Source organism: Sparus aurata, chromosome 5 (genome assembly GCF_900880675.1).
Source record: "Sparus aurata chromosome 5, fSpaAur1.1, whole genome shotgun sequence".
Lineage (NCBI taxonomy): Eukaryota > Metazoa > Chordata > Actinopteri > Spariformes > Sparidae > Sparus > Sparus aurata.
In genome coordinates this window covers 34,426,915-34,496,468 of record NC_044191.1, presented here as the reverse complement: position 1 = coordinate 34,496,468, position 69,554 = coordinate 34,426,915, and the positions used below count along the sequence as shown (strand labels likewise).

At 42.3% G+C, this 69,554-nt stretch overlaps 8 protein-coding genes across 11 annotated transcripts in view; 2 read left to right on the top strand and 6 right to left on the bottom strand.

Annotated features, from left to right (window-relative positions):
• LOC115582394 (neuropeptide Y receptor type 1-like) overlaps positions 1–4,285 on the top strand; it is a 6,618-nt gene extending 2,333 nt beyond the window's left edge. For all 3 annotated transcript variants that reach the window (XM_030418358.1, XM_030418355.1, XM_030418356.1), the window contains exon 3: positions 1,993–4,285. In XM_030418358.1, the coding sequence (XP_030274218.1) occupies positions 2,139–3,236 (1,098 nt within the window). In that variant the 5' untranslated portion in view covers positions 1,993–2,138 and the 3' untranslated portion in view covers positions 3,237–4,285. The remainder of the gene's footprint in view (positions 1–1,992) is intronic.
• Positions 4,286–14,279: 9,994 nt separating this feature from the next.
• Positions 14,280–15,087, bottom strand: LOC115582402 (progonadoliberin-1). The gene is made up of 4 exons (XM_030418367.1): positions 14,966–15,087; positions 14,744–14,891; positions 14,472–14,570; positions 14,280–14,361 (listed from the first exon to the last, which is right to left on the bottom strand). The coding sequence occupies exons 2-4, from the start codon at positions 14,888–14,890 to the stop codon at positions 14,320–14,322; spliced, it is 288 nt and encodes a 95-aa protein (XP_030274227.1). The 5' UTR covers position 14,891; positions 14,966–15,087; the 3' UTR covers positions 14,280–14,319.
• A 2,505-nt stretch (positions 15,088–17,592) lies between these two features.
• On the bottom strand, positions 17,593–25,784 carry LOC115582393 (BTB/POZ domain-containing protein KCTD9). Its single transcript, XM_030418354.1, has 12 exons — positions 25,591–25,784; positions 25,165–25,286; positions 25,028–25,071; positions 23,199–23,295; positions 22,730–22,788; positions 22,481–22,609; positions 22,308–22,375; positions 21,716–21,811; positions 21,479–21,628; positions 20,970–21,075; positions 20,755–20,888; positions 17,593–20,122 (listed from the first exon to the last, which is right to left on the bottom strand). Exons 1-12 carry the CDS (start codon positions 25,636–25,638, stop codon positions 20,006–20,008), a joined length of 1,170 nt encoding a protein of 389 aa, XP_030274214.1. The 5' UTR covers positions 25,639–25,784; the 3' UTR covers positions 17,593–20,005.
• Positions 25,785–26,253: 469 nt separating this feature from the next.
• On the top strand, positions 26,254–29,614 carry LOC115582396 (ankyrin repeat domain-containing protein 39-like). Its single transcript, XM_030418360.1, has 4 exons — positions 26,254–26,662; positions 26,828–26,931; positions 27,642–27,845; positions 27,933–29,614. Exons 1-4 carry the CDS (start codon positions 26,569–26,571, stop codon positions 28,077–28,079), a joined length of 549 nt encoding a protein of 182 aa, XP_030274220.1. The 5' UTR covers positions 26,254–26,568; the 3' UTR covers positions 28,080–29,614.
• A 122-nt stretch (positions 29,615–29,736) lies between these two features.
• On the bottom strand, positions 29,737–35,162 carry LOC115582401 (vesicle-associated membrane protein 5-like). 2 transcript variants are annotated; one of them, XM_030418366.1, is made up of 3 exons: positions 34,779–35,162; positions 32,211–32,354; positions 29,737–30,506 (listed from the first exon to the last, which is right to left on the bottom strand). In XM_030418366.1, the coding sequence occupies exons 1-3, from the start codon at positions 34,779–34,781 to the stop codon at positions 30,360–30,362; spliced, it is 294 nt and encodes a 97-aa protein (XP_030274226.1). In that variant the 5' UTR covers positions 34,782–35,162; the 3' UTR covers positions 29,737–30,359. The 2 variants fall into 2 exon arrangements, with proteins under 2 accessions (XP_030274226.1, XP_030274225.1); XM_030418365.1 differs by having other exon boundaries at positions 32,211–32,363; positions 34,779–35,098.
• Positions 35,163–41,783: 6,621 nt separating this feature from the next.
• On the bottom strand, positions 41,784–43,992 carry LOC115582070 (vesicle-associated membrane protein 8-like). Its single transcript, XM_030417798.1, has 3 exons — positions 43,937–43,992; positions 43,200–43,367; positions 41,784–42,693 (listed from the first exon to the last, which is right to left on the bottom strand). Exons 1-3 carry the CDS (start codon positions 43,964–43,966, stop codon positions 42,511–42,513), a joined length of 381 nt encoding a protein of 126 aa, XP_030273658.1. The 5' UTR covers positions 43,967–43,992; the 3' UTR covers positions 41,784–42,510.
• A 480-nt stretch (positions 43,993–44,472) lies between these two features.
• Positions 44,473–52,170, bottom strand: LOC115582389 (vesicle-associated membrane protein 8-like). Its single transcript, XM_030418351.1, has 3 exons — positions 51,941–52,170; positions 48,652–48,816; positions 44,473–46,052 (listed from the first exon to the last, which is right to left on the bottom strand). The coding sequence occupies exons 1-3, from the start codon at positions 51,953–51,955 to the stop codon at positions 45,867–45,869; spliced, it is 366 nt and encodes a 121-aa protein (XP_030274211.1). The 5' UTR covers positions 51,956–52,170; the 3' UTR covers positions 44,473–45,866.
• A 2,574-nt stretch (positions 52,171–54,744) lies between these two features.
• Positions 54,745–64,591, bottom strand: LOC115581044 (condensin complex subunit 2-like). The gene is made up of 18 exons (XM_030415863.1): positions 64,475–64,591; positions 63,169–63,391; positions 62,883–62,973; positions 62,602–62,694; positions 62,344–62,461; positions 62,069–62,217; positions 61,168–61,357; positions 60,937–61,019; positions 60,383–60,576; positions 59,754–59,899; positions 59,314–59,420; positions 57,779–57,898; positions 57,223–57,330; positions 56,879–57,022; positions 56,680–56,790; positions 56,419–56,495; positions 56,024–56,099; positions 54,745–55,101 (listed from the first exon to the last, which is right to left on the bottom strand). Exons 2-18 carry the CDS (start codon positions 63,384–63,386, stop codon positions 55,042–55,044), a joined length of 2,085 nt encoding a protein of 694 aa, XP_030271723.1. The 5' UTR covers positions 63,387–63,391; positions 64,475–64,591; the 3' UTR covers positions 54,745–55,041.
• Between the last annotated feature and the right edge of the window lie 4,963 nt (positions 64,592–69,554).

Genomic DNA, 69,554 nt, shown 5'->3' with positions numbered 1-69,554 from the left:
CTTGTGTCGGACCGACGTATCCGGTCAGGATTGATTATCCCGCTCAGAGACGACTCTGTGCAGCAGAGGGGCTGAAGTGATGTTACTGTACTGCACTACGAGTGTTGACGTGTGTTATGAATACTCCGTCTTTGTTATTAATCACCACGGATGAGACAGCGCATCATAACAGGAATTTTCTGCTCATAATAAAGACAGCCTGAAGCAATTAACGTGTCGGCGTTTATCATCGTTAAGGAGTGCTCAATTAAAAAAGATGAGTCCTTTAAATCCCGTAGATTTCATTCTGTTCGCGGAGCCGAGTGTTGCAAAACTAATTCCCCTGGAATTGAGCCGCGGGCCGAAACATCTTGGTTAATCAGTGCTGCACACACATGTGCGTGCACCATTCATACGCTCGTAGTGGAACAAAATAGCGTTTCTGTTCCGTTTTCCAGATCATTAATTTGTTGGAATTTGTCCGGACCACACGCGCTTTTAGGTTTCCCAGGAGCTATTTGTGACTGCTTACTGACGACGAGAGGCATCTGCTCCTTTATGGACAGAAACAGAATCAATTCCAGCCGTCATGAAGGGGAGAAGAACGGTGCGAGGGGATGATTGTCTCTGAAGGAGCAGTCATTATCACTGTTATTGTGATGGAAATTTAAATCAGCATGCCATTACGGCGATGCCACGAAGAGTGGATCTGTGCTGCGCTCTTGATGATGTGCCATCAGCGTATCATTTATTCTTATAGCCGGTCCTCGAGGAGATAGAGGATCAGCCGGCAGCCTTGTGATCTCTGCACGCCGGCATTAATTATTCCCTTCATAAATCTCTGTTTCTCTAACAATGAAGCCTCCGTCAGGGTGGGCAAAGGTTAAGTGGACCACAAACCTTACCTGTGGAATTGCATCCAGGAGTGATGAGAATTCAGAAGAGAGTCGGTCTGCTTCTGTTTTACATCAAGTCGAGGGTCCATTTATTTTATGCTGCAGTGTTTCTACATTTCAATTTGAGCCATAAACCAACGAGGGCCAAAACACAACACTGCTTCAGCATCGATACGCAATCTGCTCGTGTGCAGCAGTCACATTCAAGATGTGTCGGAGGCAGATTGACTCAATCAGGTCACGCCACAACTTTCTTGACTTATCGACAAGAAAAGTCTGTCTGATGTTACATAGTTTAGTCTGATTTAAAGGTACGGTTCGCCTAAAAATGAGGCATTCAGTCGTCAGTCAGGTGAAGTGTCGTAGTCCACAGAACATTTCTGGAGCTTCGCAGTAAAACAGAGTCGCAGCGTTCTGCTAAACAACTGAAGCAGCTGCAGTTAGTTAAAAGTAAAAACAAAAAAAGCTCCACACGGCGTGATCGATGTCTCTGAAGCCCCAAGATCCAAAATGTATTTGAAAAGATGTTTTTTACACCCTTGACCACGCGAACTCTTTTAGTTTAGTAGCTACAGTGAAAAGATTTCGTCTTGGACGCTTGGATTCCGATGAACAAGCGGTATGAAGCGATTTTAGCAGTTTTTTCAGTTGTTTAGCAGAATGCTGCAACTCTGTTTTGTTGTGAAGCTCCAGAAATGTTTTGCAGACTACGACACTTCACCCAGTCTCGGCTCTGCATGCACAGCAAACTTGTTTCCGATCCAAATCCCCCGCATGACCACTTCGCCCTCACCCTCCCTGACTACTGATGATGTACGAGGGTTGTTAAGAGTCGTACAACTAACCCTTGTAATTTTGCTCTAAGGGGGAAAGAGGCGCTCGAAATCACACGCAGTTAGGCCTATTTTGGTTGTATGACGACGTGCACGCCCACAAAATCACCCCAATCATTCTAGAATAATTATTTCCAAACAGAGTTTTTAAGTTATCTGGTTAAAAATGCAAAATGCCGCCCTCAAACCAACCTCCTAATGTCTCCACGGTTCAAAACTTTAAAGCTCGTCAGAAGTGGGAGTTTGTCTCCGGTTACTAATTTCTCCTTTTTCTTGTTTTTCAGGCTGCAGATGAAGACGGCTGCGAGGAAGATTAAGGACGAGGGAAAACTGTAAATGCAAATATTATTCATGAAGTAATTACAGCAGGTGTGACCCAGCAAATTAGTTCATTTAGTCCCTTTGAAGTGAAAAAAAAGGAAAACCCATCATGGAGCTGCAGCTCAGCACCAACTACAACCTGGCCATGCGGAAGGAGATACAGTGGAACCTGACGGAGGACTGCTCGCTGTCGGTGAGCGGCCCCACCTTCCTCATCATCGCCTACAGCGCGGTGATGGCGGTCGGCCTCGTCGGGAACTCCTGCCTCGTGTTTGTCATCACGCGGCACAAGGAGATGCACAACGTCACCAACATCTTCATCGTCAACCTGTCCTGCTCCGACATCCTCCTGTGTATCGTGTGCATGCCGGTCACGATTATCTACACTCTGATGGACCGCTGGATCCTCGGAGACGCTCTCTGTAAGCTCTCGCCGTTCATCATGTGTATATCTGTCACCGTCTCCATCTTTTCCCTCGTCCTCATCGCCATGGAGCGCTACCAGCTCATTGTGCACCCGACCGGATGGAAGCCAGTGGTGGCTCAGTCCTACCTGGCCGTGGCTATCACCTGGATCGTGGCGTGCCTCATCTCGGTGCCTTACCTCTCCTACAGCGTTCTCACCATGCCTTTCCAGAACCTGAGCGTCCCCTTCAGAGACCATCTTGTTTGTATGGAGGAATGGCCGTCAAATGAAGAGCGGCGAGCGTACACCACCTCCCTGCTCGTCTTCCAGTACATCCTCCCTCTCGTCCTCATCATGGTGTGCTACCTGCACGTCTACCTGCGCCTCAGGAGGAGGAAGGACATGGTGGAGCGCGGCAGGAACGCCACGCAAAAGAAAACCAAGGGCTCCACGAGGATCAACGCCATGTTGATCGCCATAGTGGTGTTGTTCGCCATCTCCTGGCTCCCTCTCAACGTCTTCAACACGGTGTTCGACTGGAACCACGAGGCCATGCCGCACTGTAGCCACAACCTCATCTTCTCATTCTGCCACCTCACGGCGATGACGTCCTCCTGCGTCAACCCCATCATCTACGGCTTCCTCAACAGCAATTTCCAGAAACAGCTCAAGTCCACGCTGCTGCGCTGCCGCTGCTGGGGGGTGGCGGAGAGGTACGAGACCGTCCCGCTCTCCACCGTCAGCACCGAGGTCACCAAGGGGTCGATCCTCAGCAACGGGTCTATCAGCATCAATACTTAGATCCCAGGCTTTTCAGTCGGAGACAAAGAACCTACGGGGGCCTCTTCCGCCCTCATTGTGTCATCCTTTGGAGCTTTTCTTGCTTGGCTGCGCCCTAAAAGCAAGGTTGACGTTAACAATGTTATAAACCTCACAATAGCGGTCCGGAGGGAGTCGACCGAAGACACTTAACCAGCTCGGCACGGTGCCCTCGATTCAACATGTAAGAGGAAGTAGATAACACAATGATGGGACAAAGGTTGGACAGGTTTAACTGAAGGCACTTTACATGAGCACTTTTTTTTTTTTTGCATCTGTAGTTTGTACAGTCAGTGCACTCCTCGTGAATGAAGAGGCAGCATTTATCTGATATAACCTGTCGTGTTTTCTCTGAAGCAGCGGGATCGACTCGGAGCTGTTTAACATTTTCTTTCACTTTTAACCTTTGGAAGCAGCAGCAGCAGCAGCAGCAGCAGAGGAGCGATGAAGAACAGACGCTTTCTGGCTGCTGTTTTATTGTTTTCTTGAGATTTGATGGAAAAAAAACAACACATGAGCGGATTGTGAACTGTGACGTGTTAATGATTATAGGCAGAGCAGTTTAATACGTAACCGAAAGGAGAGGACATTAGTGCATCATCTGTGACTGCAGGCGTTCACTCAGAAGCATCATCTTAATGTGTTTCTTATTACCTAAATCCACCACAAACGACGTAATGATCCTTTACAGAAAACCTTGGCGAGAGGCTGTAACCATTTCACGCCGTCCGCCAAGGTCCGCGCTGCAGTACATAGTGCGTGTGGAGTGTTTCTTCTCTCGTTCAATGTGCCATACAATAACCATATATCAAGTGCCATAAAACAAAGTGGCAGTAAAGGTCTCACGGCTGCTGTATATAACATTACTTACTACATGTCTGGCCTGTGAAAGATGTGTCAGTTTATAGTTTATGAGCGTGTGTACAGGAACGACGAGCACCGTGTAGCGTAGCAGATATCTCCTGTTGTTGGTCACTTCTCTTTGTGCTATTTAACTGGATTAAAATATTTACTATTATCTTTAATGTTGAGATTCTCACTGTTGTTTTGTTTTATTGACCTCATGTAGAGAACATGTGTCTCGCTGTCATCTCGCAGGTCGTTTCATCCACATCGCTCTCAGCTTTCGACTGCGGCCGAACAGATTCACGAGAGCGACTCTAGCGCCGCTCCAGCAATCAAATCTATCTTCAGCTGTGTTTTCTGTGTGTTGTTTATGGAGTCTGTGAATGTAACTGTAAAGAAAGTGGACAAAAACTACAACAGCTACTCAATTATCAGTGAAAAACACAGGTGAACTCATAAAACAAAAGATGCAGAAGGCCAAACAGCTCTGCTGGATTAAAGGGATATTCCAGTGTAAGTTTAATCCATGGTCTAAATCACCGGGAAACTGTGTTAGACTCCCTCTGGAGAGATCAAGTTAGCAGACCGCTAATTTACGGAGTTTTATCAACCTCAGAAACGACCGCACGACAACAATACACTGCAGTAAATGGATCCAAATATAAACCGCCACCAAAAAGCCACAAATAATGCTCAGAACAGCACCAAACTTCAGCAACAGTACAAATAGGGTCTCAGCACATAGTCCGGGGCATCTAACCTCCGCTAGCTTAGCTGGATTTCTACTGAAAAGCTGACTAAATTTACCACTCTTCTGCAGCAGCTTCCTGTTGACGGGAAGTCCCGACGAGTCGATTACCGAGTGCAGTAGAGTTCCGCGGCTCATGGATGAAAATGTCTGATTATGACTCCATGGAAAAGCAATCAAAGTTCATATGTGTCTTACCTGCCAGTTTATAACAGTTATTATCGAGAGCGGACAGGGAAAAGAACGGAATTGAGCATTTCTAACCGCACTCGGTAATCGTCGCGTCGGGACTTCCCCGACCCGGAAGCTGATGGAGGAGAGTTGAAATCTGTTTTTAGCTTCACAATAGAAATCCAGCTAAGCTAGCGGAGGTTAGATGCCCCGGACTATGTGCTGAGACCCTATTTGTACTGTTGCTGAAGTTTGGTGCTGTTCTGAGCATTATTTGTGGCTTTTTGGTGGCAGTTTATATTTGGATCCATTTACTGCAGTGTGTTGTTGTCGTGCGGTCGTTTCTGAGGTTGATAAAACTCCGTAAATTAGCGGTCTGCTAACTTGATCTCTTGAGAGGGAGTCTAACACAGTTTCACGGTGATTTAGACCATGGATTAAATTTACACCGGAATATCCCTTTAATCAGACGATATTATCTATTGAAACTTGAAAAAAGAAATGCTAGCAATCAAATCTGTCTTTAATGTAAGAGTCTAACGAGAACAAATACCATCAACGTCTGAGCTCACAAACATCTCTGCTGGATTATTTGTGCGACATCATCGTGTGTGTGCGATAAACATGATATCGATATTTCGGTTTTTTGTATATCGTTATCGTGAATATCGCAACATGAAATCATTCCGAGTAGAAATACTCTGTTTCAAGTAAAAGTCATGTATCTTAAAAGTGCCAAAATGTTTTTTTATATTCATGTATATTGTGTCATTCTGGATTAGAGCTGATAAAGGAACAGTTCGCCCCCTCGTGCTCATGAAAGTCAGGCGAAGTGTCGTCGTCCACAAAACATTTCTGGAGCTTCAGTGAATCAGTGTTGCAGCATTCTGCGAAACTACTGAGGATGTTGAAGAGACGACAAAAACAATAATGAACATAATAATAATAATAATAATAATGATAATGAATAATGGCTCCATGCAGCTTGTTCTGAAGTCTCTGGATCCCAATTTGACCCATAAAGACGCTCCAGAAACTTATTGAAGCATCCGTTGCTTCAGCCGGGTCGATGTGCGATCAGTGAAGTGGATCAGCGGATAAACAATTACACACTTCTCACTCAGGAAGCCTGATTCGTTGATCCGTGATCATATGTTACCTTTCCAGATCAAATGAAAGAGAGAAACTGCAGCTTCTCCAAACCTTGTGGGATCCTGATTCCCCACAGATGAAGTGTCAACACATGAGTCAGTCGACACTCGTCTCTGTCGTTCTGCTACGTACAAAAAAAAAGAAAAGAAGAAGAAGCGTCTGCAGAACAGACGACGTTTAAAAAAATCTGTCTGAGGTCAAACTCGGTGCGCCGCCTCCGTGTGCATTATTCAGGGGGAACGTCTGAGATCACAACACATCTCAGATGCGCCTCGTAGCGTTTGAATAAATCAGCGTCGTGTTCGTCGGCGTAGATGTTAAACGGCGTCTGTCATCAGTGAAGAGGTTAAAGATGGTTTCTGTCAGGGGAGGATGATGTCAGGAGGTCAGGTGTCGGATGTTTTTACACCTCAAAGGGAAGTCGAATCTGTTTTTTTTCTGACTCTCACAGCGTCTCAAACTGTTCTCGAGCCCTTCAGACAGCTCTCGGAGGTCCTCGGCGACATAATTGACTGTGTGCTTCTGCTGCCTTTGTCCTGAGCTGACCTCCTCAGACTGTCTCCTCCTATTCTCCCGTCTCCAAACCTTTTGGAAACGCCACTGAATGAAGCTGCAGTGTTCATTTTGTTTTCGGGAGAGAAAATAAAGCACCCGAGATGCCGGAGGTGCTGACGTACTCCAGCGACTATTCTCCACAAAGAGAGGGGAACTTAAAATGATGCCGTGTTACATTGTTAGCCGAGTGGCTGTTCGGGGGGCTGCGGGCACATTACTGCGCCACGAAACGAAGCTCAGCCGGAGACAAACTTAATGAGCACACGGGGGCCAGACTCTCCTTTGTCAGTGGAGCAGTTCCAGAAAGATTAGCATCTTGGCTCTCTGCATTTTAATTTAGAGAGATTCACATATAACCACAGCAATCACAGGAACAACGTGAACTGCATAGTTGGCCGGGATGTTCCCCAAGCTGTCGTTCGGAGCGTTTGAAGCCTCAACAGTTGCATTTTTTTTTTCCTGCCGTGATACCGCCAGAAAAAAGGCATTCACATCCCATTAAAGACACGGAACAGCTCAACAGGTTCAAAGTCAAAACAAGTTTCAAGTTTGTAATAACACATTTGTTCCTGTTGGTTTCAGAACTCCCCTCATACAGGGTTTAGTTCAGTTCACACTGAAATGAAAGCTTAATCGGTGCTCCGTGCTGATGGAACGTTTCGTAGTCCACGACACATTTCTGGAGCTTCGCAGCAAAACAGCGCTGCAGAATCCTCCTGAACTACTGAAGTAGCTGGAGACTTGATTTAAAACGCAAAAGAAAAATTACCAAAAAAACATAAAACAGCTCGAAACAGCTCGTCTCTGGAAGATTAATTGATTTGAAAAGATGTCCTCACAGTCTGTCCTCCAGGAGAAGTTCTGATACGCGTGTACAAACAGACTCTGGTAAAAGTAGAAGTACTGATTCATCTTGTTCACTCCAGTAAAGTAATAGATTACAGGCTCTGACATGTACTCAGAGTATCAGAGTAAAAAGTCTCCCTCTGAAGGACATTTGTGGTCAAAGCTAACTGAAGCTCACGTCATATTAATAGAATTCAAAGACTATTAAAGTTAAAGGTAGAATCAGTAGGATTTGTCCCAGCTGTTCCTGAACGCACCACAAAGACAGTTGATTGTTGAGTCTCATTCCCAGGACGTCAAATAGACACATGTTGGGTTGGTAAAGCGTCCCGAGCAGCAACAAAGAGAGAAAATCAGAAACTCTCTGCAGATACGAGACACTAACACGCCTTTTCTCCACATTCCAGTCTCCCTCTCTGTCTGTTTACGCCTTCTTACGCCTTCTTACGTCTTTGTCTTGTCTCGCTGCGTCTGCCGTGCGTGATGTGCTCTGATTGGTCCACATCAGTCTGCTGATGGTGGGAAATAACAATAATCCAGAATTCACCTCAGATGCATCAAACTAAAGTAACAAGCGGTTTTTCAAAATGTGAGTTCAGATGTTTGTGTTTAGATGTAGAGAGGAGAAGTCAGAAGGTGTCAGAGAAATAAATACTCAAGTCGAGCTGTTTAAAGGGATATTCCGGTGTAAGTTTAATCCATGGTCTAAATCACCGTGAAACTGTGTTAGACTCCCTCTCGAGAGATCAAGTTAGCAGACCGCTTATTTACGGAGTTTTATCAACCTCAGAAACGACCGCACGACAACAATACACTGCAGTAAATGGATCCAAATATAAACCGCCACCAAAAAGCCACAAATAATGCTCAGAACAGCACCAAACTTCAGCAACAGTACAAATAGGGTCTCAGCACATAGTCCGGGGCATCTAACCTCCGCTAGCTTAGCTGGATTTCTATTGTGAAGCTAAAAACAGAGTTCAACTCTCCTCCATCAGCTTCCTGGTCGGGGAAGTCCCGACGCGACGATTACCGAGTGCGGTTAGAAATGCTCAATTCCGTTCTTTTCCCTGTCCGCTCTCGATAATAACTGTTATAAACTGGCAGGTAAGACACATATGAACTTTGATTGCTTTTCCATGGAGTCATAATCATACATTTTCATCCATGAGCCGCGGAACTCTACTGCACTCGGTAATCGACTCGTCGGGACTTCCCGTCAACAGGAAGCTGCTGCAGAAGAGTGGTAAATTTAGTCAGCTTTCCAGTAGAAATCCAGCTAAGCTAGCGGAGGTTAGATGCCCCGGACTATGTGCTGAGACCCTATTTGTACTGAGATGATCTGTAAGGAGACCTTGGGACAATTTTCAAGTTTGGTACTGATGTCATTCTTGGATGTAACCGCGGTTTGCAGAAACGTTGCTAACATCATACTGTGATGACTGGGCTGAACGTTTCAATGGTTTCTGGAGGCGAACATGACCAGCGTTTATTCTGGAGACTGGGTTTGAAATGTTCTGATCTGTGTCCAACCCATCCACCAGGAGTTACAAGAGTCGGCCTGTAATGTCCTCCATGTCTGAGGCAATCAGACGTGATGCAGCAAAACCTATTCAAGATCTGAGCTGCTGCTTTCTCTTGCTCCCTCGCGCTGCAGTTATATAAGGTGCTACCATAAAGACTCGCTCCACGATCATGTTTTAGTTGCAAATCTTGTACTCGGTGATGTCAGACAAAGGGCATCGTGCCCCCTTTGCTCCCTCGTGAGCAGGCACTAATCTGTGTTTTGGCAGATGAAAAGGTCAGAGGGAGTCGGCCCGCTGCCTCTGGAATCCCGATCACCGTGTTATCATACCTGCTAACATCTGCAGGACGCATCCAAACCGACAGGTAGCTCATGTCAGGGTCAAACACACGAGATCAGCTCCGTCAATAATTCCTCGTTTTCTTATCTTTCTATTGAATTGCCCTAATGGTTCCGCCTCGGATCGGCCGCTTCCTGAATCATCCGGTGCGCGAGGGAGGGTTTGTTTCAGGGAGCGTGTCACGGCTTTATCTGCAGAACAGCAAGAAAGAAACAAAAAAACAGAAACAGTCCTTCAGAGCGCTCTGATTTCTGAGACGAGAAACATCCATCGAATACAGGAAGACGTATCTGGGCCTAAATTTCCTCTGTGTCGCCTGTAAAATCCATAACACACACACACACACACACACACACATGCAGTTTTGTCTTGCATAACAGAAGTGGACTTGACAGGCGGGAATAGCAGCCGCCTGATTGGTGACAGCTTTTCCCTCGGGATTGGTTTTGTGTCGTGTGCATGTGCAGTCTTGACATGAGATCAGAAAATACGATTCAGACGGACAGACAGACGAATAGATAGGTAGAAAGATGGATGGATAAGATAGATAGAAACGCTTTCATGTCTTTAATCTCGCCCTGGCAATTTAGGAGCCGGCCTCAGCGTCTGACCTTCCATTTCCTTCGGTCAGAAGGAAAAAACAGAAGCAGACCTCGGCCGGCTTTAGTTGCCTGGTTACAGTTTCCTCGGGGGTTTCAGTGGGTTTCCTTCGAGCCGACATGCGGCACCGAGCTATTAGAGGCACTTTATTAAACGCTGACAGCGGAGATACGCCGGGGTTTGATGCAGTCAGATTGTTCACTCTGCATGAAAAAGAAAACACAACAAAGAAAGTGAGATGTGGTATTTATTGCAGGGGGACGCCTGGTGACACGTACGGGACTTTCCCTTCTGGTCTGTCTGCGTGGTTCCAAACAGTAAATGGGACTTTTAGGTGAAGCTAATTAACCAGCTCCATTTTACATGCACGCTGATTCACTACAAGGACAAAACATATACGAGCTTGTACGCTTTGGAGATTGGTATCACTCTGATGTCTGTACAGCAGACGTGTCTGTGTTTTTCGGTGCTTTATTTTACGAACCATTTCTTTCTTTCTTTATTTTTTGGCAGCTCCGGTGCTCGATAAGTAAAATGTTTGGCGTAAACACTCTAACAGCTTGAGACGGCTGTCTGAACGTTACAAAATCTAAAGCTCAGTCATTCGTTAGCTCTTTAAAGGGCTTTTTTCACACTGCATATATTCTGAGATATCCTTCGCCCGAGGCCGAGCGTTAACCCCGCGACGACCGGGATCAAACACGGGTTGTTGACCAGAGCCCGGGAATAAACGACCCACACTGTGTTTCTGCTAGCCCTGGGTAAAAAGCTAATGTTAACACACTCGACTGTTTTGTGATTACTCTGTCTGGTTCACACTGACACCTCTGAGACATGTTTGTTGTTGATTTTCATGGTTTATCCCACAAACTCATGACTGACCCGGTTCCAGAGAAGGGCCTGCAAGCCATAGGTTAAAGTTCGGGTCAGCCCGCTTTAGATGGTACCAGTGTGAATGCTGTCTTAGCTTCAGGGGGGCTGTTCGATGGGTTTCTGTTACTTTTGGACGAAGCCAGATAGCTTTTATTGTCTGTTTCCAGTCTGAATGCTAAGCTAATCAGCTAAGGAAGTGATGAGTAGATGAATACAGCTAACCCTAACCCCAACCCAGCTAATCCTGCAGGTGTTTAGCTTCACTTAATGTAAAGATGAGGGCAAACTGTTAGCTTAACCCTTTGGACAAAGCTAGGCTAACAGTTTGCCCATGTTTCCAGTCTTTATGCTAAGCTATGCTAACCACCTGCTTTATATCTAGGCCCCCATACAGTCGTACAGCCTCTATCTCGCTTACACAAAGACTCCTGGTCACCGTTGGACACAATGACGCTAACGAAGCTACACAATCAACTCATCCAACTGTCAACCAGCATGTAAAGTACCCCAGTGTCTTGTTATCAGAAGGTCGCTGGTTCAATTCCCCTGGTCTGCATGTCAAAGTGTCCTTGGGCAAGATACTGAACCTCAAACTGCTCCTGACGTGCTGGTCGGCACCTCGCATGGCAGCCGGCGAATGTATGAATTATTGTAGGTCGTTTTGGACCAAAGTGTCAGATAGAATGTAAATAAGTGACTTTCCCAACATGTGACCCTGCTCCTTCACCTGCTGTCCCTGATCTGACCAGTCAGAACTTCTGCTGGGGTTGGTCCATCGTCACCGGTTCAGGTCCCGGAGCCTCCGAACATCAAACCTGCAGCATCTACTTAGACTCCAGCGCCGGCCTCCATCAGACCCCCTGTTCACTTTTATTAGTTGAATCAGTTTCAGGCCGGTCTCAGAGAGACTAATTAGATGTAACCTGTGGACCTGCAGCTGTGGGGGGACCGGCTCAGCAGGGTCCATGTCGGGTCTGTTCTTGATGATGGTGGTGCTGCTCCGCTCTCCTCGTCTTTAAGTCGGAGCTGCTTTGAGATATGAAGTCTCTGGTTTAGACATGAAGGGTGGAAGAGCACGGGGCGTTATTGTTCACACGTTATCGACCTCGAGTAAATATTTTATTTCCTGCTGTGCTGGCTCCCTTTCGGTACATCCATCCCCTTATCAATCACTTCCAATAAAGGACAATACTTGACCCATATGGTGTCGGCTGGATGTTCAACAGAAGTCGCTGCAATCTCGTCAACGAGATGAAACCAGACGGAAGTGATTCTGTGACCCGTGTGTTTGCTGAGTGACAGCAAAAACACACTTTCCACTGGAGATAAGAGCCACACACACGCGCACACACACACACACACACACACACACATGCATACAGACACACACACACACATGCACACACGGCTGTCCGCAGGATATTACAGGCTGTCAGATCTCGGTGATGAATTAACTTCGATTTGTTATTCAGGTTGTTTAAATTCCATACGCTGTCGGCAAACACACACACACACACACACACACACACACACACGCACACACACGCACACACACACACACCTGGTCCAATAATGTTCATGTTGCTTATCCGCCCATGATTAAGACCTTTTATAATCCGGGGCAGATTGTGGAGGGCAGCAAGTCAAGCAAGCGGTGAGATATTAGAATACAATTGGCTTCAGACACGTGTTCTCCTGCTGGACAAACACAATAAAGAGCAATAAATTACACTCAATCATTTACGGGATCCGATCCGGGCTTTTTTTTACAGAAAATATTCTGTAAAAATCCGAGCAGCAGAGATTATCTAGAGTCTGAACATACAGATGTTCACGGCTGATTGTTTGAGGAGTCAGACAGGCAGCAGGTGGAGGAAAGAAGAAAGTTGGAGGAGGAAGTTTCATGTTATTTTCTGAGGCCACCTGGTGGAGAAACACTGAGCATCTCATCAGAACCGCTCGGTGAAAATAACCCAAATGATTTCAGATTCTGCTAAAAGAAAAACTCACAAAGAGTCACAAAGTCCTTCAACCTGTTTAAGATCTTAGAATAAGTCTGAATGCATATTTGAAGTCGACCTTTTCGACCTGTCATAGCAGGAAAAGCTACGACATGAAAATAACAGCTGAGCCGGTTCTGCTGCTTACTGACACACGAACAGAACCATCATTAACTGGATTTGTTTCAGCCGAGCATTTCCTGCTATGACAGGTCACAACGGGTCGTTCTGCTGCCAACAGCCGGCTGCTGGATTTCAACCTCTCATTATTGGGAATTTCCAGTAAATAGAACTTTAACTCAAAGGCACGTAAACACTCGATAATCAATAATGTCATCGATTAATCGTCATCGTCTGTGTTGTCATGTTGCATTCAAGACCATCATGCATCTGGTTTTTCTCAGCAGGTTTGAGCTGCAGACCTGAAAATGCAGCACAAATAATAATAATCTTACAAAATAAAAACTACGTGTTTAGGAAATTGTCAGGTTTAAATAAATGTGTTATTTCAGTTACAAACATGTTTATGTGACACAGATAATGTTACACACACAACTATATTCACCTGACTTCCTCCTTTAATCATAATTAGTAATAACGAGCCACGAGAGGTCGAGAAACATGAATTTCAGCTGTTAAGAATTTAACTGATTAAAAATGTGTTAATCGACAATCAGAGGCACAAATACAGTAAACATATATTTTATAGTAACAGATTACAGACGCTTGTTTTTGAAAATATATCCAAATAAAACACAAAAAGATGTTTTACATAAAGTGATATTGTGACATTTCAGCCGTTCAGTTGTTGAACAGCAACAGACTGAAGCTGCGTCATTAAAATCATCATTATTTTGTGTTACTTCATTTAAGATTTAATAACTTATTGTTGATTTTATGTTTTTTTTTTATCTCTTTTAGCTCCTCATGTGGCTGCAGATCAGCTCTAAAGGAAAAATGAATGATTAATGGATAACTGATTGTTAAAGCAGCCGACTATCAATTAAAGAACGTGTACAAGCTTCTCTCTGCTTGATATCAAACTGCAAAAAGGACTAAAATATGATTATTTTTGATTTTGTGTCTGTTAGCGATCATGTGTCAGCAACACAACAGTGGCAGAGGTCCATCAGCTCAGTGTTGAAACTTCAAACTAATCACGATCACGTTTTAGTCTCCAAATTATATAGATTATATAGATTATATGGAGGCGACACGTTTATTTTCCTGCTGTGTGGAAACATTTCTGCTGTATTTCTCTTCATCAGGGAGTTTAAAACATCATATTATAATCCCATTAAGAGTTCAAATCCTCCCAGATGTTAAACATTTAGTAAACAAGTCTCACACAATAAACCACAAAACATGGTTATGCTAATATAATCATTTATTGTAAATTCAGATAATCATCATTTCTTGTACATTCTGTGTCCGATGTCCCGCTCGCTGCCCTGAAAGAGAAGAAGAGATTAAATCTGAACCAGAACTTTGAGGTTAAAATAAAAACCCAGATGAACTTGACTGATGCATCAACAGAAACATAACAAGCAGAGAAACGTACAATAAATCCTTTCATCCTGTACATTCTGGGGACATGTGGCTCCTCGACACAGCCCAGAACACTGCAGGGAGAGTCGACGTGAGGAAAACGCTCGATAATCTGCGAAAGCAACAAAACATCTCAGTGAATCTCTGCAAAAAAAAACACTTTTTAAAGCTGAAATCTTCGTTGGAGCTGCTGAGCTAACAGCGTTAGCATGCTCGTGCACCCGCGTCTTTTTCAGATCCACTGATGAAATGTGATTTTGAGCTTTCAGAAATAAAAATGCTCACGTTGCCGAGCGTGTCCGAGAGGCTGTCCAGGTCCCGCTTCCCTCCTGGACTCAGTCCATACGACCAGTGCTGACAGCAGCCCTGTGACATCATCATCACCACCACCAGCAGCAGCAGCATCCAGAGGTTTGAGGTCTGTGGAGCCATTCTGAGGGAACGAGAGCTTCACGTTAGAACAATATTACCGAGCTCACAACACACACACTTAAAACATGTGCTTACCTTCTTGTTCAGGTGTTTTCTCGCCTGCGGTGCCTCTGTGAATCCTGCTGCTCGCTGGTTTCCAGGGTTTTTATAAGCCTGAGCCGGCCTGACTCTTCTTCACCACAGGGGGTCACAGAGTGGGATTAAAGAAACACTTACAGGCGACCTGCAGGGCCGAGTAGAGATCACACGTGGAGTTTCCACAAAAGAACAAGTTACAGTGGACGAGTTTTGTTTCCTTTAACGAAGCCGTCAGTCAGACAAAAGAGCTGACGGGACTCTGTGTCACTGTTCTCAACCCTTTCCCCCTTTTTATATCATATTCAAGGTCAAAATTCAACAAAAGCAGCACAGAACAGCTGATTAACAGGACAGTTAACCAAAGTAGAGAACGCAATAACTGCAGGATGTTTTTTGACACATTTTTAGCAGATTATTTCCTTATTTCCAGTTTTTCTGATGTTCTTTGGGACTTTTTTATACAATTCTGTCCGTGTTATATCATTTTATATAACCCTCAACCTAACCTTGTCTCTACTGTCATGTAGACACTCATCAAATAAGCTGAAAGTATGGTAAAAACATTGACGATTTTAGAAATAATGATTTTTACTTTAAATACTGGACAACAGTCTGCTGATCTCTGACAATATATCACCCCAAAATGAAAATCTAGTCCCCCTCTCTTCCTCCTGATGGTATAAAGTCAGGTGAAGTGTCGTCGTCCACAGAACAGTTCTGGAGCTTCACAGTAGAACACAGTTGCAGCATTCTGCTAAACAACTGAAGCAGCTGGAGACTTGATTTAAAATGGAAAAACAACCAAAAAAGCATCATAAAATTCTCTAAAACTACATTTAAACTTTGCTGAATTATCTGTCAGCACTTCCTGTTAGCAGTGAACCTGTGGATGTACAGACAACTACCACTGGATCACTGTGATACTGAAGAAAACTTAAAACATGATGTTTCTCAGGCAGGTTCTGCACATGTGAGGAGTGTCAGTTTAAAGGATTTCTACGCAGATTCAGTCCTCCTCTCCTCCCTCTCTCTCCATGTTGATGAAAGTCAGGTGAAGTGTCTCAGTCCACAGAACATTTCTGGAGCTTCACAGCATTCTGCTAAACAACTGAAGCAACTGGAGACTTGATTTAAAATGGAAAAACAACCAAAAAAGCATCATAAAATTCTCTAAAACTACATTTAAACTTTGCTGAATTATCTGTCAGCACTTCCTGTTAGCAGTGAACCTGTGGATGTACAGACAACTATCACTGGATCACTGTGATACTGAAGAAAACTTAAAAACATGATTATTCTAAGGCAGGTTCTGCACATGTGAGGAGTGTCAATTTAAAGGATTTCTACGCAGATTCAGTCCTCCTCTCCTCTCTCTCCATGTTGATGAAAGTCAGGTGAAGTGTCGTCGTCCACAGAACATTTCTGGAGCTTCACAGCATTCTGCTAAACAACTGAAGCAACTGGAGACTTGATTTAAAATGGAAAAACAACCAAAAAAGCATAATAAAATTCTCTAAAACTACATTTAAACTTTGCAGAATTATCTATTAGCACTTCCTGTTAGCAGTGAACCTGTGGATGTACAGACAACTATCACTGGATCACTGTGATACTGAAGAAAACTTAAAAACATGATGTTTCTCAGGCAGGTTCTGCACATGTGAGGAGTGTCAATTTAAAGGATTTCTACGCAGATTCAGTCCTCCTCTCCTCTCTCTCCATGTTGATGAAAGTCAGGTGAAGTGTCGTCGTCCACAGAACATTTCTGGAGTTTCACAGCATTCTGCTAAACAACTGAAGCAGCTGGAGACTTGATTTAAAACACAGAAACAACCAAAAAACAACATTAAATTCTCTTAAACCTTGCCGAATTATCTGTTGGCACTTCCTGTTAGCAGTGAACCTGTGGATGTACAGACAACTATCACTGGATCACTGTGATACTGAAGACAACTTAAAAACATGATGTTTCTCAGGCAGGTTCTGCACATGTGAGGAGTGTCAATTTAAAGGATTTCTTCGTAGATTCAGGACAGCGTTGTAGCATTCTGCTAAACAACTGAAGCAGCTCAGGACTTGTTTCAAAGTGTCCAGAAGCTCTGACATCCCACATGGATTTGGTATCCTTCCCTCACATTATGAAGGAGAGGAGACGCCTTCAATCTGCCAGGATTTCAGTTTTCTTGCTTTTGTTTTGGACCTCACTTGGTTTTGGTTACATAGGCTCTGTTTCCAATGGCTGCCAAACAGGCGGCCAGGTTTTAAGTCACACTTACAGATATTTTTAATTTGACTTTCTAGCGGTGTTTGTGCCATGAAGTCTTAGTCATCTTGATCCGTGATCGTGGCGACAGAAAAGGTATTTTAAGCTGATCCAAGATGTTCGGGCATGAGCACAGCGTTGTGACGAGAGAGAAACACAAAATTCAACCTCAACAAAAATAAACTTGCAACATAAAGAATCATCCAGTTCCAACTGTGACGTGTGGTTTTACAGAAATGTACTTATCTTACATTTATTCTGGTGATTGGTTCGTATATCTTCTTTTTCTTCTTTTTTATTTGTTACTTGCTTGTATTTGTGTGTATTGTGCAAAAGAAATAAAGACAACAACGACTTTCTCTTCTTCTTCTTCATAGCAGTTTATTTATAACAGTCATTTATGGAAATAAATTTCCACGGTCGAGTGCAATAATCACAGAGAGGGAGACCGACACGACTCCCCGTCTCAGACACAAACCAACGCTTGCGCCATATTGCATTCAGCGAGATGTATCAAAATAAATAACCGGAGCTCTTCCGTTGATTTTCACCCTCGAGGGGAGAAAAACACGCAACATGATTGCCTTCATCATTCATTCTCACAGGCTGGGTACCTACTATTGAATAGTATTGCATCAGAGCAGCTTTGAGCTACAGCTAGAGAAACTTCACCGTTCGAAGACGAGTAAACGCTCTTCACACATGCAAAAAAACGGACACGCGGTCCAGAAGAGGTGACGGAAACAGCTGACGACACCGGCCTACTCTAACAAGGAACTCTTTTGGTAGTTTTGGAAACAACCGGATTTGATTTACAGAAGATTACAAGCACCAAACAAGTTTTTTTGGTGAAAAGGTACAACATGTTTACAGGATTACATATAAATTGTGCATACAAGTTCAAAGCATGATTAAGTGATATACTTCGATACATGAGAGTTTTTTTCCAGGCAAACACACGTGAGCGACACGTGAAAATGGCTTCGAGTTAAAGGTGTAATCCGTAAAGACATGGCCAGAAGTCAAAGCTCCAGAGCTGTAGGGAGCAGCGTCACCGCTACCTGCTGCACACCTCGCTCTGTGTTGCTGCTGCTATCTTTGGCTGTAGCTCAGTTAGCCTCCCGAGACGAGACGACGACAGCAGTGAAACATTTTCACATCGTCGAACGGACTCTGTCGCTTTTTATTTCCCGACCACTACTGGACTTTCTGTGTCGATATGAGGGAGTAGAAATATTTTGATATCGATTCGTCCTCCGATATTCTTCTATACGCCAAATATAAATGTAAATACACTTTTTTTTTTCCAATCACTTGTAACAATGATACGATTTACGTACGTAACCGTGGCAGGAGATTTTAGAGAACTTTAACCTGAAGTTCTGACATCAGTGCACACAAACAGTGTAAAGTTTTATAATTACAAACAACCCCGGGCATCTTTTTCAGAAAAATAATGAAAAGAAAGAAAACGGACAACAAATACGCCACAATACGGATGTTTGAGTGACAGGCTGATGAATCTGTTGGGCTCTAATGTTGAGTTTAAATTAGCTTTGTTTTACGATGAGCTACGTTTGAGAGAAACTTGAATTCAGAAGGTGTTCGGTTGTATTCTTTAGTTTAGTAAGAAAAACAGGTGTACAATTATTTTCTTTCTGGACATTTTTGAAGTTATTTTGTTGACTTATTAGACTAAGAAGGAACTCGACACTTTTACGTCTCCCAGCTGAAACTACGGGGCCGTCACACTTCACCTGCTGAGCTACAAAGTGGCGTTAGGAGACGTGACGGGCCGCGGCTAGCTGGTTAGCATGCTAACTTCAGCAGCCAGACTGATGTTTCTTCACACGTTTGTTCTTTGAAACTGAAATCTGGCCATCTCTCACACGTTGCACCTTTAAAAAGCACATCGCCACCACATTGGATTCTTTTCTCACAATGGAAATCTGTAGAATAATAAATGACAACACATGAACATCACAATATGCAGTGCCACAGTCCAACGCATGCAATCGTGGATCACTCACACACCGGATTAAAAAAAGAGGTAGATTCACAGAGCGCAACACAAGGAAAACTTCTGACGTACACGACAATTCAAAAGTAGGAAAAGGAAACGTCACAGCTGTAAATCATGTATTGCATACCCAAGCTGTGTTTAAAACTAGCCTGTCGCATAGTTCTATTGGTGCACTAACAGCACTTTTAGCCTTTCAGGCTGTGCTATCGTTATGGCTTTGGCTTGCATTGCTTCTTTATAAACACGTTGAATCCAGCAAATTTAAGTTACATATTTAAAGAGGAATATAGAACAACACAGTTACTGTAAGTGACCTTCCTACTTCTGCTACAGCAGCATCCAGCGCAGCTCAGCCGCCTGAACTTCACTGCGCACAGATCATCTGATTATCTGACTCCCATTAACATGTCAAGTAATATAAAGTGAATATAAATTATGTCAAACATGAAATGGATTATAGTCGCACATGTACATAACACGAGGAACATTATTTTGTTTTGGTGGTATACGCAGCGGAACATTTAGGAACAATCCTACCGTACGAACACACAGAGAGACAAACCCTGAAGAGATTCTAGTGCAAGGTATTTAAAGCTAACATAATACAGGTGGAATGCCAGGGATGTGCATACGGCTACCTGCGCTGCAGACAGGTAAAGACAGATCGAAGGTAGGAGAGTATACGGAAGAAGAGGCTGGAGGATGGAGGAGCCAGCTGAGGTCCACACGGGACCGGCAGCTGTGCCGTCAGTTATCTGACGCTCTGCGACATGTGCAGCGGCGTCAGCATCTCCTCGAAGATGGCGCCTTTCACGTTGGAGCCTCTCAGGTTGGCTTCCTGGAGATCGCAGCCGGACAGGTCGCAGTTCTGCGGCAGAGACAAAACAGTCAGACGCAGGAGTTAAAGTGGTTCCTGGAGAACTGTTAACCTCTTTGTTCCACTCAAGCAGAAGTACCAAAACCTGCAGTTCCTTGAATGGCCACTCGAGGCGTCAAAAGGGAGTTAATCCCCACAAAACATAACCAGTTTGTGTCTCTGTATCTATATGTCTTTCTGTGCGGTCAACTAAAGACCACAGAGGAGGACAGACGTCGGTGTTTTGGATTAATGAGCGACTCTGTTAGCGTTAGCAGGAAGCTACTGGAGTCAGCGGGATCCGGAGGAGACAGCACAGAGTTAAAAACTGGATATATTTTCACTTTTGCCTGGCGTAACGAGCCACTGAGGTGCAAACAATCCACTGAAACATCCTGTAATTCTCTTATTTGACTGCTGAATGGAGGGAAATGTACAGAAAAGAGACGGGGGGAAAGAAAAGACCCTGCAGGATTACAAAGAGAAACAGTATCTGAGCTGATGTGATTTACGATCAGGGTGTTTTATTTTGATGCCCTTCCTGTGTCTGACTTCTCTGCTCTGTGCAGCTTGAAGGTGCTACAGTCAAAAATAGACTGTTGACTGTCTGGTGAAGATTATCCCCTCCGTCAGCCGTGACTCACCTCCAGATCCGTCCCTGCTAAAGTGGCTCCCCGCAGGTTACAATTCTTCAGCTTTGCATTTTTCAGAGTGGCCACACGCAGGTTGATGCCCGTCATCTGGCTTCCTTCCATGTCGACGCCTTTCAGATTAGCACCTGATTACAGAAACATTTAGTTACAACGCGGCCACAAAAAAGGTGAAGCTCCCTCTTCTTTGAGTGTGATGATGGATTTACCTTCCAGGTTGGCCTTCAGTCCAGACGGATCTTCAAAGTTGCATCCTTTGAGAGAAGCTCCCTCGGCGTTGGAGCAGAGCATCTTCACCCCTTGTAGGTTAGCACCCTTCAAGAGACAAAGATCACAAGTGACGATGATATCTGGCGACACTCTTTAAGAAAAGTATGCAGAGTTACTAATTGAGGAAAGAACAGACGGCTTGTTCATTTCTTTAACGAGTGAAAGTGGGAGTAGGTGTGTGTGATTGGCACACATGTTTAAGAACAGAAGGGTCCGTCCTCCACACAACTGAGGGGGCAGCCGGTGCGAAGTGACCAAAAAAACACTAAATCTAAAAGTCTTTTGTTCACCAGCAGGAAGGAAAATAACACAAAAACACCACAAACAATATAAACAGAAGAAGGAAATGTTCACTTCCCCACTGTGAGATGTGTGGAGTGCAGTCTGCTGACACTGTACGTGCACATGAATCACTCAGTGACGACCAGAAAACTGTTTTCAGACTCACGTCCAGGTTGGCTCCGGAGAGATCGGCCCGCTCCAGGTTAGAGCAGCACAGGTTGGCGTGCGTCAGGTTGCAGCGGCTCAGATTGGCCATCTTGAAATTGATGTAACGCAAATCCAGTCGGGACAGATCAGCGCCGCTGAAATTAAGACCCTGAAATCACAAAGAGTAAGAGAGATGAAGTTTAATTTAATGTGGTGGAGTGATGACGGTGACTGAAACACTGTGACTCAGCCGTACCTGACAGCGCAGCTCGGACTTCGTGGGTGTCGCCAGGAGAAAACGGACAAACTCTTTGCGGGAGATGGGAGAGTGGTCCTCCGGAGGCTGCGAGTTCTGTTCAGAGAGTAAGAACGTGGTCATGATGCTGTCAAGGGAGTGATCACATTTAATCCTGATCGGTTCAATTAAAACGGCTTGTAAGCAAACCCTGGTGTGGACCGAACAACCGGACTGAGACCGCTTCAAAAGGTCGCTCTTAGTCTGCAACCAGAGATTTGTGAGGCTCAGGAAATGATCTTACAATCGATCTGTCGCCTACAGGCTGTGAATTTATGTCAAATCCTGTAATGGGAACATGTTCGCACGTCAGACTGGGAGCTTTCCCAGATTAATAGGTCAGAAACTGTTCAAACTGCTGTGCTGTATCCCTCTCTGTTCACCCTGTAAATAAAAATGTGCCTCTTATTCTTTGTTATCGCCGCTGTATCTTTCCTCTTAAGTTTAAAATGCTGTTCAGGCCACAGTGTTGTTGTTTGTACGTCTTCCTGGGTGCTTTGTGCGACCAAAAATTATGAAAGTTAAACTGTTTTCCTTCCACAAATCATCTTACCTTGATTGCTACTTCCAGCTGTTCAGCGAGCTGCTCGATTCCAAAGAACCGAGCCTCCTCGAGGACGCCTGGAAGACAGTCAGGACAACGATATTAATCTGTGTTTTTTACATTTCATTTAGTGATCTTCTTCACAGTGATACGGGCAGACGTTCCTATTGTGGATTCCTCACCTCGTATGTTTATGCCTTCATTGATAATGAGCTGGCCGTGTCTCAGGTAGTTGAGGATTGGCTCAAAGTATTCGGGGCTGCGGTCGATCAGGTAAGCTCCGTGCTCGTCCCGCTTGTTCCCCCACACATCTGAAGCAAACGCAGAAGTTAGTAATGAGTTAATAACAAACCCCGTTCAGAGTGACAGCTCACGTGAAGGAATGAGGAACTGCGTCCCGACTGTCGGCCGTCTCTGCAGCCACGACTCACCTTTCTCTCTGAACATGTGAGCGAGCATACTCTCCGGCTCTTTGCTGACCAAAGTGCTCCTGAACACACAAACAGACACATTCAGCAAAGAAGACGATGAACTAAATGTAACTATAACGAAGACAAACTAACCTAAATCTTCAGTGCTATGCCTACTGTGTAAAAAACAGGATTAAAGGGATAATTCAGGCATTTTCAGTGGGGCTGTATGAAGCACAAAGCATTAATGAAGCAGTGATGTGCTGCTGAGGACGGGGAAATGTATTTTGGTTAAAGTCTGCTATATTTAGAATATTTCCACCACTTGCTGCTGCCTGACAGCCGTTATACCGCTCTCTTCTAATCCATCCAATCACAGAACATGGAGGTTGCTGGTCCACCGCAACACAGACCTGACTCTGGATAAGAACCTAACAGAACCCCACCTCACCTCAAAAACCCCTGAACTACTCATTCAGGACACAGATACCTGGTGGTGGTGAAGGGACGACCACCGATATTGAGGGTCAGCCAATCGGTGTGTGCGCCGTGCTGATCGGATGTGACCTTGGCTTCATTTTGAGGGTCTGTGATGTAAAAAAAAAAGAGATGATGATTCGTCGATTGACTGTTTAAGACATTTTATCAAACAAAAATGTCCAAAACTTGCTGGTTGGAGCCTCTTAAATATCAAGATTTCTTCATTTTCTTTGTATACATTTAACTATTAATCAATTAACCCTGGAAATAAATAGACCCTGACCGAAACTAACGATCGACAGATAGATACATATTATGTATGTTTACAGAAATAAAGTATTTTATTCAATACAGTTTGTATTTGATGTTGATTAGTTGTAGGAATACTAGAAATAAATAAAGGATGAAAGGCTGATTTCTTAACTTCTCCCTTTACAGAAACGCACACAACATTTTCAAATAACAAAAATAGTATCAAGTAAAAAACTTTTAAACGGAAACTTAAGTGAAAAGAATGAATTACAAACATCAATCAAAATTAAAAACTAAAATACAGCAGCGTGACAGAAATATCGCGATATTCGATAACGTCTAATATCGTCCCGAACGTAAGTTACATTCCTACTGGTTAATCTACATTTTGACACCAATATAATAAGTTTTACTGCAAATGTATATCAGTTATTGATCACCTTGATTGGTCGACAATGACAGAGGCTGAAACTCCTGCAGGAGTCAATGTCATAATTGATTTTAATTGTTGAGCACTTTGTGAGCTCGCTCTGTGAAAAGCATGATAATATTCGATAATATCTAATATCAGCCTGAACCTAAGTTACATTCCTACTGATTATTCCAAATGTGGACACTTTTACTGCAAATATATATCAGTTATTGATCTCCTTGATAACTTATGATCAGTTTTGCTATTAGTTCTGATAAAACCACAGCAGTCGACGATGACAGAGGCTGAGAATCCTGCAGGAGTCGATGTTATAATTGATTTTACTTGTTGAGCACTTTGTGACCTCACTCTGTGAAAAGTGCTGCACTAAATAAAACTTTTAAACTGAAACTTTAGTGCAAAGGATGAATTGCAAACATGACATGACATTCTACAATATCAGGTGCTGCATGTCCGTCTCTGCTCCTCAGCCAGGTGAGAAATAACAACGTAGTTAATTAAAATTAAAAACCGAAATACAGCAGCATGACAGAAAATATCACGATATTCAATAATATCTAATATCAGCTTCAACCTGAAGTTATAGGTTCCTACTGGTTATCTAAATTGTGACTTTTACTGCAAATATATATCAGTTATTGATCTCCTTGATAACTTATGATCAGTTTTACTATTAGTCCTGATAAAACCGCAGCGGTCGACGATGACAGAGGCTGAGAATCCTGCAGGAGTCGATGTTATCATTGATTTTACTTGTTGAGCACTTTGTGACCTCACTCTGTGAAAAGTGCTGCATTAAATGAAACTTTTAATCAGCCAGGTGAGAAATAACAACGTAGTTAATCAAAATAATGTTTTTTTTTAAAAAATACAGCAGCATGACAGAAAATATCGCGATATTCAATAATATCTAATATCAGCCTGAACCTAAGTTATAGGTTCCTACTGGTTATTCTAAATTGTGACACTTTTACTGCAAATATATCAGTTATTGATCTCCTTGATAACTCATGATCAGTTTTGCTGTTAGTCCTGATAAAACCACAGCGGTCGACGATGACAGAGGCTGAGAATCCTGCAGGAGTCGATGTTATCATTGATTTTATCTGCTGATCTGTAATAAATAAACATTTCCTTTACATAACATCACTCACCAATGAATGGATCTCCCTCTGACACATACAACACGTCATCATCTCTGCAGAAACAACACAGACAAACATGTCACAGGATGAGAGGACAGGCTCCATGACAGCAGCCAGCAACATCCATGACTGTGCTGTGAGCTCACCTTATAAGTGCAATGTCATCTATGAGGCCACCCTTCCCGTTGTACAAACAGGAGGCTTTGATTCCTAACTTATTGCTCGCTACAGATAGTAAATCTGACAAGGTCCCGTACACTGCTACAACCTGAGAGAGAGGGAAACACCACAAATCAGTGGATTCAGCCTGAAACATAAATAGGTCACTGCAGTCTGACACATACATGATTAATGAGCCCATTCAAGGCTGAGCTAACATGTATAAAACGCCACAAAGACTGACATTCACTCCACATCAGTATTATTAATAACATAATAAAGTTGTAATGTAACAGTTACAGTGGAGGATTAGTGTTAGCTTTAATCAAACACGAATGTTCAGTGGAAAAATCCAGTCATTCTGCGGCCCGAGCTCCCAAACTGAGCAGCTTTTCTTTCCTTTTTTTACCCACCTTGCCATTTTTAGACGTCCCGTTAATAAATAAGGTAACTCTTCTCATACTTTAGGCGCTTTGGTTGGAAGTATTTTGCTACAGTAACTATAATAAGTGACGCCTGCCAGCTAGCTAACACTCGCCTATCGATCAGAGCTGGCTACCGTTAGCTAGCTAGCTGCGTCAGACAACAACACGAGACGAGAAGATGCCTTCAGGAGCAACCGGAAAAAAACGATAATACTAAGTTGCACACCTATACGTATGCTGAAAGTTTAATATCTCAACCCTTTGGCCACATTCACAATTACAGTTATAATTATTTCTATCACCAGCGTATCCTCTACATAAAACGTACTATAAGTAATGTGGGAAAATAACGATTAGCCATAATATATGAAAAACAAAAGAGATTAGCACGTTTTTGATCATATATTTATAAAAAACGAAATCAATAGTTGCAGCGGAGGCTAATTTCTCTTTTTATAAATAATGATGCCATCAGAGCACAAAGTTATATGCTGTCGGTCTTTACCCCAAACAAATCTGGGACAGAAAGTTAAGGAATCTGACAGTCCCTGAAGGGTGCCTCCTGACAGCAGCTCTGCAATTGGTCGAAGCGTTTCAACGTAAGCACGTAAGGCCGCATACGTAATGAGGAGGTCTGGCGAAAACGGTTTAGTCATCCTGAAGTTTTGTCGTTTAGCTGAGAAGAAATGTTTGTTTAAGATATTTCAGCCTTTACATTAATTATTATTAAACATTCGGTTAAAGACTCATCAGCTTCCTAACTTTATTTATTAACTTGTGTGCTGAGTTAGTCCTGTTGGTGGTGGTACGTGAATGCACCACCGTGTTGTCGACTACTCTTTTTTGCCACAGAAGAAGAAGAAGAAACACGGAAGTGTCAGACAGCATGATGATTATTCATAACAACAAGTGTTCAGCTTGAGTTTTGAATCAAACTGGAACTATTTTATCCTTTTTTTAAACATAATGTCGTCTGACGGACACAGCTGTGCGTGCTGCTCCCTGCCTGCCGCCTCTCCCAGCGTTCACCAGACACTGACTGAAATGGATTTTGAACGAGGTTTGCATTCATGTGTCAGACATAAACCACGAGTCTTATAGTTCTGCTCCAAAATCTAAATAGTGCATGTTTTTTTTCTGTCATTAGCTGACTTGATCCTCCTGATCTGACTGATCTGTGTCAGTGCAGCTCAGTGATGATGCTGTGTGTCGTCCCTCTGTGCAGGTATCTGGTCTGCTGCAGTGGATGGAGACCTGCAGAGAGTCACATCTTTACTGCAGAAGGGCACAGACCCGAACCTGAGAGACTCGGCTGGATACACAGCTCTGGTGAGTTTACTGGGAACTGAATACATCACAAAGTATGTTGTCACAAAACACAAATATTTGCAAAAATAATACAGACATGAGAAAATAGTTTTAATTAAAGTACAAGTAACTTGAATATACACATTGCAATTCAGACTGATATTATCACATTTTAGACATTCAGAAGCCTCCAATCTTCGGTTTGACCTTAAAGGACAAGTTTAAAATCCACTCATCACACCACATCATCTCTTCCCTCGTGCTTCTCTTGTAGTCCACAGAACATTTCTGAAGCTTCACAGAAAAACAGAGTTGCAGCATTCTTCTAAACAACTGAAGTAGCTGGAAACGTGTCTAAAGAGGCCCTGAGATCCCAAATTGATGTGTAATTACCTTATTTACACTCTTTGTTAAGCTGAAGTCTTCACTGTAGTTGCTAAGTTAAAAGCGTCAGCGTGCACAACCTTTACTTTGTGTTTGCAGATGGAAATAATGCTTCAAATCAATTTAGTCAGTGGACATTTTATGGATTTTGCTCCAGAAATGTTCTGCAGACTATGAAACCTCCCCTGACTTTCCATCAGCGTGGAGGGAGGAGGTGATGACTAAATTTACATTTTGGGATGAACTGTTCCTTCAGGAGTGAACGTCACATCCATGTAATCTAAACACTGCCTGTCTCTTGTCTTTGCTGTCCACCGTCTGTGTCGTGTGTGTGTGTTTTGTGTCAGCACTATGCAAGTCGCGGTGGTCATCTGGCCGTGTGCACGTTTCTTCTTGAGAGTGGTGCTTGTGCGTCTCCCCAGACACCAGGCGGAGCCACACCGCTCCATCGCTCTGCTTACTGCGGTCATCTGGACGTGGTTCGCCTTCTGCTGCAGCACCGAGCAGACCCCAAGCTCTGTGACGATGACGGATCATCCCCTTTACATAAGGTACAGAGCTGCAATAAGATGATCAAACCCTCCACAGAGACTCTCTGCTAATCATTTACATGTGTGTTGCTGTGTTAAATCGAGCAGGCTGCAGAACGAGGCCATGAGGACGTGTGTCAGCTGCTCCTGGAGAAATGTCCAGCACTCTGCAGCCAGCCGAACAAGAGGCTGCAGCTGCCCCACCAGCTGGCAGCGCAGGCGCATCTGCAGGAGCTCCTAAAACCACCTCGGTGACCAGAGACACTCCGATGTGAAGTCATCCTGTCAGGGCTTTCTGATCCTGTGGCAGCAGGGGGAGCTGTTGTCTGAAGAGCTGGATGTGTTTTTGCCTGCTGACCATGTGAATCAGCTGGCAGCACACACACACACACACACACACACACACACACACACACACACACACACACACACACTGACCTCGTTCCTCTCAGCACACTGCTGGAAAACTAAACAGGCAAACAGTGAAGCTGTTACAGCCAGTAGTAAGACATCGTGGATGGACACCAAAGTCCTGTTTATGCTATTGTACGTGGTTACTTACGATGTATGAATGAAGTTATTAATCATTGCAACAGATTAAATGAGTTTAAAAGGTGTGTTTGTATCATTAGACATGTTTTAAACACTCTGCAGTGCAAACACCGCCTGACATTTTCATTTAGATGCACTGACACTTAATATAGATTCACCCAATAATACATTTTAACTTCTAAGGCCAACAGGAATGATCTTTTCTGTATCATAACTTTAATTTTGAAAAGAAATTACTATGAAAGTCACGAGGATGTGATTTGGGGAGACGATGGAAGCGTCACAGCCTCTGTTTTTACAGCTGAAACACACTTTGTCTTCTTCTGTGGTTACTACACCCTGCCTGAGACCATATACCTTGCTTCCATATGCATTTTCGAGAAATAAAAGTACTTGTCATAATTAACAAAAGCCTCTCGGGGGGTAATAATCAGATTGAAATCTGCTTCGACAAACTCTCAAGTCCACAATGAAATAAAAAAGGGGAAACTGAAGGTGTGTAGAGGAGCTCGGGCTTCAAGAGGTTCAGTTAAGATAAGGTGAAAAGAAAACCTGCAGGCGTCACACTGGTACATATAAGACCTGATGCAGGTGGACTAGATGAGGAGAGACTGTCGATGATCAGACCAACAACTTCCCTCAACTAGAAAGATCAGGAGCAGCAGAGAACTCTCAACAGAGCAGAGTCTCTGGCTGACAGTCTGTTGGGACGAGGTCTGCAGTGAGTCAGGGCAGAAGCAGAATCAGAGCCGGTCTGACCTCACCTCTCTTAAGCCTTCACAAGAAGGACGTCGTCACACCCTGATTGGCTGAGAGGGGAACGCCCAAAGCTGCTTCCACTCATTAATTATGAGCTAGTCTGCAACAGCTGATCTGAATCCACAGTAATCAATACAGAGGAGGTTAAAACTCACTCTAAATTAAAAAAGATAGAAAGTCGTACACGATGAGACTGATTTCAAACTGTCATCAAGCATTTTAACAGACATTAAGAGTCCATGGTTGATTGAACTACGCTGTGATGTCTGCTTAAACTTTCTTTTCCTCTGAATATGTCAGGTGCAATAGTGGCCAGCAGGGGTCACTGTTCTTTATTATCTTCACTTTAACTGCAGATTAACTGTAAATATAATTATGTTCATCTACTGTCCACAGCTCCAGACTCAAACTGTCTCTGAAAGATCACTGGCAATATTCATGTAAAATAAATTAAAACGCTTTTGCGTGTGATTACATCATGTGGTGGTGTGTTCGATGTGATCTTCAGACTGGTCGTTTGAGAAAAACATCATCAAAATATGATCAGTTCAAAACACACGACTGTTTTTCTTTGCACAATTTACAGAACAACACAGACATGTTGGGATACAGAGGCCTTTTTAAGCACAAATATTTTAATTCAAACACAACTTTTGGGGCAGTTTCACTTTTGGCACATGACATTCTCATTTACATCAGTTCATTCTTTCCTATTTGAAGCAATATGCAGCTGCACAATCATCCAGTTTCTCTTCTGTTTCCTCCTCTGATTCTCACCCGATCATCCTGTGAACTGAAGTGACATTAATCCTATCGTAAGGTCAGTGATGGCGTTTATTCTCCGAGTGCTGCTCTTGAACGTGAACCACTGTGTATAAGCGAACAGTACAAAAGTAGCAGCACTAATGATGTTTTAGTTAAAATAATGAAGTCATAGTTTTTTTTATTTACATCTAATCATCATGGGTCATCGGAGACATGACCTTTGAGAAGAAAACAAAGAAACGCAGTGAAGCAGCTGAGTGATCAACGGTACCATATCAACTGAAGACTAATGAAGAGTGAGACCAGAAGGCTCATAAATATCCCTAAAACACAGAAAGACCACAGCCTGAGCAGGTCAGGAGAGACAGCAGAGTCCCACAGCTTCTTCTGGATCGTTCGTCCTCGTCCGCTTCGTGTCTCTCAGCTTTCTTAATTCTCCCTCCCATCTGGAAAAGGGAGCTACCCTCCGACGCTGGCAAAGATAATGAGTCCAATGATGATGACCGCGACCACCACGCCGATGCCGATGAACAACACCTTCATCTTCTTGTTCTCCCATCTTTTCTTTTGCTTCACCTGGTTGGCCGTCTTCTCAAATTTTTTACTCTGTAGGAGAAAACACACACAAAGAGAAGATGTTTCTTAAATAGGTGCGACACTGAACGACTCAAAATCTCGCAGTGAGCAGGACAGAAGTGTTGTGTTTAATATTAAACCAACTATTCGAATTCAAACATTTTTGTCAGACTTCAGCGATGAGGATGGAGACGCCGACGTCTAATGTTTGAACCCTTATTAGATAGACCGCCGTCTAATACTGTTGAAGGAGACCGGTTGTTGTGGGGGACGTTGGGAAGTTAAAGGGATATTCCGGTGTAAGTTTAATCCATGGTCTAAATCACCTGTGAAACTGTGTTAGACTCCCTCTCGAGAGATCAAGTTAGCAGACCGCTAATTTACGGAGTTTTATCAACCTCAGAAACGACCGCACGACAACAATACACTGCAGTAAATGGATCCAAATATAAACCGCCATCAAAAAGCCACAGATAATGCTCAGTACAGCACCAAACTTCAGCAACAGTACAAATAGGGTCTCAGCACATAGTCCGGGGCATCTAACCTCCGCTAGCTTAGCTGGATTTCTATTGTGGAGCTAAAAACAGATTTCAACTCTCCTCCATCAGCTTCCGGGTCGGGGAAGTCCCGACGCGACGATTACCGAGTGCGGTTAGAAATGCTCAATTCTGTTCTTTTACCTGTCCGCTCTCGATAATAACTGTTATAAACTGGCAGGTAAGACACATATGAACTTTGATTGCTTTTCCATGGAGTCATAATCAGACATTTTCATCCATGAGCCGCGGAACTCTGCTGCACTCGGTAATCGACTCGTCGGGACTTCCCGTCAACAGGAAGCTGCTGCAGAAGAGTGGTAAATTTAGTCAGCTTTTCAGTAGAAATCCAGCTAAGCTAGCGGAGGTTAGATCCCCCGGACTATGTGCTGAGACCCTATTTGTACTGTTGCTGAAGTTTGGTGCTGTTCTGAGCATTATTTGTGGCTTTTTGGTGGCGGTTTTATATTTGGATCCATTTACTGCAGTGTATTGTTGTCGTGCGGTCGTTTCTGAGGTTGATAAAACTCCGTAAATTAGCGGTCTGCTAACTTGATCTCTCGAGAGGGAGTCTAACACAGTTTCACGGTGATTTACACCATGGATTAAACTTACACCGGAATATCCCTTTAACGTTAGCTGGCCCAGACACACATGGTGACGTCTAACCTGGAAATGTGATTCTGCTTCTGAGAAGGATTCCGACTCACTGCAAAATCTAAACTCAACATCACCTCGCAGCTTCTTACGACACGACACTGTAAACACTTCACTATAAACACTTCCTCTTCTTGTCGTGTCGTCCGCCTGTTTTTGCTTCTTCGCCTCTCTGAGAACTGCGTGATGTAACACCAGGCAGACGGAGGGGGGGAAATGTGGGAAAGACGTGACCCACTTGTTGACCCCCGGATGGACATTTGCCTCGTGGCACGTCCTGGACTCACTCTGTCGTACCCAGGGAGACCAGCTCCTTTCATTCATCTTAGGAAAACAATAGGAAATACCTCTCTAAAAATAGCACCATAAAACACAATCAGGATGTAAATTGTACATTTGTTTTCCTCTCCAGCTCCACCTAAGGTGTATTTATAGACATCAATATGACATTTCCTCGCTTTAATCCCTAGACGCCTGTGGACAGAGAGTCCGTGTGCTCTTTCACCAGAAACTTCCACAGCGAGCGAGTGTTTGTTACCTTTTCCAGCAGGTCGTCGGCTCGGTTCTCCAGGTCGTCCAGTTTGCCGGATCTCTCTTCGGCCTTGTTCAGGTTGTCAACCATGATGATCGTCACCTCCTCCACGTCCTCCTGGGCCTGCTGCAGGCGGCTCTTCCCATTCTCCTGTCCAGTCAACACACATAACAATATAGTGAGACACGATGTTGGTAAATCCAGTCATTGGGGATTTTTTTATTCACAGGAATTGGTGTGTTCACATTGTTTGAACTTTCCTTTAGAGAGAGACAGACAACCTGGTGGTAAACTCCCAGTGCCAGCCGTTTGTTTCTCCAGACAGACAGGATGCGACGCATTTTTTTGTTTTGGGTGAGCACGGGTCGTTACCACGCTCATTTTTCAGGGCTGAACCCAGAATAGGACTTGTTGAATATCTGCACTGAGCATCATGTCAGGGCGGCACTTCAATGCACGTATTGTAAGTTGCTTTGTAAAAGATGTGACACAAGTTAAAGTAGCTGCAATATTTTAGTCTTCTTGAGCTTCAGAAGGTTTTTTTCTGCACATTTCCACCAATTTAATGCCATTAGTCCCTGCCAGTCGTAGTGAATCCTTCTGAGAGAGTGAACTCGTTGTTTATTCAAACACATCATGCAACATTGTGAAACTGGTACTCTGCATCTCGAGGGAGAAGTGGGCGGCGCGTTCGTGCCCGGAGACCAATTCCAGATTTTAGCCAGCGCCCTCGGTCAGGGGAGCTGACTCGAGGATCAACATATGTGCTAACTGCTACGCCACCGTGGAAGTCGCCTGAGGCTCTGGAGGGAGTTTCATCATGTCTGACAACAAAACAAATATCTCTGCTCAGGCCGGCCTTCAAAACTGTAGTCATGGAGTTTTTTACTGCAAATGAAAATCACTTCCATATATCGGTTTTCAGTCTCCCTGATTTCTAATTATTGGTACTGAAAGAGCCGTATCAGTCGACCCGTTGTCAGAATATCTCTAAAGATCTTGTTGCCTGGACAGAAAAGCTCAAACTATGTCTGTCTGATACGGATCGAGACTGTTTTATAAACACAACCGTCCTGCGAGCAGATTTCAGCAGAAAAAGTCGTCCTACTGTGACGTTTTCAAGTCGATTATAGCACTGAAACTTGACTCTGTTGTAGAAACAGAAACTATTTGGAAATCCTAAAAACAGGTTTTCCCACTTCACGCAGAAAGTTTTCCTGCAGCAGCTGTTTACACGATCGTCTCTGTGGGCTGGGACAGTAAATAAGAACCGCAGACGGTAAGAACCCTGCAGCAGGACGCTGAGAGCAGTTTGACCTCAGAGCGATCCGTCTCCTGACAGGTTCACATCTCCACCTTCACTCTCTGAACCGCGACAGGAAGCGCACCATCTCAGAAGTCGTCACGAACAGGAAACCGACAGACAGAACAAAACAAGGTCACGCTCGGTTTCTCCATCTTATAACTAAATGTCACTTCCTGTTTCTGCGTGTTTTCTGTACACATGTTCTCAGCCGGCTGAGGACAGCAGACTCATTGATGCCCTGTGAGTCCAGTTCTCTCACTTTGGACCAGCCAAATGTAGGTGAACAATAGTCTGTGTTTAAAATTCAGCCGACAGCGACATCTCAACACAGGAAGTGCTGCCCATTCCAGTTCCCCTCCTTGCTTCCTTCCTTCCCTCCCTCCCTCCCTCCCTCCTGCCTGCATTAATGTACCTGGCACATCCAGGGAAACCCCACCCACATGCAGCAGCGTGGTCCTCACAGCGTCGTGTGCTACTCACTGAAAACTGCTCTGCTGTTTCCTCATAATACTAAAAAGAAAATAAATACACCACACAGAGTTTATTCATATTCAAGAAGTGCATGAAGGGTTGCTGTCGAGCGCCAAGAACGAATTCTTGATTCATGACTTAATGGAATAAACTTGAGCGGAGAGCAGCCAGAAGAGATCATCCTTACATGTTTTTTTTTTTATTATAATATTACTTTATGTGCACTCATCTCTCACCTCTTACCTGCTGCTCTCACATTTAAACCTCAACTTGAGTCATTTTATCACAATATTACAATTAACTCACTTCATTCTAACACGTCTGTCAAGTTTATCAGTTTATTTTAGAGGGATTTATTCGATGATCACACGACTTATCCCCAAAATGCTGACACATCCCACAGTAATTACTGACTTATCCAATAATAATAACTCACTTATCTCAAAATAATTACCAGACTTATAACTAATGATCAGACTCATTCCACTCCAACACTTTTAATTGTGTTTGCTTCTATTTTAGAATATAAATACACACGTTTATATTCATGTATTTGAGAATCACCGGAGCAGCTCGTTGTAAACTAAATAAAAACAGGATAATAATATCTCAAACTTGGTGAACAGAAGTTTTAAATTGGTAGTTTTAAAGTTTAAAGCTCTTTGCCCCTCAGTCACCTCCGGGGACTTTACCCCCTCAGTGTGAAGCTCCTCATAGACTCTCTGTAACTCTTCTTATCGATCTGTTCACCTTTATAACAGATCAAATGGACCCGGAGGACTTTGTTGTTGACTCACCATGTCTGTGGCGTCTGGTGCTGTTCGTGTCGAGGCTGTCACCGGATCCAATGCATTTATAGAGCGACTCCAGTCAACTTTAGAAACAGGAAACACAGCAGAGCAGCTCTGCGGTGTTGCAGCTCCCTCGGTGCTCCACCTGCGACGAAACCACCGCAAACTTCTTCTGCAGATCTGTCGTGTGTGTGTGTGTGTGTGTGAGAGTGTGTGTGTGTGTGTGTGACAGAGTTCGGCTGTGAGCGGTCCTGTCACTTTCACTTCTCCGGAGCGGTTCTGCCCTCTCTGCTGGACTCGGAGCTCTCTGTGAGAGGCGTTCAAGGGATTCCCGGAAACCTCACAATTACAAGCAAGGTGAACACGTGACCGCAGCGCAGCTCGCAAAAATTTCCCTATGAACTCCTCTGACGTCACTGTGAACGCCTACAACGGCAATTTGCATAAGGACGTTATAACATAACATCACTATGAACTGCTATAAAGTCCCCGTGGACACCTTAAACATCCAAAATAACACCTATACCGTCCCAGAGGACACCTGTAATGTCCCTATGATAACCTGTAATGTCCCTATGGTAACCTGTAATGTCCCTATAAACACCTGTAATGTCCCTATGATAACCTGTAATGTCACTGTGAACACCTTTAACGTCATTAAATACCTAAACTGTCCCTGTGAACACCTATAATGTTCCCATAAACACCTATAACATCACCATGAACACCTGTTATGTCTCTATGAACACCTATAACGTCCCTATGACGCAACAGACTCATTCAACCTCGCTGCCTTAAAGAACGGTACAGGAAATCATTCCTACCTGGTGCCATCAGACTTTACGACGCTTCACAGCAACGCTCAGGCAATACACTCACATAATTTAAGTGACTTATTACTTAAATCTTACCACTGTAATTAAAAATGCACCTTTCTCTCTTTATCTTGCACCTTCAAATCCACTAAGTTCCATTTTGCTCAGTATTTAATATTTAATATTATTTAATATTTATCTGGAACTGCTAAGCATCTTATTGTATATTGTATATAGTGTTTTAAACTGCGATATTGTACTCTTATTGTATTTTGTATTTCTGATTTTATTGTACCACTGCTATGATGACCTAATTTCCCCTCTGGGATAAATAAAGTTATCTATCTATCTATCTGTCTATCTATGAACACCTGTAATGTCACCATGAACATGCCAAGGGACTACAGGCGAAAATTAGCTTTTTTGCTAACTCTGGCATATTTACATTTTAAGTGTAAACTGAAAATTGATGTGCATTGTCCCTTTTAAATAAACAAATACATAAATACTTATAACATCCCTGTGAACACCTACAGCGTCACTATGAACACCTAGAAACACATTTAAAGTCCCTAAAACACCTTTAATGTCACTATGAACTCCTTTAACTTCACTATAAACACCCATAACGTCCCTGTGAACACCTTTAACGTCCATATGAACTCCTATAACATCCATATGAACTGTTATAATGTCCATATGAACTCCTATAACATCCATATGAACTGTTATAATGGCCATATGAACTCCTATAACATCCATATGAACTGTTATAATGTCCATATGAACACCTCTAACTTCCCCTTAAACTTCCATGACGTCCATATGAACACCTATCCTAATGTTTGTAATGACTGAGATAATAACGTACGTCAAAGTAATGACTTATTTCCAAAAAATGTCTTACTGACCTCAAAATAATATTCATAGATTAGCTTCTAAGTGTCATATTTGTATCATAAAAATGTGTGTTAAATTACCAGGGGCCCCTGAACGCAGCAGCACTCAGACCCTACTGTGACATTTCCTTATCTCCTTCATCCAGCAGGGAAAGTAGAAGGAGCTGCCCAACAGACACATCACAAACATCCTGATGTCTTTATGCTGCTGCTGACAGTCTGAAAGCTTCTCCGGGCTCATCCTCTCTGTATGTCCCTGACCCAAGCACTCAACCGGTCCATTTCTAGTCAGAACATTGTGTGCTGTTGGGTCACTGATGGGTGTTCCCTGCTTGAGATTATAAGAAGGTGGCTGCTGGTCCACCCTTGTGAGAAACATGTGGAATAGTCACATAATATCCTCACAGGGACTGACAGCGAGTCTGTGGCACTAAAAAGTGAAATGATCTTATTGTACTGAATGTCATTTATGTCCTGCAACAGCATTCTGTCATATAATCTTTATTCTTTACTTCTGTATAGTAGGCCTATCCTGTAACTGTGGTTTACTTTAATTGAAAACAGAACAATGGCGTCCTTGTCTTGCTTCAGACTCCTTCTTGATACAGTTCTACATAATGAGGTCCGCTGGGTCATACGGAGACCACTGGGTTTCTTTTTGAAGGACAGCTACAGAACAGCAGGCCGTCAGTCACTTAGACTGAATCATGAGTGCTGCGTTATGATAAGACAGGCAGACAACATAACTCCATTGTGGCTTCAACTACGTCACTCGCAGGGGCAATTAAAATTCTTTCCGACAGTGTTTCGATTCATTCGGTGGCACTTTCGTGCCAAACACAACACCATCAGACAGAACCCATTAACCCCCTCTGATTAGGAAAAGATCTGAACATAACCGAGACATCACGATTATTAGATAGTAGCTGCATGATTGATTCAGAACATCAGTTCCCTTGAATCTGTATCCAAACATGCACACATGAAAAGAGGATGTGGGAAAATCGGGGATCCAGAGCTGAAAAGATTGAAGGTGAAAAAAAACTGGAAACAGGAAGTAATTCATAAATTACTTCCTTAAATCTCACACGGTTATTTTATTGACTCATAATGTGAATTCTCCCTTGTAAAATCGAAATCCCAGAAGTATGAATAAGTGGATATGATACTATCAACCTCTAAACTTAATCAGTTCCCACGCGTCCTTGGGAGATTTTGAATCATATTCTTTGTCCCCACTCACTTTTTATCAGATTATTTTTGCCACATATGTTGTTTTAAGGTTAAACTTTGCCCCACTGGGAGCACTGGGATGCTGGGCAGCGAATGGGGCGAGCCCAGCGGGGAAATGAAACCAAAACTAGATTATATAACATGTCAGTGCTGTATGTGCAGCATGTGATTGGATGTATAAAATGGATTTTCCCCCAGACTGTTTTTATTTAAATTGCGATATATGTCTTAGAAAAGACCTGTATTATTAAAAGTCAATATTGTTTTCCAGCCACATTCCTCGCTGAAGAGTTAAGACTCACTAATTGTGTGAAGTTTGGTGATATCGCTCTTTCATGGTAAAGGCTGGAGAGCTGGGTGGTGCTCCACTCTGTCAACACAGGCCGAATGAACCTTGAATAAACACAACTTATCTAAAAAAAACTGCATTTAATACTCCTGATGATGTGCTGTTATCGAAGGGAAGCAGGAAGGAGCCCGGTCCTTTAACTGCTTCTGTTTCCTGCAACATGTGTTTCTGTCTGAGCCAAAGCTTAGAATACAGACGCCTTATCAAAATCAGTGAGTTTGGAGTGATGACACTGTTTTTCACTGAAGTCAGAAAAAGACACATCATCATTTATCACAAACACACATTATAGTTACAACACTTTTACTACTTCTACAACCATTATCACTAAAACTACTGATACTGCTGTAACATCAGGATGTTGTAGTGAATGAGCTAATATAGAATAGCATAGCATAGCATAGCAAAGTATAGTAAAGTATAGGAAAATTATAGTAAAGTATAGTGTTACTATAGTGTTAATTTAGGATACAAGCAGTAGTAGTAGTATTGTTAGTGTAATCAGTATAGCATAGCATAGCAAAGTATAGTATAGTGTTGGTTATGTATTGGATAGTATTAGTTTTAGTATAGTAGACTGGAGCATAGAAAGTACAGTGTATAGCATAGCATAGTATAGCATAGCATAGCATAGCATAGCATATCATAGTATAGTAAAGCATAGCATAGCATAGCAAAATATAGTATAGTGTTGGTTATGTATTGGATAGTATTAGTTTTAGTATAGAAAGTAGTATTTAAAGTACAGTGTATAGCATAGCATAGCACAGCATAGCATAGTATAGCAAACTTTAGGAAAATTATAGTATAGTGTTAGTATATTGTTAATTTAGGATACAATTAATACAGTATAGTGTTAGTGTAGTCAGTATAGCATAGCATAGTATAGCATAGCATAGCATAGCATAGCATATCATAGTATAGTAAAGCATAGCATAGCATAGTATAGCATAGCATAGCATAGCATAGCAAAGTATAGTATAGTATAGTATAGTATAGTATAGTATAGCATAGCAAAGTATAGTATAGTATAGTATAGTATAGCATAGCATAGTATAGCATAGCACAATTCAGGAAAATTATAGTAAAGTATAGTGTTAGTGTAATCAGTATAGCATAGCAAAGCAAAGTATAGTATAGTGTTGGTTATGTATTGGATAGTATAAGTTTTAGTATAGTAGACTACAGTATAGAAAGTACAGCATAGCTTAGCATAGCATAATAAAGCATAGCATAGCCTAGGATAGTATAGCATAGCATAGCATAGCATAGCATCGCATAGCATCGCAAAGTATAGTATAGCATAGCATAGCAAAGTTTAGGAAAATTATAGTAAAGTATGAGTTATGTATTGGATAGTATTAGTTTTAGTATAGTAGACTGGAGGAGAGAAAGTACAGTGTATAGCATAGCATAGCATAGCATAGCATAGCATAGCAAAGTTTAGGAAAATTATAGTAAAGTATAGTGTTACTATATTGTTAATTTAGGATACAATTAATAGTAGTAGTATTGTTAGTGTAATCAGTATAGCATAGCATAGCAAAGTATATCATAGTGGTGGTTATGTACTGGATAGTATTAGTTTTAGTATATGGAGTATAGAAAGTACAGTGTATAGCATAGCATAGCATAGCATAGCATAGCAAAGTATAGTATAGCATAGCATAGCAAAGTTTAGGAAAATTATAGTAAAGTATGAGTTATGTATTGGATAGTATTAGTTTTAGTATATTAGACTGGAGGAGAGAAAGTACAGTGTATAGCATAGCATAGCATAGCCTAGCATAGCAAAGTTTAGTATAGTGGTGGTTATGTATTGGATAGTATTAGTTTTAGTATAGTAGACTGGAGTATAGAAAGTGTAGCATAGCATAGCATAGCATAGCATAGCATAGCATAATAAAGCATAGTGTAGCCTAGGATAGCATAGCATTGCAAAGCATTGCAAAGTACAGTAAAGTATAGGATAAGATGGTAAAGTATTTTGTTAGTATAGTGTTGATGTAGGATACTATTAGTATAGTACAGTGTTGTACAGTATATAATTGGATATGAGGGTATAACATAGTATAGTGTAGTGTTAGTATAGAATAATATACTATAGTATAGTATAGGTTATGTATTAGATAGTATTAGTTTTAGTATAGTAGACTAGAGTATAGAAAGTGTAGCATAGCATAGCAAAGTACAGTAAAGTATAGGATAAGATAGTAAAGTATTTTGTTAGTATAGTGTTAATTAGGACACTATTAGTATAGTAGTATAAGATAACTGAGTGTTGACCTTCATCAGCTGTTACTTTCCATCACATTCATTTCACTGTTGCATCATCAAAGTTCTCATAACTCCCTGTAACACATCTGCATGTCATCATGGAGTATTTGTCATTTTGTGACAGAGGCAGCACATGAGAATTTGTCAGGTCAGAGCTCAACCAACAAAAGCCTTCTTCTGGGAAAAGCAGCATGGAAACAAAGAGCACATTGAGCATGCTGGACCAGCCTCCCTCCACTTCGTCGTCCAACAACTCGTCCATGGATGGCAGGCTCACATCCGCATGACTGCAGCCGTCTGAGTCCAGGCTCACTTCCCATCACTAACAAACGAGCTTTCACTGGATTCTTGTTTGTGTTTTTCTAAGAGTCTGTTGTTCCAAAAACCCACCAGGACTTTTGTCACGGGGATGTAAAACATTAATATTTTAGTCACCACTTGTTGACACAACAGCACATTGAATGTGTCGGGACAAAGAGAGGTTCACTGCTGTTGAGTCGACAGCGGAGGCGAGCCTGTTACGACCTGTTCAGCAGCCTGTTTTTCCCTCACCGCAGCTCTTCTACAGGTGACAGTTTGGTTTGAATGCAGTCTGGAATGTTTGATGTGTTTTGTCTCTGAAGTTACTGGAAATAAAAACACATTTAAAGGGATAGTTCACCGTGATGTCACACAGAAGGAGCTGCAGTTAGGATATGTCTTAGATAAAATAATGTGAAGAAATATTTGATAAAAACCCAACGACAGATAAATCAGTCAATAGATTTTAAACGTTTCAAGTATCCTAAACAGATGTTCGCACCAAGAAGGCATTCTGGCAGCTCGCCTCACCAGCTGGGCCTGATTTGTAATATACCCTCTTTTTTTTTACTGCATTCTTCACAGTACTCAAACTAACGTGACCCACTTTTGTTTTTAATGTCTCCCGAGGTTAAGTCCTTTTCCACGGGGTGAACACCTCCACAAAAATGTCGTTGTGGCATTTTGCAGTTGCTTAACCGTGCTGGTTTTGCTTTAACGCCTGTGACTGAACTAAAACAGAAACCAGGCACAAACAGAGGAGCTGCAGGGGAATCCCTGGAGAGCTGAGGAGGAGAGGCTGTGTCTCTGTCTCCATCTTGTGTCAGCTCAACCAACAGCAAAGAAGAATAAATAAACACTTTTATTATATGGAGCATTAAACTGTTAAAGTACATTGAATAACAGAAAATGTAACTTGTAAATTCTGCTAATCGAACAGAAACAAAACAAACCTTCCACACACAGAGACCTGCTGAAGCAGAACAGGAATATTGCATTGAATAAGTCTCTCAAGCACTGTGAAAAAGAGGCAGTGGTGTGTTCAAGGACTGTCTTTTATACTGACTCTTATAGAAAAAGGACAGCACACCAGAGGAACTTTGTGCACTCGTGTGGAGCAGGAACAAAAACACTTGAATCAGACTTTAAAGCGTTTTTATTCAAAACAAAAAAAAAAACCCAACCGATTTGAAGGTCTTCATCAGGACACAAAATGGAGGACAACGATCAAACAAGCATTTTATAAACCTGGCGACAGGTGTCATCCAGTCATGACTGAGTGAATGCAGGTGGTGACATTAATTAATCTGAATTTCTAGTAACTCTGAGGTCCGACAGCAGGAATCACGGCGGCTCTCTAAATGATCTCTCTCAGCTGATCCTCCAGAAGACTAGAAGTGTGGGAACAGACGTGGACCTGAGAGCTGACCTCGCCCAGCTGACCCGGGCCGTGTGTTTATTGATTATCAGAACCAGAGCCACATGTTAAAGTGTGAAGGTCTTGTGCCTCCCAGAGTCCTGCTTGTTTTCCGTCGCAGCAGCTTCACAGCAGCGGGAACGCCGTCTCCGAGCTGGAGTTAGAAAACTGGATCATCGTGATGTTTATTTAAAGAAACTGGACCCAGTGCTGTTCAGGAATCCTCCAGTGGGCTCTCAGAACAGAACCACAGTTAGAATCAATCAGGTTTTTTGTGGATAACTGACTTAACTAACTTTGTAGACGAAATTGTCGCGAATCAAACTGCGTTTTAATCGCTGAGGGGCACCACAAGGTTCTGTCCTCGCTCCCGTTTTATTTATAATCTACTTTAAACTAACATTTTGATATATAACATACATTAAGTGTATGTTTGTGTGTTTATGGTTTAATGGTGGTGGGAGGGGCTATAGAAGTCACGGGGGGCGCTGGTGGGAATGACTCCGGTGGCCAGCAGGACGATGATGACGACGACGATGAGGACGACCACCAGGAGGACCACGATCAGCTTGGCGTTCTTCCACCAGTAGGAGCGAGCCACTTTGTCCGACGTCTTCTTGAACTGATCTGCCTGAGAACGACGAGACAAACTGGTGAAGCAACAAATAGAAAACAGACCTCAAACTCCTCAACGTGTCCCTGCAGAGAACTACAAAAACTACACTGACATTAAAACCCTTGATTGTTTGGCTCACTTGCAAAGCTAAATGGAACACCACCATGAGTAATATCAGTGGCCTGTTTTCCTGCTACGATTAATCAGACTGTTGGCAGGAAGTTGTTCTGCAGGACGTACTTCCTGCGATGATAACATGCAATTACTGAAAGAGTCACGTTTACCGGAATGAATCAAACTTGAACAACAGGTTGGACAGAAAGCAGGAACTTCATCAGCTGTGCAGAAAGTTAATGAGCTTAATCACCCAGCGAGGTGCAGCTGGAACAATGCCTTCATAAAAACATGCTTTAAGTTTAAATCAGGTTCATTTCAGTTCTGAACGTCATGATGATCACAGAGGTTATTGATTAACATCCTCGTTATTTAACAGGTGAGTAAGAATCCACAGAGACACTGACCCCGTCTTTCATTTCCTCCGTCTTGTTGAGGAGGTCGGCCAGGTTTTCGTGTCGCTGTAAGAGTCGGTTTATGTTCCCCTTCAGTGTGTCCATGACTTCATTTATCTGACGGCTCAGGTTCTGTGTTCGGCTCTGTGGTGCCGGTTCTGAGTCCACTCCTCCTCGCTCCTGGGCCGGGGAAACAGAAAAAGTTAAAGTGATGAAAGAGTGACTGCCAGGTTGAGTCAGCAGCACTTCTATATTTCAGAATAACCTTTAATTTACAGACTGTCTCACTGTGACTGCAGAAAGTTCTGGATTATTGTGCTGGATAGTTCCTTCATACTTTTACTCTATTACATTACATTTATGCAGCTCTAGTTACTAGTTACTTTTACATTTGTATTTAATTTTACTTCTTCCTTTTAAAGTTTGGTGCATGATGTGGTTAGCCATAGATTAAACTTCCCAGCAGGATATAAAAACCAGAGCAGAGTTAAAATGTGCGGTGCTTCATCAGATCCATGTTTATTAAATTTAAATCTGAATCATTTTGTTGCTTCTGTTTCGAGTTATTACACATAATTTAATGCTTGTCTACAATAACAAATAAAGTGTCTTATGTCCTCTGAGGGGTTTTAACCTGAAAAATCATCCTATCAAAATAAAACAACAATCCTTTCCTCTCTATATGTCTGTCTCTAATCATAACAGTAAAGCAATAAAATCTTAGAAACACAAGACGACTGTTAACTCACCATGTCCGTCTCGTCTCCTGCTGCGCTCATGCCAAACCTGTCACAAATCTAACGCACCTGAAGCAGCCGCAGAATGGACACTTGAACTTCCTGAACATTCAGGACATTCCAGGACATTTTCCTGGAAGGTGTAACAAAACCCTGCCCATCTAAAGATCCCATCCACACATGTTTTAACACGTCGCACACATGATAATTCTCTATTATATTATTACAACATTAAACCCATTAAAATGACACCTGCTCCTTCTCCCTCATTATAAATACACTAGATGTCTCCTTCTTCACTGTCTGAGGTGTTCACAGCATTTAGTACTAACATAATAATAAAGCAGTTAATAGATGTTATCACACTCACAGTGTTTTAACTTCCTGCCATTGATTAGCAGCTCGTTAGGAAACTGTGAGTTAACTGATCAGAGTGGGAGAACTGAACTTTAAGACTGATCTGAGTAAAGCATCTCGTCTCAGACCAGCTGAGCTCTCTGCCGCCATCTTGTGGCACCTTAACAAAAGAAGCGCGATCACAACAGAGCTGAAGGTAAATACTATTTATTTCATATCAGACAGTTAAAACCGTTAAATACCACAAAGACAATCAGGAAAAAAGAGCTTCCAGAGTTCTGTTGATCAGAAATTAGCAGGAATTCAAGTTGAAGACGTCTCACGACGCTGCATTGATCCGGTCAGCGTGAGAGTGAGAACAGTTTTCTAAACGTCCTTCTAGAAAATGATTCACAGCAGAGTGATTGATCGGTACCATTTCTTAATAATAAATCAGTGTGGATGAGCGATTAGGAGAAAAAGAAAGAACTAGACTGACGTTAAGCGTTAAATAAATATCCTCTAAAAAGAACTTCAACACGCTGGTTGCTGCAAATATACATAAAGGTGAGGATGTATTTACATTTCATCATGGGAAAGATTTTGACCCCGGTTAAGCTGAACTGCTTAAGTAACAGCAGAGAAAAGGCGGACAGAGGAACATTTTTCTAGGAATAAGCCGTGAGGGTCGAGTGTGTGGAGCTGAACCCTGCAGGAGGAACCGGGGGGGCTGGAAATGATCCGGCTCTCAGCTGGTCGGCTGGAAGAGCCGGATCCTCCGACACCAGGCGACCTTTAACAGCTGAGCCCGGCGGTTTGTTTACTGGATCCAAAACACCAAAGTAACACATTTAAACTGCGGTAGAGTTCAACACAGTGAGGGACAAGTGAACGTGATCGGTTTTACTAAGCGATTCTGTTGTCGAGTAGAAAAACAGCGTAACTGCAAATGCTGAGTCGTTAACAGCAAGACCTCAACACCAACGACACGTTGAAACAAAAATTCCAACAAAATGATATTTTTTTTTCTAGATTGTCTTCTTTGAAGTAACTGCAGGCACTTTGAAAAGTGACACATGGTAACAAACGTTTCGTTAAATATCTCCTGACCTAAAAAATTGTTACAGATTCGTCCAATGTCAGCAACAAATTTCGTTTCTTTTTTTTAAACTACACAAACAATCCTTGGTTAAAAAAAAAAAAAAAAAAAAAAAGGTGCATATCTCATTCAAAGGCGAGGCGCTGGAGAAAACCCACATTCATCGTTTCCATCCACACACGCGCTGAAGTGACGATCTGAACCGCTGGTGGTGAAACACAGAGAGTGTTTTCATGCTGCTGTCAGGTGAACACTTCAGACTGTCTGCAGACCCGAATCATAAAACGGCTACACTGATTTGTGCTTTTAAAAATGATTTTCAAAATTGTCATTAAAGTTCCTTCAACCAAAGCATGAAGTCCTTGACCTCCGATAAACTAAGACAGAAGTGACGAAGGTTTCACCGGACAGCAGTGATACGCTCGAGTCTATATATTACTTTGTATTCTGTGCAAAAAGGAATGCGTTTGTTTCTGATTTAATTACGTCTATATGTACATCATGTGTTTATGGCTTTGGGGTGGGAGGGACTATAGGAGGCACGGGGGCGCTGGTGGGGATGACTCCGGTGGCCAGCAGGATGATGATGAGGACGATGATGAGGACGACCACCACGATGACCACGACCAGCTTGACGTTCTTCCACCAGAAGGAGCGAGCCACTTTCTGAGACGTCTGCTTGAAGTGCTGAGCCTGAGTGGAGAGAGACGAGAGGATCAGCTGATTTCTGATAAAGTGGTTCACAACAGCGGGGCGATTGATACCCGGACACAAGAATCTGACCTGATCAGGAGCGTCTGAGAGTCCAGACACTAAGTTCTGATAAACAAACAGGATCAGACCTGTTGTTTGGACGCTGCCTTGGTGTTTTAGGATTATTCACTCTCTTGTCCGTGCCGTAGATATACAGCTGGAGCTAGCAGTCTGTAGCTCCTCTCACACAGAGAAGCAGCATTGGTCCGCCATTGGTCGTTCACACAGAGCGAAGCAGCTCCGCCTGAAAGACGAACCGCTGTGTGATTCCTAAAGAGGCGTGACGGTACACGTCATGATGATGACGTCGGGGTGTTTTCAAGGTGTTTCCCCAGGTGTCCATCTGTCAATCTAAACCAGCGGACAGTTTATATAATCATATGGATGCTGTTATGATGTGTAGTGGTTGAGATACTGACCCACCAAACATCCTGGAAAGTTACGTTTTTCACTCTAAATTACATAATTACATAATCACCATCAGTAAACTGGAAGCTGTCTGACTCCCTCACTCGCAGGGACAGAGGCCATTTTCTGAGGGAAAGTTCAATGAAGTCTCGGTCCGGATGGCTGACTATCACCGTGATTTTTTTTTTTCAACACAAACACTTGGTGAGTTTAAGTTTTTTGCTGGTGACGGACGCTGTTTTTCGGGCAGAAATGTGATGAGTAGGGAGGACAGACAGGAGGACAGAGAGCAGGACAGACAGCGGGACAGACAGAAGGACGGACAGGAGGACGGACAGGAGGATAGACAGCGGGACAGACGGAAGGACAGACAGAAGGACGGACAGGAGGACGGACAGCGGGACGGACAGTGGGACAGACAGCGGGACAGACAGCAGGACGGACAGCAGGACGGACAGGAGGACGGACAGCGGGACGGACAGGAGGACAGACAGGGGGACAGACAGGAGGACAGAGAGCAGGACAGACAGCGGGACAGACAGGAGGACGGACAGGAGGACGGACAGCGGGACGGACAGCGGGACAGACAGCAGGACGGACAGGAGGACGGACAGCGGGACGGACAGGAGGACAGACAGGGGGACAGACAGGAGGACAGAGAGCAGGACAGACAGCGGGACAGACAGGAGGACGGACAGCGGGACGGACAGCGGGACAGACAGGAGGACGGACAGGAGGACGGACAGTGGGACGGACAGGAGGACAGACAGGGGGACAGACAGGGGGACAGACAGGAGGACAGACACTTATCCACGTATATCTGTGGTATTTTTTTTCCTCATATAAGTTACTACATTACCGTTGTTTGTTCCTGTAACGTTTCTTTATGGGACATTTCTCTTTATTTAGTTGAGTGAAGGACCTGATACACACAGCCGGCCTATTTGTTCACAGTGGTTCGGTTCGGATCGCCAATACTGCGCCTCTGATTCTACCTCCAGAGGCGGATCAGTGCCGGAGTGAGATTTCACCCCTTGTCGCCTTCGAGACACTCACACAGAGGAGGAGAACTGGCGCAGGATCCTCGCAACCAAACAGCAGTGTGAATGGGACTAGTAACTTAGCTTAGCATAAAGACAGGGAGTACAGGAAATGGTTAAACTGGTTCAGTCCAAGGTGACATATTCACAAAGCCCCCCAGGAAGAGCGCCAGGCTTTGAAACCAGTTTTCACTGAACCAGAATCTACAAACAAGATCAACTATAAGATGTACTATATCAAAAAACTAATTCATACATCATATCTCGACGGTACACTTTAACTTAGCGGAGGTAAGCTGATTTTGTTCTCTTTGCACGGAGCTACGTTAGCACTGTTAGCTTAATAATGGCTACCTTTTATGTGGCAGGTTGAGGTGAGTCTTTGCTACCAGCTCCAGACACCTGGAGGAGGTGGACTGATAATGACTCCTTTGTTCATGCCAGGTGTCGTGCTTGCTGGTTCACTGGCACAGCTAAATGGAACGGAGCCACTGTGAATGTCACTTGATACCGCAGGTGAGGAAGTCACGCTTCAGATAATGAATATAGACTAAGAGGGAAGGTTTGATCCACAGTATCACTGCAGATAAAGCACAGGTGTACTTAACAGAACCATCGTTAATGTCATCAGTTCCAGCCGTGTCTTTCCTGCTACGACTAAATCAAACTGTCTACCATGAAGAGGAACTATAAAGTCTGCACGGTGATTCATTTGAACCGGAGACAAAAGGTTGTTAGGTTAAAGATCTCAATCAGCCATCGAGGTGCAGCTGCCTGAACAGAGCTTAATTCAAGGTCGGGCAAGAAAAATGCAATTTGACGGAGAACAATTACTGTGACGGACCGTCTGGCAGTGTGGCAGGTGAAATTATGCTAATGTGTGTAATTTGCAGCCCAATATAAGTTGTATAAACTGAAGTATTGGAGCCCTGTGTCGCTGTGCATCTGCAGCACCCTCATCCTCCTCGCTCTGATGTCTCGATGTCAAACAAAAACAGATGTATAGTGAACCACAAAAGGATCTGTGTCATCACACAACCTCTCAACCCACTTTCACACCATTAGAAGGATTAACCTGTGGTAAGACTGACCCCTGCTTGCAGGTCCTCCGACTTGTCCATGAGGTCGTCCAGTCTCTCTCCTCGGGCCAGGATCCGGTCCACGTTCTCCGTCATGATGTTCTTCACTCCGTCTACCTGATCCTTCAAAGTCTGCACCTTGTCCTTCGGCACCGGCTCTGCAGCCTCTCCTCGCTCCTGAGACCGGACAGAAAAAAAATTCATTCAGGAGATTTATTTGAGGAACATGCAGAACACGCGTCAGCTGAAATACAACCCTTCTTATCCTTTAGTTGGAATAAAGTAAAAGTTTAAGCTGACAGATTGATGTTTGATTGTGATCGTGATTAGTGATTTTATTGAATGCTCATGTTGCACAGTTCTTAATCCAGCCGATGACTCCGTGTGCAGAATGTAGCTTCCTCTTGAACACACTTCTTAAACTGTACTTCAGAGCAGAACTTGAGTAAACTGTACTTTAGATTGTTTCATCACTGGTTGCACAACAATTTGACATTAAGACTTTCTTCCTGCAGATGAAAATCGGTTCCCAAAATACCCACATTTTTCAGTCTACTTGATTTCTAATAATGTGTTTTCTGTTGACCCCCAGTTTTGTCAGACAACAATGAGCGTGACAGCTGGTGCTGGTTCTGAGAGTCCTCTCAGTCTCTCGGGCTGCTGCCTGTGACAGCTGCCGGCTGTCAAACGACTGTTTGTAGGTGTGATTTCTAAAAGCATGCATGTTGTACGCAGTGTGATGTGTGTCTGAGTCTGCGTACGGTGACTTCCACGTCCCATGAGTCAGGATCAGACTGTAAACAAAGCCGTCTCCAGGAAACAGAGCAGGTTCTGCTGTGTCACGCTCCCTCCCTTCCTTCCTTCCTTCTCTCTCTCTATCCCGGGCTGCCTTCTATCCATTGTTTCCTGTCTTGCTCTCCATTATCTCTCTTCCTTCATTGTTGTCTCGGCTCATGTTTCTCCGTCATCCCTCACTCTTTATATTTCCCTCTGGAGCTGCTGGTTTGTGCAACATGTGTCGCTACTGTTGCATTTTTATTTCACGCGTTCTGTTTTTTATCTCCCCGTTAAATCACGCACGTCCACGTCTCATCAGATGTTTTGATGTGCGTCGTTGTTTACGTGCCATCAAACCAGGTTTTTAACTCGCTGCCTTTCCTGTAACAGAGTTAGTAGGTCAGTTAAACCCACTCATGGCTGACAGATATCAAGTATCGACGCTCGCAGACAGAAATATGACAAGTACAAGATGTTCCCTGCACTGTCGGCTGTATCAAACCAAAGCAGCGAGACTTCAGTCGCCCGGAAAAACTCGTCCGCTCAAACAAAAGCCTGTCAGATGAGGCAACGCTCGGATGTAAATGAGATCAATCTAAACGTTAACCGCTGCTGTAAATGCAAAAATATTTTATTTGTCTTCACCGCTCTTCTTTATCTAGTCAAATGTGAAAAACCCCTGAATCTGTGAGTGCACATGGCAGGATTTTCAGTCCACAAGCAAACAATAGACCGTCAGAGAGCTCTCTAATAAACGCTGACGTGAAAAGTGACACGAGGAAACGCTGCAGGCTGCAGGAAAACAAGGCTTGTTGGTTTAGCCCAGCGGTGAAGCTGGAGAACGTTTCAAAGAGAGGGAAAGTTCAGTTTCAAAACCACAGAAGTCCGTTTTTTTAAACAGGTCAGCAGAGGAAGCAAAGTTCATGTTCATGTCAGTGGCCTCCAACAGATCCACATCAGACCCCATGAACCCTCGTCCTGTGAACGCTGACTCCAGGCTTCTACCATCTCTTGCATAAATAAAACTAAAGTATTTTTTTAGATTTCCTCCTTCGAGGTCCTGGGAGTCTTTGAATGACCTCAAGTTACCAAAAACAACAATCTCAGGCATCATTTAAAATGTCTGACAGGTTTAAAACTAAGTTATTAAAAGTCTCTTTTCAGTTCAGTTTAAACATGAATGTGCACGGCGTCATATAAATAACTTCTTCTCTCGCCACAGATTTGTTAATACAACATGTGACCTCCATTTATATGTGTCAGAATAAGGCCAACGGTTCTCTGTAACGGAAGCTAGCGAGCAGTAAACTCAAACATTTTCCACCAGAGACTTAATAAAACGTGCTCATAACAGAGATATGTGTCAATTAATTAAACGCTGTGAGCTTCTCTGGGTCGGGTTTCATCTCTAACAGTTGCTAGAATTCAGTTAGAGTGACTCTTTTAAAGGAGCAGTCTGTAGTTTTGGGGGAAGAAATGTTATCAGAGGAGAAAAACTCTCTTTGTTTTAACGACTAAATGATTAAACTGACCTTAAAGAACAACACAATTTCACACCGTTTTACTTTGTTTATACGTGGCGGACCCTGCCACCTTTCTAGCGTCGGGTAATCTGGCAGCATTTTTCTGATTATCAGTCTCTGGGATTATTCTGTCAGATAAAATAAAATAACTTCAGCGTCCTCTCACACGACGTCCTGCCCACAAACACTATCTGACCTGAATGATCTGAATCTGTAATTAGTAACATAATGTTTTACATAAAAAGCAGTGGAGAGGAAGGAGAAAAGTAGCAGAAAAAAAGGAAATAGTCAAGTGAAGTAACTGGGAATTGTACTAAAGAGCAGCAACAGTCATTTTCAGTAAAAACAAAAATCTTTATCGATGTCAAACATCAGTTTTCGGTGTCGTTGCTTTCTAATAATCGCCTTTCGACCCTGAAAGAGTCTCATCGATCGGCTCCTACATCTCTGGACCTTATTGTCCTTCTTTATGCACTTATAGGAATAATAAATATCTCTGAGTTTTTGTCTTGTGACGTCATTAATAATGTAAATATTAAAATTCTGGAGTTCGAAAAACTACAGACTGGCCCTTTAATGGAGGCGTCGGCAGCAATGAACGGCTGAAAATCAACTTTTAAACTGAAATAAAACCCTGGAAACGCACATATAAGGTGTGTGACGTCACTAAATGTAAAGTTAATCGTGTGATCTTGATGAATAACACCGGTTCGGTTCGGTTCGGTTCTGTTGTGTTCGGATGCTTTCAGCAGTAGCAGCAGCAGCGGGGTGGAACTTCAGGCCATTTTTGTTCGGAACCTGTTGGACTTCCTCTCTCTACAAGTGGAGTTAAAGCCTCACACACTGCTTGTAAGTAAAGTCCAGACTCGGTTCGACAGTTTGAAAGTGGTTCTGTGTGCGGATCCACCTGTTGCACGTCGAGTCTCAACATGGTGACGGCTCAGCACACACACACACACACACACACACACACACACACACAGAACCGCCGGATCACCTACCGGATCAATGTCCATTTTGTTGGAAGCAGTCCTTTTTCACAGCCGAACCCGCCGAACCTGGTTCCTCTGGACTGAACTGGACTTTATACGCGGATTAAAAGCTCCTCAGAGTTTGATGCTCCTCCACACGGACTTCGTTTCCTCCTCGCTTTAACTTCCTGGTTGTTGTTTTTTCTTCAAACTGAATTCCTTCGCTTCAGGTGTCAAGTACCTGGTTACACAACCGCTGCTTCCGGAGTACCCTTTCAAAATAAAATGCGTAACTACTTAGACACATTTTTTAAAAGTTCCGAGTTTCAAGATGAATTCCAAAGTATAACGGATATAGAATAGAAACATTTTTTAAAGATCTCCATTCAATGAAGTTTCCCACTGTGGGCAATATCTGGGTCCGGTTTAAATTTTTAAAATTCTCTGTTTTCTATTTTTCATCTATTCATGTTAAAAATGTTTAGTTTTTTTTTGTTTTTTTTTAATTTGGTAAAGTGAGTTTAGCAATTTATTAAGTTATGAAATAAAATAAAATAACTTTTTTCATTAATTCATTCCATCTTTATTTAATTTATTATTATTATTATTATTATTATTATTATTATTATTATTATTGAAAAATCATTAAAGGCAAGACCTAATTTTCAATGATGTTGGGAGCACAAATAAAAAACAAAAAAAACAGAATAGATGCAAAAAAAAGGAAACAAACAGAAACAACAAATTAATAAACAGACTGTGTACATAAAAATTATAACAGATAAGAAGTAAAAGTATAACAGATATAAAATAGGACAAATCTCTTTTTTTTTAAATCTCTGACTGTTGGTAATGTTAGTTTAGCAACTTTTTAAGTAAATTAATAAATTAAATTAAATAACTTTTTTAATGAATTAATTCAGCTTTTATTTAAAACTTGGAAAATCATTGACAATGATGTTGAGAGCACAACTACAATGTTTTTAAAAATTAAAAAAACAGAATGGGCGCATAAAGATTATAACAGATGATAAGCAATATGACAAAACACAAATAAAACTATTGTGCATAAAAGATAAATGGCAGAAAACCATACAGGACAGCATGTAGTTAAAAACAGTCACATTCAAATGCTGAGACGTTTGAAATCTTAAACTTTAAAGAATGTAAAAGAAGAAAACGAATCTGAGAATTAAATAGTTTTCGAATTTTATCACATTTCACCAAGGTAAACTGCAACATCAAAATATATTCGAAACTACAGTAAGAAAAAGCAGATAGATAGATAGATATATAATGGCCTGAATTTGTAATCAGATGACATATGACCAACAATTGCGTGCTTTTATTTTGAAGGCCCTCCCCTTGATTTCCTCATCGCTGTGTACTGAAGCATGCTGCTGCTGCTCTCCCTCCTCTGTCCTCAGGATGGCGTCACACCGAGGTGTTTCCATCATGTTCATGCTGGCTGCGGGCCTCATGACTGAATCACTGAATAAACCCATCAGTCAGTTCCACAACACTTTGTTTTCCTCTCAGCTGAGCTCAGAGCTCAGCTGGGTGTTGTCATCTCTTGTGTTTATGATCAAACAAAAGAACAGAGGCCTTTATGTAGGTTTAGGAATGAAACATTAATCAGAGGCGAAAGATTTATTTCTGCCAAAACAAACTCTCTTTGTGTTCGTGACACATGAATAAACTGAATAAATGACAGTTTCATCCTGTTTTACTTTGATTTCAGAGTCAAAATATTGCTGTTTGTCTGATTACACCATTAATCATGCTGTAAATATTAAAACTGAGGTTTTTTTTGTAGTTGTTATAAGTACTTAGTGCCCCTTTAAGCAATAAAAAAAAGTTATTAAACTGGAAACAGGAAGTAAGTTTCTTTCTTACAACACTGGCATTTGAATTCGCAGCTTCATGCTCACATGTTTATTCAGTATTTATTATATTTGTAAATATGTTTTCAACAAAACAGAAATCCGAAGTGAGAACGTGTGATTTTATTGTCTTTTTTTTTTTTTTTAAATCAAAGTGGCAGTACGTAGTGTTGGAGAAGAAATTAAAACTGAGGTAATAATACAAATCAGAGAGGTTTATATTCTCCATCAGTGAATAAATAAGGTCCCAGAACAGTTTGAAGTGATAAAAGATGGCAGGGTCCGCCACCATCAATGAAAATCTTTCTCTTCTCATTAACATTTCTTCCCCAAAACTACAGACTGCTCCTTTAACATGGCTAAATATTACAAATGAACCGCACCGTGTTCTGCAACATCCTCCTCTCCAGACGGCCGTTACAGCTTCACTCCGGTCTGTGGTTCAGTGTTTCAACAGTCACATTACATCATTCACATCAAATGATCAGAAATCAAACGCAGGTGAGAACGATCCTCTCTGAAGCAGCAGTTTGGTTCATCATGTGCTCGACTTCCATTACTGGGAGAAGCCGGAATAACTCTTTAACTTGAACCAGCTGTCTGACTGTCTCCTCCCGTCTCTGCAGCCGTGTGACACACTGACGTCACGCCCCAGCCAGCAGCACCAGCACCAGCCCCGACCAACCGGTTTCACCTTTATCTAGGAAGGCAGCGGCGACGCCTAACTGCTGATCATTACCTGCTGTCATGTCAGAGCGCTGCTGCAGGCGGCTCCTAATCTCAAGCAGCTAAAAATAATCCGGCCCATTATGTCCACTTTAGCTAATGCCTGCCGGGAAGATCGTTATCCAGAGTGCTAAAAATACCGTCTGTCTCGTTCTGTGAAATGGGGAATAATGGAGAAAATTACAGGTAATGTTTTGGAATCCACCTCTACAACACGTTTTTAGAAAAAAAAAAGCTTTTATTTTTTGGGACAATATACATTTTTGTGCGGAGGTGGAGCAGTTAAATTATCGACACATACGCATCAATAGTTCAGAATAAAAGCAAAAGAGAAATGTTGTGCCAGATTTGACTTTTCGGACAGATTACATTACTGTGTGTACTAGAAAACAAATAAAAACATCAAGTTTAGACACAGAGAGAAACACAGACATATCGGATATTATACAAACTAAAGAGATGAAAAGAGTTAGAGAACAGCGTGAAAGAATAACAGAGATTCTCCAGGAAGCAGCCCGTCATTTAGAGGCCTTGTCGTATGATGATGTCTGACATGTCGTCGACCTTCACCAGCTCCAGATTCTGTTAAAAACAAAACATATTCCACATTTCACTCTACAATAAATAGACATGAATACTATGCGTGGCCACATGTCGGAGAAAGAGAATTCCAGGTTTAAGATGTAAGTAAACTCTGGAGCAGAGAAAAAAATCTCTTTCTCTCTCTATTATCATTTTTAGGTATTATACATTACTTCCACGGGGGAAAATAAACATTAAAGGTGAAGAACCTGCAGTTAAAAGTACGTTTTGAGTCTTTAATCAGTGATTCATTTGTTGTCTTGATCTATATTAATGTAAACAAACCTACCAGCAAATCATATATAACCTTTTCTGGTGGATGTTATGTTGTTTTTATAACTAAACAGCGTTTCACTGAAATGTTAAACATAGAGAAAGATATTAGATATTGGAGGATTTGCTTATTTGCAGTGCAGAGGTAAATAAGATTTTTACTCATCAAGTACCAATCAACTGATTCATAATAGCAAGCAAATTAAATGCTAACTATTTTGATATTAATTAAAGGAGCTTTCTGTATCCATTTGTAGCAAATTACATGTTTGAATCACTTTTCTTATTGGCCATGTGAGAATATTACAAGATAATGTGAAAAATAAAACCTTCCTCGTCTCTCGTTGCCTTTTCAAGCTTTAGTCACTCTTGGACACAGGCAGGCTAGCTTCTTGCTAAGCTAGGCTAAGCTAAGCTAAACCAAACAGGTGCTTTAGCTTCGTATTTAATGGATATGAGAACGGTATTGATCTTGTCATCAAACTCTCTGCAGCAAAGTGGATAAACACAATTCCCAAAATGTTGAATTAGTTTTAGTTTCACATTTTCAAACTCTGTTATGCATCTATATCTTTTTTTTTCTTACAATGAATTGTCCTTCCTGCCATAATATTAATTTGAAATGGCTGATTTTAAAAGTAGAACTCACCTTTTCATTGGCGAGATGAAGCAGAGCGACGAACGCCAGCGGCACCGACAGGTTCTGAGCCATCGTGTTCGGCAACCTGGACCAACACAGAAAACAGGAGAACAGCACAAAAACTATTAATTTTCCATTCAATCGGTCATGCCATTAAATCCTGCAGTAGCTTTTAGATCTTGTTGATTCTGCTTCTCACTGATTCACAGCAACATTCAGATGATATAACTGAGAAATATCTTGAAATATATATAGAAAGAGACGTATTAGTAAAGATGGATTCCATATCTGTAAGACAGGTCAAACCCAACACAAAGACACATATATTTGCATGCGCTGCCCTTTCTGCCATTATTCATCCTCATTAGTGGCGTGTCATGGCAGGAGGTCCGCTCTGCTGGTACCTTTGAAGCAGCGTCTTTGTGGTCTGACTGAAGACTTTCTCCCCACACACCTCTGGTTTCTCCACAGTCGGCGGCTCCTGCAGGGAACATTAAGGCACAAACTCATCAAACACTCATGTAGTAACAGATAAACACCGCTAACATCTCTGACTGGCTGCGTGTCTGCTCACTAATGACCCACAACCAGAGCCAATGCACCACTTTATATGCCTGCAGACATAAACAAAGCGGATACATGGCTTTTCTCTCAGCGTCACTTACGTCTGTGGGTTTTTCTGGGCTTTCAGTGAGAAGAGTCCACATGCTGGTCTTCAGTCTCTTCATGTCCATTTTCTTTGCCGTCTTAGCGTAGTTTATCTCAATCTTGTTGACCTACAAAAACAGAATAAAGGAAGTTCATGTAAGTCCCTAAACAGACCCACGTACAGTTCGACTTGAACAAAAGTCCCGGGTCACTCACCCTGTGTGGTTCAGGGACCAGATCATCCTCCCCATATGTTGAGATGCCCTCTAGATCTTGTGAGGGCGGAGGTATACTATCACCTGAGGGCTGGGTGTCATCTGAACCGGCAAACCCTTCAGCATCATCGTCGCTGTCGCCACCCTGAAAACGAAGGTCAGAAAGATGAAAATGATGTGGTTACAGATCAGCATCAGAGCGACACTGACTAAAATACACTGCAAGATAATGTTATTTTTAACCTCTATGACTCATCTCTACTCCTTAGAAAAAGAAAGTCTATTAAAATATGAATAAAATAAAGAGAAGTTAATCAAATACTACACAGAAGGAGAAGAGCGGACCTGAAGACCGGGACAGAAGTTGGCGGTGTCGTTGGCGTTGTTGTAGTCGTAGTCTCCGATGCCTTCTCCGAGCTCTCCGGACAGCCTCTTCTGCCCTTCTTGACTCAGCTAGAACAAACAAAAACAATAATAATACAATAGAAACTCCGGGTGCATTGAAAGGTGAACGTAGCAGCTCTTCAACTGGGAAAGTGTAATTTAATGTAAAACGACGACTGCTGTGAGAATGATCTAAGTGTGCCGACATGTTCTGATGTTTCTGTGGACTGAATTGATAATGACGTCACACTTGAAGCAACATCTGACTAATACGGGGTTTCAGTAGTGAAAAAGATTGAAGATGTTTCAATCTGACCCCAAAGATTTACATCTAACCTGTAAATAATCAGTCATCCAAACTGTTTTCTATGTGTGACCTCTGCAGGACTGAAAGGAACCGTGTCACTTACATCCAGAAAACGATGACTGAACTCTGACCGAATCCACAAACAAAAACTACGTCTCTACTTTGACCCCTTTTCCCACCCCATCAGCTGACCGGAGTGTAAAGACTCACCGAGCTGGAGGGTTTGAGGCTGAGCTGGGAGAGCGTCTCTGGTGGAAACTGGAAGTCTGCTGGTAGAGTCGTCTTCTTGTTGCTGGCGCTGAGGGCAGACTTGGTGATGGTCGTGGCGGCCTGCGAAGGGAAAAAGAACATCGGATCAGATTTCCCAGAGTGCTGAATGCTGTGTTGCTATGGTTACTACACCATGTTATGACCTTAATGCCTCCACATATCGAACGCTGCGACGGGAGACAGACCACCTCTGACTCTGCTGTTAGGTGTCGACGCCCCGGGCAGCGCTGTGCTGAGTAAAATGGGTTTTTGCAGGTGGACAGAATTTAGGCTGTTCTTTAGATAAATGTAAAAAAAAATTACAGCGTTTCAAAACACTTTCATAAACTGAATTAAGTGACATATTTGTGATTCATTCTGAGGAGATGATTTACTGTCATTACCACCCGCAGCTTATCCAATTAACAGACACAAGCTGCAGTTTGGTTTTTTTGAAAATCTGTATTTTCATTGTAACAGAAACTTTTATGCTTGCAGTAAAACATCCTTTGGGTGTCTTCACATTAGGTACGATTGCACTTGTACACTTGCATATATATAGAGTCCGATACAGAAGGTGGAGGTATGCATGTAGTTGATTTGTGATCTGCCAATACACACTAAAAAGAAGAAGGAGCAGCAGCAGCGTCATGAATCTCACTTTACTTCTTATAGGACGCGCCCTGGAAATGTCTGTTCTTGGAGGATTTTGAGCTGTAGTTTTGCGGTGTAAACACACACCGACCTCTTCAGGCTCTCTCCAATTCTTCAGCTTGTTAGGTAGACAGGTAGACAGGCAGCCTGTGGCTGGATCGTGAACTTTGCCCGAGTACGGTACACTAATGTTTACTGTAATAGAACCAACTGGACTTTGGGGTGAGTGAATCTGGGGCCGGGTCTCTAATGTGAAAGCACCTTTATTTGTTTTGGGCTATTTTCTTTCTTTTTCTTTCGCTTTTCTTGTACATGAGGAAGAATTATCGTGGACCATGTATATACAAATATTCCTGGCAGCAACAAAGCCCTCAAACATCCTCATTCTGGCCCATCAGATCATATTTATCTGCTCCTTCTGCCTACTTAAAGTCAAATCATGAATAAAAACAGTGTAGGTTTCTTCATATGTCGCACTTTTCCTTAAATACTCAGCATTAGGTAACAGTTGTACTATGGCAGCAACTAAAGATTATTTTCTTGATTCATTGATTTGTTATTTTATCTATAAAATTATCAGAAAATGTAAATCAGTGTTTCTCAAAGCCGAGACGATGTTCACGAAAGTCTCGTTTTTTCCACAACCAACAAGTTTACCGTCACAGAGGAGTGAAAATATTCACATTTAAGACGCTGGAATCAGGGAAACTCAATTATTAAAATACTTGGGTGATTAAATCAATCGTTCCAACTAATCAATTCATCTTTGCAGCTCTAATAACATATCTATCCAAAAGTGAATATGCTGTGTGTGGAACAACAGAGGCAGTAATGGTTCTTACTCTTGTGGTGCGGAAGTACGTGTCAAAATTGACATCATCGCCGAAGTCTATCTCGAAGGTCTTCTTGGGCTTTCTTTTACGTGGCTCCTTGTCGGGCAGATGGTCCACTATAGAAGATGAAGTCCATGAAAACAGACAGACAGACAGACAGCTGTTACTCTGCACACATTCAGCAGGAGAGGACGACCATTATCCCCCTAATGCCTCAAACACAAACATGAGCCTAATGTGTGTACATTATGCATAAAGATGAACTGCGGCTGGTTGAGACTATATCAGCTCTCATCATAATAAACAAAGAGCAAAAACATGTTTTCTGTTACAGCGTTATTGCATTAGGCTGCCTACATCTAAGTACAGGGATACATTATAGAAAGTGATGTGCAAGTACTCCAACCTCTAACTAATCTTCATCATCTCTAATTGTGAATTTCACTCACATTTGTGCTTTGGCTTGAACTGCCAGTAGCCGGGTCCAGCCCATGTGGCCATGGTCCGGGGACTGAAGTACGAGTACTCCCTGGGCTCAGAGGACAGCTGCAGACACATGGTGGCAATGTCTCCCTCTCCAATTGGAATCACATCCCTGCACCAACATCACACCAGCAGTAAGAAACCATTCAGACGAGCACACACACACACACACACACACACAGACACAAAACAGCCTTTTGTTAACACAGGCAGAGAGAGACCTATTCAGTATATTCTAACGAGTTCAATACCTCTCCTGGTGATAATAGGCAATGCAATTACTTAGCAGATGATTATATAAGTAATGCATTATGGACTGAAAGCTTACACCTGCATTAAGAAGATTCATTTTCCAGGTACAGAACTTAATGGAGGCTGTTTTACATCATAATAGCCCAACGTGTACTAAAAGAGTTCAAGGAGAAAAAGAAACTTTCTCTCTAGAAACTTTCGCCCACAGAGACTTTAGAGAAACTCATTCCACAGAAGTAGAAATATTAATTCAACAGATGGTCCGTGGTAAAAGATTAAATTCTCTACCTCGAAGCAGAGGACAAACATCGCTGTTCGACTGCCTTCAAACTCACGATCTTACCTTCCTTTGCCAGAGCCAGAGGCCTCACAACCCTCTTTATGCTCCTTGGATCTTTCCTCACAGTCGCCCATTCCCTCCTCATAGTCAGCGTCGAAGTCAGGGCAGTCATCTTCCTCAGGTTCGGGCTCGGGCTCAGCGTTTAAGTCAAACACGTGTTCGCCCTGCTTCATCTTCTCCAAGAGCTGATTCATAGTCTGAAAGAAGACGAAGAGTCAGATAGAGAGAGTATAAATGATTTACCACCACTGATGTATAATGAAGTGGATCCTAAACTGCAGTACAAGAGAAGATCTGTAAATAACAACATAAAAATGGCTCAATGCGACAGATTTTTCCCTCTATGCTGCAGCTAAGATGGTCACATAATTTTGAAGAACCACTCAAATATATTAAAACTGGTAACTATAAGAGAGGACTCACATTATAACACTGATTATTGTGTGAATGTAGAGAAAATACACCTTACAGCAACATTATTCTTTATACTTTCATAATAACATTATTATAATTTCATCAGATTAATTAATGATATCAGGTTTTGTGGTTTCTCTGACCTGCTCAGGGTTCCAGCTGGTGAAGGAGAAGTCCTGCAGCGAGGGGCAGATGGAGCTCTTCTCCTGGGAACGCTGCAGTCCAGCTGGCACAAACACAACACAGAAAGTTTGGGTTTAGCATCTGTATTGAGGCACAGCTAGGTGGAACAGCGGTTCAGTGTTTCACGGCCACATATCAATTCATGTAAATGACAGAAAACACTTATTTGGGGTTTTGTTAAGGTCTCTTACACATAAATGGGGAAGCAGGGACTCCCTGTGGAGGTGGAGGAGAGTAAGAGGGTCTGGACTGAAGGAGGGTCATGTTAGAGGGAAACAGCAGCTCGCAGCGACTGTCCTCGCTGAAGAGAACTGACAGAAAGACGCCTGCCGTGCTGCTCTCATCGAAGGATGCGGCCATCCTCTGAAACATGGGGTCCACCTGGTGGGGTGAGAACAGCTGATCATCCTCACTGACTTATTATGACACAGAGGTGAACAAGAAAACAAGCTATAATTCACTGAAATAGACCTCAGAGTAAATGTCTTCATAAAGTCAATGTTGTTTAGTTATTTGAGAATCAGCTGGACATGAGAGGAGATGCAGTCATAATGGAGAGTGAGTAAAAGTAACCAGAGAAACTAAACTCAGTAAATAAACCTTTTGTGTATTCTGTTCGTGTCTACTGCATCTGAAGAACAGTGAGGATTAGGAAAATCAGACGGACGACGATTTAGAAATGATGGTGGCAGTTCACATGCTAATTTAAAAATATATTTATTGTTGTTGTTGCATGACTTGAATGTTTGAGTAAGATGTAATGAAAGGAGACTGAAACTCGAGAGCACCTGACCTACAGAGTTGATAATCTGCTGAGTGTTTGGTGGTATAAACCTCTAAATGACCAAAACGTGTCCAGTTTTTGATGGTAGTAGCAGTACAGCATGTTTTGTGAATGAAGAGGTAAACAATCTAAAGCAGTTCTTACATTTCCAAAGTAAGGGAACTCTTTGTGTCAGGAACTAAATTTACACCCAGGTTCGCCTGGTCGGGACACAGGTTTAGTCCCAGAGTCCTCCAGGAACACAGATTTAATGACACAGACGATGGTGTCATTTGAACTTGTATTATTTTTAAAGGGTGACCCAATACCTCACACTTCCTCTCCGACTCAGCACTGTTGATGTTACTCAGGTTCTGCTCTACTGTCTTCTTAGGAGGCCTCTTTCTCCTCGGCTGCTTAGCAGTCACTTCACCGTCTCCAGCACCTCCATCACCTTCCTGCTGGTCTGCTCCGTGGCCTGATCCACGTAGAAAACAGGGAGAAAAAAGAAGAAGCAGAAACTCAGAAAATGTTCAAATACTGGAAAAATACAGGTAGACCAATATGATATATAAAAAATAAATCACACTGCTGAGGTTCTCACCCTCTCCAGGTTTGGTCTCTGCCCCGAGGCCACCCAGCACCCTGTAGGCGTCAGCATGAACAGCATCCACCCTCACAGCGTATATCTTTGTACTCGCATCCAAAGTTCCAGCTGCCACCTTTAGGACGCACACAAAGAATACACACACTGCCTGTAGAATAAATCAGACTTCTTCATACTGCATTGACCTGGAAGAACTCTGTTTATATCATTTCAGAATTAAAACAAACTGGGAAATAATAAGTAGTAGTAAAAAACCTTGAAGTTTGTGAGCTCAGAGTCCTTCTGTTTGAGAATATCAGCCATATAATCAATCAGATGCAGACCAAAGGCATTTTTGGTGGTGATTTTCTGCGAAAAAGAAAAAGAGAAAAGGCATTTATTAAATTTCCTATTAGCTCTTCAAACTTTCTATTTAAAAAGGCACAATAGAAGTAGTAGTATGATAGATAAACATCTTAAATAAGCTGAAAATGTAAAAGACAAATAGAAAAGTCATTCTGTTTCCAGTTTTATCATTGTGACACTTCAAGACTTACATTCTCAGTGGAGAGTTTGATGCAGGTGGAGTAATGCTCAGAGATCTGTGCATTTGACAGCTTGGGCACGGCGGCAGGAGTTCCTGCAGCACTGCATACAAAAACAAGATTATCGTTACGCTCTCAAGATACAGACAAGCAGGACAGACAGAACATTGTCTGCTAGAGCCATAATTTAAATGTTGTTAGTGAGCTAAAAGTTGCACTATAAGCTTCACAAAACAGTATGTTAACGAAGTCAGTCTCAAAACAGTAAAAAGCAGAAATCTCAGTCTTCACATCTTACCTATGAGATGCAGAGTCGTTGAAGGAGGAGTCAGTGGCAGTTTGAAGGTCAATGACTCTTGACCTTCGGCGCTGACGTCGCTCCTGCTCATCATCGTTGCCGGGGAAGGCTGCCAGGAGCGGGGTGCTGCAGGCTGCAGGGGACAGGCCCTTGTTCTTCAAGGAGGATGACGTCCATCCTTGACGTACCCGGGAGACCGGAGTAGAGGCTGCACTCATCTTAGCTGGAGACAAATACACAAACAAACACAGAAGCTACATGTTGATGCAATTCCAAGTTCAACTCTCAGAAGAAAAAATATCTGGGATCATGTTTCAGTGTTTAGAAAGACAGAACAGGTAAGGTGGCAGTATTTCACACAGGTACAGAAGAACAAATAAACTATCTTGGCCTTTTTTACAGTCAGGTGTGCATGAAACAGCACTCAAATATATTGGTTTCTATTACCGGTTAATTCATCAGTATCGCCCATTAGAGTCAGGTCATTAGCAGTTATCATATAGCTGAAAATAATCCATATGGTGCATCCCTAATAGGATGGAAAGTTCTTTGAATGCATGTATAACATTGTTTGTTGTGCAAGAGACAACTAGTCTGAGAAATCTGCAGATTTTGAGCTTTTACTCTCCATCTGGATTTTAAAGTTTGACAGCCTTGACTCCTCAGTGAGCTGACATACAGTAGTTGGCCACATGTAAACATGAGGAATCAATTAAGAAACCCTCATATGAGATGAATCATGACTTTCAAACAAGTTATCATGAAAGCTACATTATGTAAAATATTTAAACACCCCATAAACCGCTTGCTGGAAGGATGCACAAGACTTAAAACGAAAACTGAGATTCACTGGTGACCTTTAAAATACGTAAAATAACAGTTTATATATATACACACACACACGGTAACATATTGCCTCCTTTAACGTTACCTCAAACCACTAACCAGCCACTAATTTCTGATTTAAGGTAACCTTAGCTGAACGACACTGTGATAAACAAAAGGGATCCCGCACCAGAAAGTAGCTTAATTAACCTAAAAGTTGCCTGAAGTTATCGCTAACACACTAACACTTTTTGAGAAGGTAAAGCCTTAATTTAACACCGCGTGTTTTTCAAGCTAACCGAACAAAACCAACAAACGTTTGTGAAGCTCAGCGAGCTGTCTACGTTAGCTGCATATACATACAACCTAGCATAACAACGGTTAGCATTAGCTACCCTCAACGTGTTTTTACTATCATTGTTAGCTGGCCGGCTCACTGACACACAAGAGCTGTACAACAAATCTTCCTTTGTTCACTCACCGGTCCTCACAACGTCGAAAATCCGGAGATGTTTTCTTTCGGCCGGTTTTAAGTTGTAATATGGCCGAAGTGAAACAGAGCAGGCTGCAGCTATTCTTCCTGCTCGGCGTTTGAATTTTTGCGCCGAACGGTTTACGTAACACCCACATACGTCATGACGTCAAGACACGCCCACTCCGAGAGCTACTTAAATGACTCATCAGCCAGAAGGAACAAAACTAACCTGACTAAAATGCATTTTGGATTTATTTCAGGTCCCGTTTTCTATTCTATATTCGTTAGTACTTTGTTTAAAACAATGTTTAGAGATCTAAAGGTTGAGATCTACAAATCGTCAGTCAAATAAAACCTCACTTAGGCAAGTTTATTTCTATAGAACCATTCGGAGACATAGAAATTAATCAAAATTAAAACATTAAGACATTAAAACAGCAACTGAAAGACAGAAGGGAAAAAAAGCAAATATAATTAGCTAAAGATGAAAAAAAATGCATTAAATTAATTAATTAATTCCCTGATTTAGATGAACAAAGCAATGTTCAGCATCATCGCTCCATCACGTCCCACTTAAATTATCTTAAAAATCTTATGTCAACAAATGAAACGAGGTTTTTGAACCTGACTTTCAGATTCATGTTCTGTATGAACATGTTCACATTTTTTCATTAGATTTTTTTTTCATTTGCAGATTTTATCATAAAATTCCATAAAAATGATTGTCCTGTAAGGCACTATATGAAATAGATATTAGATATTATCATTATGATCATTATTGATTTCAAATATGGCTCATAAGAAATAAGACCTAGTTGACTTCAAAGCAGTTTCAATTTTGTATTAATTAATTGCTTTATCATTATTATCATTATCATCATGATTGTAGTCGTATGAGTGGTATTGTATTCATATTTTGATTCTAGAATGATTCATTGATTTTATAATTGTTTTCTAAAGGTGCTATTTGTCAGAAAAGTAGATTTTCTAGTCATTTAATGATGCTCTGGGTTTCCCAACTTGTCAAAAACGGACGCTTTGGGATTGTTGGAAGGATTGGCCGCCATCCCAAAGCATCATCATCTGACAAGTTGGGAATGAGACTCAAAAATCAAATTTTCTTACAAATAGCACCTTTAAACAATGACTGGTTAATAGACTCTGCTCAGTGTTTTGTGTCACGGATGCTGATTGTGATACACTCACAATTCAGTGTTTTGTTGCTGCAGCTGCTCTTGCACAAAGTTGTTGATAGCACTTGTGAACACTTGATACTCACATTGTCTCGCTGTTACACAATAGCCTCATCTGCATGCACATTTCCTCTCACCTCTTGATTCTTCTGATTAAAAAGCAATAAATAGTTCACGATCAGTGAGAGATTGTTTGAGCGGTCGTCTCCCTCACTGGCACACTGATCGGATGCACTGACTGTCTTTTTTTCAGAGATCATGCTTTATGAAACTGTTACAGGTGGCACTCAGCTGTGACTTTCTCTAAACTTAAAAAGCTGCAGTTCATATCACACCAGAACGAACAAACACATCCATCCCAAATGCATCATTCTGCAGTGCATCATCAAAACTGCCCCTGAGACGAGTCAGAGCAAACAACCAAACATCTGGCGTTCAATGTCATTATGAATATATCAAAATGGAAATCCACTGACAGTTCACATGCATTTGCTTTTGTAAGCACCAACGTCTGTAACTCTGATGTCAAACAGAATGGCTTTTCTTTCATTAAGGTTGTTTTCTTTAGATCAATACACATATTGACAGCTCACCACAGGCTCACCTAGCGTCTCTTATTGGATTGATTGTTCCTGTTAACAAGATAAATTCACCTTTAATCAATTTAAATAGAGTACGGCAGATGCAGATCTTGGTCTCGTTAAATAGTAGTAAGATGACGTCTCTTAATGCTGTTGTAATTATAATAATACAGACTGAAATGACAGTTTGAAATCCTACTTTTTCTTGGTTTTAGGGATAAAATCTGATCAAATTGTGCTGACAAATTTATTCCCCAGCTTCCTGAAATTTGTGTAGAATTTGTGTGGAGTTCAGAGGACAAATTGACGACAATGAAACGGCGACAGATGCTCACTAGATGGCAGTAAACAGTAAGACTCCGACTCCAACAGGTTACAGTACGGCTGCAGGCCACAGCACCGGATTAAAACCACGTCTGTAGGTTTTTCTCCCCATTTGCTGTGAAATAAAAACTAAAAAGCCATTTTGAACTCTTTTTTCTGGAGGCTGCCTGGCTCGGTCATGTCAGGATCCAGGCTGTGAGCCCAGGTGATGACTTCTACACTGCTGATAAACAAAAACAGAAATGAGAGTGTCTTCAAGATCTGTGCTCTCTATAAACTGACCCGCTGTCCAAAAGGACCGTTTGCAGATAAAATCTTTGTTTATCAGTCTGCGATAACAGGAAGCGTTTAAACGTTTAAACACAGATGGACGACTAACTAACAAAAAAAAAAGGATTTGGGCAAATATTCCCTTCTGTTATCAACGATCGAACAAAACATCTTCATCCCTCCAGGTAATTATCATCCCATAAACTACAAAATCTGTCATCCATCTGATAAAGTCTCGACCATCTTCTAGAGTAAAAACTGCAGCTTTAGTTGGTTTCATTTCTTTTTAATCTGACTTCTAACACCACAGAGCCAGAGAGCGACGAAGCCCTTCGTCTGGACCTCTGTGTTTAAAAGCTCCTGGGACTGAAGTGATGAATGTGCGTCCTCTGACACCGTGTGAGCTTCATCCTGAGCAGCGAGAGCAGGAAGAAATACCTTTCCGGTGTACATTTAATAAAGTGATCCCAGCTCTATTCACCAGGAGGACGGTGGCAGTGTTCGCTCGGGGGTTTTGGTTTGAACTACAACACAGAACGTGTGTCTGATTAAAATCTCTGATGCACTTTAAGAAAAGTGCTTCGGTATGATACATGGTTATGGCATTAAAACTGAAAAGACATTGTGTGTGTGGGGTGATATGTGCATGCACTTTATTGAAACCACAAATATACAGACATGACACACACACACATTCATTTCAAAGTGCATCAGTGTCGAACAAATGAAAAGCATTTATCTCCTCAGCAGAAGAAACCTCAGCTCGTCGTGACGCCTGATTGATTTCTCCTGTCTGGTCGTTGACGGGAGATGATGAGGATTATTAAATGACTCAATCTTTCTCCGTCCTATCTGCCTCTCTGAAAATAACATTTCCTAGTTATCAGCACCGAACACTTCTTGTCTGGATTTTTTTTTTTAACAATGAACCTTGATTAGGTCGTGTTCATCTTGGTCTAACTCCTGGTAAACAAGCTCGGGAGGTTCAGCTCTTGATCTCACGGTTAACGAGGCTCTTAACTCTCGGCTCGCTCCGGCAGTATGCAGAGCGTTTGCTGGATTCTGGCAGAGGAGAAGACGGGCCGAGGTCCAAGCCAGAGAAGATGATATATGGACTGCATCGGTCCAATGCTTTTAATGAAATTACAAAGCAGAGGAGTGCTGTAAACGGGTACACAGGGCTGTTAAAACAAGGACAGACTGGAGCAGCAGAGCGGGTCAGAGAGTGTTGACCGTTTGTTAAACATGCCGGAGACGTCGGCTGGAGAGTCAGGTCGAGGGAATAACATAGATCTTATAAATCTGTACAGCTGATGAATTATCGGCCCCGTAATGGGAAAATTATTTAGATATTATTAGTTATATTAGATCACAAAGTCAAACTGCCTTCAGTGACTTGGCAAGAGCAGCATCAACACACTTAAAAAGAAGAAGAAGGAGGAGAAGGAGAAGAAAAAGAAGGAGGATGATGAGGAGGAGATGATGATGAAGAAGAAGAAGAAGAAGAGGATGAAGAAAAAGAAGAAGAAGAAGGTGGATGAGGAGGAGGGAATGTAGAAGAAGAAGATGAAGAAAAAAGAAGAAGAAGAAGAAGAAGAAGGTGGATGAGGAGGAGGGAATGTAGAAGAAGAAGATGAAGAAAAAAGAAGAAGAAGAAGAAGAAGAAGGTGGATGAGGAGGAGGGAATGTAGAAGAAGAAGAAGAAGAAAAAAGAAGAAGAAGATGTTGGTGGAGGAGATGAAGAAGAGCAAGAAGAACAAGAAGATGAAGGTGGAGGATAAGAAGAAGTGAGAAGAAGAAGACAAAGGTTGGATGATGAGGTGGAGGAGAAGAAGACAAAATGACAAGAAAAAGAAGAAGAAGAAGAATACAAGAGGAAATAAATAAAGAAGAAGAAGAAGGTGGATGAGGAGATGAAGAAGAAGAAGACGAGAGGAAAAAAGATAAAGAAGAAGAAGAGTATTAAATCATCCATCTTTGCTCAGCACATCTTTGCCTTTACTAACCTGATGTTCACACATTACAGTGTTGTGAAATTATCTCATCTGCATCAGCTGTGAGAAGCAGGAAATGATCATTTAACGAGTCGGCTGAAAAAAGTCCCTGAACGTCACAGAGTCGAATGTAAAGGCAGAACATGTTTGTAGCCTTAAAACCAACGAGCTGATGCTCGATGAACGTAATATAGCTCAGAGTGAAACGCTCACTGACTGGATCAATGATTGGCAGTCACATGCTGCGTCTCAGTTCAGCTCTGCATCCTTCAGAGGAGCATTTGAAGGCCAATTACGTCACAACGCCACCTGAAGGCTGGAGGATGCACAGCTACGATCCTTCGTGGCCTCACATATCCTAAGATTCTTTGCATGCCCAAAAAAGAGGATTGAAAGAGAGAAAATGGCGACATCGCGTTGCGTAGATCGCCACTTTCGCGGGTCTGGGTGGCAGAAATTGTGACTTAAGGGTAAAACATCTGGTGACGCAACCAGGAAATGCTCCAAAGGCTAGACCGTGACATTTAACAACGGCTGACGAGGTTAACAAGACCTCTCTGAAGGACTCAAAGTCCAGGTCCTTCAAAGGATGCAGACCCTGAACTGAGACAGAGCAACAGCGTGGTTTTATAGTTGCAGAAACAATCGATACTGTGTTGAAAATGTGTTTCTGCTGCCCCCCAGTGGCCAAAACAATCTTCAGAACATCTAATCAGCTGCTTCT

Coding starts and splice junctions, on each gene's coding strand:
- LOC115582402 (XM_030418367.1), bottom strand. CDS start 14,890: ATGGCTCCACAGACCTCAAACCTCTGGATGCTGCTGCTGCTGGTGGTG. Junction 14,571..14,743: donor TCTCGGACACGCTCGGCAAC/GTGAGCATTTTT, acceptor TTGCTTTCGCAG/ATTATCGAGCGTTTTCCTCA. Junction 14,362..14,471: donor ACAGGATGAAAGGATTTATT/GTACGTTTCTCT, acceptor CTTCTCTTTCAG/GGCAGCGAGCGGGACATCGG.
- LOC115582070 (XM_030417798.1), bottom strand. CDS start 43,966: ATGAGCGCAGCAGGAGACGAGACGGACATG. Junction 43,368..43,936: donor CAGGAGACGAGACGGACATG/GTGAGTTAACAG, acceptor TCCCCGGCCCAG/GAGCGAGGAGGAGTGGACTC. Junction 42,694..43,199: donor CGGAGGAAATGAAAGACGGG/GTCAGTGTCTCT, acceptor CGTCGTTCTCAG/GCAGATCAGTTCAAGAAGAC.
- LOC115582393 (XM_030418354.1), bottom strand. CDS start 25,638: ATGAGAAGAGTTACCTTATTTATTAACGGGACGTCTAAAAATGGCAAG. Junction 23,296..25,027: donor AGAGGGAGATCCATTCATTG/GTGAGTGATGTT, acceptor TTTACATCACAG/ACCCTCAAAATGAAGCCAAG. Junction 22,789..23,198: donor CGTCCCTTCACCACCACCAG/GTATCTGTGTCC, acceptor TTGTGTGTTCAG/GAGCACTTTGGTCAGCAAAG.
- LOC115582389 (XM_030418351.1), bottom strand. Junction 46,053..48,651: donor CGGAGGACCTGCAAGCAGGG/GTCAGTCTTACC, acceptor CTCTCCACTCAG/GCTCAGCACTTCAAGCAGAC.
- LOC115581044 (XM_030415863.1), bottom strand. CDS start 63,386: ATGAGTGCAGCCTCTACTCCGGTCTCCCGGGTACGTCAAGGATGGACG. Junction 56,496..56,679: donor GCCCAGAAAAACCCACAGAC/GTAAGTGACGCT, acceptor TGTTCCCTGCAG/GAGCCGCCGACTGTGGAGAA. Junction 55,102..56,023: donor TTCATCTCGCCAATGAAAAG/GTGAGTTCTACT, acceptor TGTTTTTAACAG/AATCTGGAGCTGGTGAAGGT.
- LOC115582396 (XM_030418360.1), top strand. CDS start 26,569: ATGTCGTCTGACGGACACAGCTGTGCGTGCTGCTCCCTGCCTGCCGCC. Junction 26,663..26,827: donor TGAAATGGATTTTGAACGAG/GTTTGCATTCAT, acceptor CCCTCTGTGCAG/GTATCTGGTCTGCTGCAGTG. Junction 26,932..27,641: donor CGGCTGGATACACAGCTCTG/GTGAGTTTACTG, acceptor GTTTTGTGTCAG/CACTATGCAAGTCGCGGTGG.
- LOC115582401 (XM_030418365.1), bottom strand. Junction 30,507..32,210: donor CCGACGACCTGCTGGAAAAG/GTAACAAACACT, acceptor TTTCTCCTACAG/AGTAAAAAATTTGAGAAGAC.